The following is a 69,939-nucleotide window of genomic DNA, read 5'->3' on the forward strand; positions in this document are numbered from 1 at the left end:
AAGGTAATTCGGCCCATCTTAATTCACCCTGTACAGAAAGATCCCACAGCCCCCTTACAGTATCCAATTGGTTCGTAAATGATTCCAGAGTTTTGGCTTCCACTCTGGCTTCCTACCCATAAGTCCATTCCAAGGGTTGACCACTCTCTTGATGACGAACAACATCCTGATGTCAGTCCGACACCAGCCTCGTTACTAATTTGGATCTGTGGATCCTGCACCTTCTTTCGTGATTTAATTACAAGTAATTTTGTGCATTTACCATTCCCATTCCCCCAAACTATCTCATCGACCTGTAGATGAGCACCTCTCAGATACCTTTCTCTCCCTCCAGTTACTATATCATTACGTTGGGTACGGCTCCCTCCATTCACAGCTTGACGTAAGAAAACTACTAGGCACTTGGTCAAGGCTTTAATCGACTGTTTCACAACATGGCAGTCTAGTTATCCTTCACTAGTTCCTGTTTACAAAATGTCCCTGAGCAAGCTGGGCCCGTGCCCGAGTATTTATACTCTCCCTGGACAGCGCCACCAGCAGGCCGCCCAGTATATTTCATAAGTAATTTCTACATGAATGGCACGATTTATGTCACAGCTCCCACTGGAATCACACTCTAAAAGAACGTGTTTACCATGCCATGGCTGACCAATTGTCTCCAGTCTTTCCTCTCAGTCCACCTTCTAACAGGAAGCCTCCTTTACAACAACTTCACAAGTACTTCATTGTGTGTAAAGCACCTTTGGATGTCCTGAGGTCGTGAAAGGCGCTATAGAAATGCAAGTTCTTTCTTCCTTTTCTTTTTTCTTTCTTCCTTTTGGATACCGACCCTTGGGGAACACCACTGTATACCTTTTTCGGACTGGAGGAAGGTATACAGTGGGGTTCCCAAGGGGTCGGTACTAGGACCACTGCTTTTCTTGATTATATTAATGACTTGGACTTGGGTGTACAGGGCCCAATTTCAAAATTTGCAGATGACACAAAACTTGGAAGTATAGTGAACAGTGAGGAGGATAGTGATAGACGTCAAGAGGACATAGACAGGCTGGTGGAATGGGCAGATGAAATTTAACGTGGAAAAGTGCAAAGTGATACATTTTGGTAGGAAGAACGAGGAGATGCAATATAAACTAAAGGGGTGCATGAACAGAGAGACCTGGGGGGTGTATGTGCACAAATTGTTGAAGGTGGCAGGGCTGGTTGAGAAAGCGGTTAAAAAAGCTTACGGGATCCTGGGCTTCATAAATAGAGGTATCGAGTACAAAAGTGTGGAAATTATGATGAACCTGTATAAAACACTGGTTCGGCCTCAACTGGAGTATTGTGTCCAATTCTGGGCACCGCACTTTCGGAAGGATGTGAAGGCCTTAGAGAGGGTGCAGAAAAGATTTACGAGAATGATTCCAGGGATGAGGGACTTCAGTTACGTGGATAGACTGGAGAAGCTGGGGTTGTTCTCCTTGGAGCAGAGAAGGTTAAGAGGAGATTTGATAGAGGTGTTCAAAATCATGAGGGGTCCAGACAGAGTAGATAGAGAGAAACTGTTCCCATTGGCGGAAGGGTCAAGAACCAGAGGACACAGATTTAAGGTGATTGGCAGAAGACCCAAAGGCGACATGAGGAAAAACTTTTTTACGCAGCGAGTGGTTGGGATCGGGAATGCACTGCCTGAAAGGGTGGTGGGGGCAGATTCAATCGTGGCTTTCAAAAGGGAGTTGGAGAAGTACCTGAAGGAGAAACATTTGCAGGGCTACGGGGAAAGGGCGGGGGAGTGGGACTGGCTGAAGCGCTCTTGCAGAGTGCCGGCACGGGCTCGACGGGCCGAATGGCCTCCTTCTGTGCTGTAACCATTCTTTCTTTCTTTCTTTCCTTCCCTCGGGTTACTATATAAATACGTTTGATATGATTTCCTCCATTCAGCGTTCCCACTGGTGTTACATTCTAAAGGAACATGCTTATGATGACTTCACACATAGTTACAGAAGGGATTCTTACCCCCATTTGTTCATAAGTATTGTTTGGCTTTGACAGAGGTAAAAATACAAAACACTGACACAAAAATAGTAATGTCAGCCTTGGCTCAGTGGGCAGCACTCTCACCTCTGAGTCATGAAGGTTGTGTGGGTGCAAGTGCCACTCCAGAGACTTGAGCACAAAATCCAGGCTGACACTTCCAGTTCAGTACTGAGGGAACGCTGCACTGTCGAAGGGGCAGTACTGAGGGAGATCCGCACTGTCGAAGGGGCAGTACTGAGGGAGATCCGCACTGTCGAAGGGGCAGTACTGAGGGAGATCCGCACTGTCGAAGGGGCAGTACTGAGGGAGCGCCGCACTGTCGAAGGGGCAGTACTGAGGGAGCTCCGCACTGTGGGAGGGGCAGTACTGAGGGAGTGCCGCACTGTCGGAGGGGCAGTACTGAGGGAGCTCCGCACTGTGGGAGGGGCAGTAGAGGGAGCGCTGCACTGTGGGAGGGGCAGTACTGAGGGAGCGCCGCACTGTCGGAGGGGCAGTACTGAGGGAGCGCCGCACTGTCGGAGGGGCAGTACTGAGGGAGCGCCGCACTGTCGGAGGGGCGGTACTGAGGGAGCGCCGCACTGTCGGAGGGGCAGTACTGAGGGAGCGCCGCACTGTCGGAGGGGCAGTACTGAGGGAGCGCCGCACTGTCGGAGGGGCAGTACTGAGGGAGCGCCGCACTGTCAGAGGGGCAGTACTGAGGGAGCTCTGCACTGTCAGAGGGGCGGTACTGAGGGAGCACCGCACTGTCGAAGGGGCAGTACTGAGGGGGCGCCACACTGTCGGAGGGGCAGTACTGAGGGAGCGCCGCACTGTCAGAGGGGCAGTACTGAGGGAGCTCTGCACTGTCAGAGGGGCGGTACTGAGGGAGCACCGCACTGTCGGAGGGGCAGTACTGAAGGAGCGCCGCACTGCCAGAGTGGCAGTACTGAGGGAGCACCGCACTGTCGGAGGGGCAGTACTGCGGGAGCACTGCACTGTTGGGCGGGCAGTACTGAGGGAGCGCCGCACTGTCGGAGGGGCAGTACTGAGGGAGCGCCGCACTGTCGGAGGGGCAATACTGAGGGAGCGCTGCACTGTCGGAGGGGCAGTACTGAGGGAGAGCTGCACTGTCGGGGGGGCAGTACTGAGGGAGCGCCGCACTGTCGGAGGGGCAGTACTGAGGGAGCGCCGCACTGTCGGAGGGGCAGTACTGAGGGAGCGCCGCACTGTCGGAGGGGCAGTACTGAGGGAGCGCTGCACTGTCGAAGGGGCAGTACTGAGGGAGCGCCGCACTGTCGGAGGGGCAGTACTGAGGGAGCGCCGCACTGTCAAAGGGGCAGTACTGAGGGAGCTCTGCACTGTCAGAGGGGCGGTACTGAGGGAGCACCGCACTGTCGAAGGGGCAGTACTGAGGGGGCGCCACACTGTCGGAGGGGCAGTACTGAGGGAGCGCCGCACTGTCAGAGGGGCAGTACTGAGGGAGCTCTGCACTGTCAGAGGGGCGGTACTGAGGGAGCACCGCACTGTCGGAGGGGCAGTACTGAGGGAGCGCCGCACTGCCAGAGTGGCAGTACTGAGGGAGCACCGCACTGTCGGAGGGGCAGTACTGCGGGAGCACTGCACTGTTGGGTGGGCAGTACTGAGGGAGCGCCGCACTGTCGGAGGGGCAGTACTGAGGGAGCGCCGCACTGTCGGAGGGGCAATACTGAGGGAGCGCCGCACTGTCGGAGGGGCAGTACTGAGGGAGAGCTGCACTGTCGGGGGGGCAGTACTGAGGGTGCGCCGCACTGTCGGAGGGGCAGTACTGAGGGAGCGCCGCACTGTCGGAGGGGCAGTACTGAGGGAGCGCCGCACTGTCGGAGGGGCAGTACTGAGGGAGCGCTGCACTGTCGGAGGGGCAGTACTGAGGGAGCGCCGCACTGTCGGAGGGGCAGTACTGAGGGAGCGCTGCACTGTCGGAGGGGCAGTACTGAGGGAGCGCTGCACTGTGGGAGGGGCAGTGCTGAGGGAGCGCCGCACTGTGGGAGGGGCAGTGCTGAGGGAGCGCCGCACTGTGGGAGGGGCAGTACTGACGGAGCGCCGCACTGTGGGAGGGGCAGTACTGAGGGAGTGCTGCACTGTCGGAGGGGCAGTACTGAGGGAGTGCTGCACTGTCGGAGGGGCAGTACTGAGGGAGCGCTGCACTGTCGGAGGGGCCGTCTTTCGGATCAGATGTTAAACCGAGGCCCCGTCTGCTCTCAGGTGGAAGTAAAAGATCCCGCGGCACTATTGGAAGAAGAGCAGGGGCGTTCTCCCCGGTGTCCTGGCCAAAATCTATCCCTTAACTGGACACCAAAAACAGATAATCTGATTATTTATCACATTGCCGTTTGTGGGAGCTTGCTGTGCGCAAATTGGCTGCTGCGTTTTCTACATTACAACAGTGACTCCACACTTTGGGACGTCCTGAGGCTGTGGAAGGCGCTATATAAATGCAAGTTCTTTCTTTCTTTTCCACGTCCAGCTGAATGGCTAAGGTTCAATAAACCACCCAGAGAAGGCACCGTGATTGTTGAAAATATTTATTAATGTATCCTTAGTGCTTCACTCTTCACACGAAACACAAGTCAATCAGTCAATCAAGCGCTTTAATACACAATCTCAGATACTACATAGGCATTGCACATGCAGCCAGGACACAGGAGGATGACGTCTGGGGTACTTGCCAAATATTTCTCGCAAGCCACTCAGGTTTATCAAACCGCTGGAGCGGTTCAAGAAGGCAGCTCACCACCACCTTCTCAGGGTAACTAGGGATGGACGATAAATGCCGGCCTTATCAACGATGCCCACATCCCGTAAATGAATTAAAAACAATAAGAGCCTTATACCGAGGGTGGGGAGTGTAACAGAGAGAGTGTTATAACTGAGAGCCTTATACTGAGGGTGGGGTGTGTAACAGAGAGAGGGTTATAACTGAGAGCCTGACACTGAGGGTGGGGAGTGTAACAGAGAGAGGGTTATAACTGAGAGCCTGACACTGAGGGTGGGGTGTGTAACAGAGAGAGTGTTATAACTGAGAGCCTGACACTGAGGGTGAGGTGTAACAGAGAGAGTGTTATAACTGAGAGCCTTACACTGAGGGTGGGGTGTGTAACAGAGAGAGGGTTATAACTGAGAGCCTTACACTGAGGGTGGGGTGTGTAACAGAGAGAGGGTTATAACTGAGAGCCTTACACTGAGGGTGGGGTGTGTAACAGAGAGAGGGTTATAACTGGGAGCCTTACACTGAGGGTGTGGTGTGTAACAGAGAGAGTGTTATAACTGGGAGCCTTACACTGAGGGTGGGGTGTGTAACAGAGAGAGTGTTATAACTGAGAGCCTTACACTGAGGGTGGGGTGTAACAGAGAGAGTGTTATAACTGAGAGCCTTACACTGAGGGTGGGGAGTGTAACAGAGAGAGTGTTATAACTGAGAGCCTAACACTGAGGGTGGGGAGTAACAGAGAGAGTGTTATAACTGAGAGCCTTACACTGAGGGTGGGGAGTGTAACAGAGAGAGTGTTATAACTGAGAGCCTAACACTGAGGGTGGGGTGTGTAACAGAGAGAGTGTTATAACTGGGAGTCTTACACTGAGGGTGGGGAGTGTAACAGAGAGAGGGTTATAACTGGGAGTCTTACACTGAGGGTGGGGAGTGTAACAGAGAGAGTGTTATAACTGAGAGCCTTACACTGAGGGTGGGGAGTGTAACAGAGAGAGTGTTATAACTGAGAGCCTTACACTGAGGGTGGGGAGTGTAACAGAGAGAGTGTTATAACTGAGAGCCTTACACTGAGGGTGGGGAGTGTAACAGAGAGAGTGTTATAACTGAGAGCCTTACACTGAGGGTGGGGAGTGTAACAGAGAGAGTGTTATAACTGAGAGCCTTACACTGAGGGTGGGGTGTGTAACAGAGAGAGTGTTATAACTGGGAGTCTTACACTGAGGGTGGGGAGTGTAACAGAGAGAGGGTTATAACTGAGAGCCAAACACTGAGGGTGGGGTGTAACAGAGAGAGTGTTATAACTGAGAGCCTGACACTGAGGGTGGGGTGTGTAACAGAGAGAGTGTTATAACTGAGAGCCTTACACCGAGGGTGGGGAGTGTAACAGAGAGAGTGTTATAACTGAGAGCCTTACACCGAGGGTGGGGTGTAACAGAGAGAGTGTTATAACTGAGAGCCTGACACTGAGGGTGGGGTGTGTAACAGAGAGAGTGTTATAACTGAGAGCCTTACACTGAGGGTGGGGTGTGTAACAGAGAGAGTGTTATAACTGAGAGCCTGACACTGAGGGTGGGGTGTGTAACAGAGAGAGTGTTATAACTGAGAGCCTAACACCGAGGGTGGGGTGTGTAACAGAGAGAGTGTTATAACTGAGAGCCTAACACTGAGGGTGGGGTGTGTAACAGAGAGAGTGTTATAACTGAGAGCCTAACACCGAGGGTGGGGTGTGTAACAGAGAGAGTGTTATAACTGAGAGCCTAACACTGAGGGTGGGGTGTGTAACAGAGAGAGTGTTATAACTGAGAGCCTAACACTGAGGGTGGGGTGTGTAACAGAGAGAGTGTTATAACTGAGAGCCTTACACTGAGGGTGGGGTGTGTAACAGAGAGAGTGTTATAACTGAGAGCCTTACACTGAGGGTGGGGAGTGTAACAGAGAGAGTGTTATAACTGGGAGCCTTACACTGAGGGTGGGGAGTGTAACAGAGAGAGTGTTATAACTGGGAGCCTTACACTGAGGGTGGGGTGTGTAACAGAGAGAGGGTTATAACTGAGAGCCTAACACTGAGGGTGGGGTGTAACAGAGAGAGTGTTATAACTGAGAGCCTTACACCGAGGGTGGGGTGTAACAGAGAGAGTGTTATAACTGAGAGCCTAACACTGAGGGTGGGGTGTGTAACAGAGAGAGTGTTATAACTGAGAGCCTTACACCGAGGGTGGGGTGTAACAGAGAGAGTGTTATAACTGAGAGCCTAACACTGAGGGTGGGGTGTGTAACAGAGAGAGTGTTATAACTGAGAGCCTTACACCGAGGGTGGGGTGTAACAGAGAGAGTGTTATAACTGAGAGCCTAACACTGAGGGTGGGGTGTGTAACAGAGAGAGTGTTATAACTGAGAGCCTAACACTGAGGGTGGGGTGTGTAACAGAGAGAGTGTTATAACTGAGAGCCTAACACTGAGGGTGGGGTGTGTAACAGAGAGAGTGTTATAACTGAGAGCCTAACACTGAGGGTGGGGTGTGTAACAGAGAGAGTGTTATAACTGAGAGCCTAACACTGAGGGTGGGGTGTGTAACAGAGAGAGTGTTATAACTGAGAGCCTGACACTGAGGGTGGGGTGTGTAACAGAGAGAGTGTTATAACTGAGAGCCTTACACCGAGGGTGGGGTGTAACAGAGAGAGTGTTATAACTGAGAGCCTGACACTGAGGGTGGGGTGTGTAACAGAGAGAGTGTTATAACTGAGAGCCTTACACCGAGGGTGGGGAGTGTAACAGAGAGAGTGTTATAACTGAGAGCCTAACACTGAGGGTGGGGTGTGTAACAGAGAGAGTGTTATAACTGAGAGCCTAACACTGAGGGTGGGGTGTAACAGTGAGAGTGTTATAACTGAGAGCCTGACACTGAGGGTGGGGAGTGTAACAGAGAGAGTGTTATAACTGAGAGCCTTACACTGAGGGTGGGGAGTGTAACAGAGAGAGTGTTATAACTGAGAGCCTTACACTGAGGGTGGGGTGCGTAACAGAGAGAGTGTTATAACTGAGAGCCTAACACTGAGGGTGGGGTGTGTAACAGAGAGAGGGTTATAACTGAGAGCCTTACACTGAGGGTGGGGAGTGTAACAGAGAGAGTGTTATAACTGAGAGCCTTACACTGAGGGTGGGGTGTGTAACAGAGAGAGGGTTATAACTGAGAGCCTGACACTGAGGGTGGGGTGTGTAACAGAGAGAGTGTTATAACTGAGAGCCTTACACTGAGGGTGGGGTGTGTAACAGAGAGAGTGTTATAACTGAGAGCCTTACACTGAGGGTGGGGTGTGTAACAGAGAGAGGGTTATAACTGGGAGCCTTACACTGAGGGTGTGGTGTGTAACAGAGAGAGTGTTATAACTGGGAGCCTTACACTGAGGGTGGGGTGTGTAACAGAGAGAGTGTTATAACTGAGAGCCTTACACTGAGGGTGGGGTGTAACAGAGAGAGTGTTATAACTGAGAGCCTTACACTGAGGGTGGGGTGTAACAGAGAGAGTGTTATAACTGAGAGCCTTACACTGAGGGTGGGGAGTGTAACAGAGAGAGTGTTATAACTGAGAGCCTAACACTGAGGGTGGGGTGTAACAGAGAGAGTGTTATAACTGAGAGCCTTACACTGAGGGTGGGGAGTGTAACAGAGAGAGTGTAAAACTGAGAGCCTAACACTGAAGGTGGTGTGTGTAACAGAGAGAGGGTTATAACTGAGAGCCTAACACTGAGGGTGGTGTGTGTAACAGAGAGAGGGTTATAACTGAGAGCCTAACACTGAGGGTGGGGAGTGTAACAGAGAGAGTGTTATAACTGAGAGCCTTACACTGAGGGTGGGGAGTGTAACAGAGAGAGTGTTATAACTGAGAGCCTTACACTGAGGGTGGGGTGTGTAACAGAGAGAGTGTTATAACTGAGAGCCTTACACTGAGGGTGGGGTGTGTAACAGAGAGAGGGTTATAACTGGGAGTCTTAAACTGAGGGTGGGGAGTGTAACAGAGAGAGGGTTATAACTGAGAGCCAAACACTGAGGGTGGGGTGTAACAGAGAGAGTGTTATAACTGAGAGCCTGACACTGAGGGTGGGGTGTGTAACAGAGAGAGTGTTATAACTGAGAGCCTTACACCGAGGGTGGGGAGTGTAACAGAGAGAGTGTTATAACTGAGAGCCTAACACTGAGGGTGGGGTGTGTAACAGAGGGAGTGTTATAACTGAGAGCCTTACACTGAGGGTGGGGTGTGTAACAGAGAGAGTGTTATAACTGAGAGCCTTACACTGAGGGTGGGGTGTAACAGAGAGAGTGTTATAACTGAGAGCCTGACACTGAGGGTGGGGTGTGTAACAGAGAGAGTGTTATAACTGAGAGCCTTACACCGAGGGTGGGGAGTGTAACAGAGAGAGTGTTATAACTGAGAGCCTAACACTGAAGGTGGGGTGTGTAACAGAGAGAGTGTTATAACTGAGAGCCTAACACTGAGGGTGGGGCGTAACAGTGAGAGTGTTATAACTGAGAGCCTGACACTGAGGGTGGGGAGTGTAACAGAGAGAGTGTTATAACTGAGAGCCTTACACTGAGGGTGGGGAGTGTAACAGAGAGAGTGTTATAACTGAGAGCCTTACACTGAGGGTGGGGTGCGTAACAGAGAGAGTGTTATAACTGAGAGCCTAACACTGAGGGTGGGGTGTGTAACAGAGAGAGGGTTATAACTGAGAGCCTTACACTGAGGGTGGGGAGTGTAACAGAGAGAGTGTTATAACTGAGAGCCTTACACTGAGGGTGGGGTGTGTAACAGAGAGAGGGTTATAACTGAGAGCCTGACACTGAGGGTGGGGTGTGTAACAGAGAGAGTGTTATAACTGAGAGCCTTACACTGAGGGTGGGGTGTGTAACAGAGAGAGTGTTATAACTGAGAGCCTTACACTGAGGGTGGGGTGTAACAGAGAGAGGGTTATAACTGAGAGCCTAACACTGAGGGTGGGGTGTGTAACAGAGAGAGGGTTATAACTGAGAGCCTTACACTGAGGGTGGGGTGTAACAGAGAGAGTGTTATAACTGAGAGCCTAACACTGAGGGTGGGGCGTGTAACAGAGTGAGTGTTATAACTGAGAGCCTAACACTGAGGGTGGGGTGTGTAACAGAGAGAGTGTTATAACTGAGAGCCCAACACTGAGGGTGGGGTGTGTAACAGAGAGAGTGTTATAACTGAGAGCCTTACACTGAGGGTGGGGAGTGTAACAGAGAGAGTGTTATAACTGAGAGCCTTACACTGAGGGTGGGGAGTGTAACAGAGAGAGTGTTATAACTGAGAGCCTTACACTGAGGGTGGGGTGTGTAACAGAGAGAGGGTTATAACTGAGAGCCTTACACTGAGGGTGGGGTGTGTAACAGAGAGAGTGTTATAACTGAGAGCCTAACACTGAGGGTGGGGTGTGTAACAGACAGAGTGTTATAACTGAGAGCCTTACACTGAGGGTGGGGTGTGTAACAGAGAGAGGGTTATACCTGAGAGCCTTACACTGAGGGTGGGGAGTGTAACAGAGAGAGGGTTATAACTGAGAGCCTAACACTGAGGGTGGGGTGTGTAACAGACAGAGTGTTATAACTGAGAGCCTTACACTGAGGGTGGGGTGTGTAACAGAGAGAGGGTTATAACTGAGAGCCTAACACTGAGGGTGGGGTGTAACAGAGAGAGGGTTATAACTGAGAGCCTAACACTGAGGGTGGGGGGTGTAACAGAGAGAGGGTTATAACTGAGAGCCTTACACTGAGGGTGGGGTGTGTAACAGAGAGAGTGTTATAACTGAGAGCCTTACACTGAGGGTGGGGTGTGTAACAGAGAGAGGGTTATACCTGAGAGCCTTACACTGAGGGTGGGGAGTGTAACAGAGAGAGGGTTATAACTGAGAGCCTAACACTGAGGGTGGGGTGTGTAACAGACAGAGTGTTATAACTGAGAGCCTTACACTGAGGGTGGGGTGTGTAACAGAGAGAGGGTTATAACTGAGAGCCTAACACTGAGGGTGGGGTGTAACAGAGAGAGGGTTATAACTGAGAGCCTAACACTGAGGGTGGGGGGTGTAACAGAGAGAGGGTTATAACTGAGAGCCTTACACTGAGGGTGGGGTGTGTAACAGAGAGAGTGTTATAACTGAGAGCCTTACACTGAGGGTGGGGTGTGTAACAGAGAGAGTGTTATAACTGAGAGCCTTACACTGAGGGTGGGGTGTGCAACAGAGAGAGTGTTATAACTGAGAGCCTTACACTGAGGGTGGGGTGTAACAGAGAGAGTGTTATAACTGAGAGCCTTACACTGAGGGTGGGGTGTGTAACAGAGAGAGTGTTATAACTGAGAGCCTTACACTGAGGGTGGGGTGTGTAACAGAGAGAGTGTTATAACTGAGAGCCTAACACTGAGGGCGGGGTGTGTAACAGAGAGAGTGTTATAACTGAGAGCCTTACACTGAGGGTGGGGTGTGTAACAGAGAGAGTGTTATAACTGAGAGCCTTACACTGAGGGTGGGGGGTGTAACAGAGAGAGGGTTATAACTGGGAGCCTTACACTGAGGGTGGGGGGTGTAACAGAGAGAGGGTTATAACTGAGAGCCTTATACTGAGGGTGGGGTGTGTAACAGAGAGAGTGTTATAACTGAGAGCCTTACACTGAGGGTGGGGGGTGTAACAGAGAGAGGGTTATAACTGAGAGCCTAACACTGAGGGTGGGGAGTGTAACAGAGAGAGTGTTATAACTGAGAGCCTTACACTGAGGGTGGGGTGTGTAACAGAGAGAGTGTTATAACTGAGAGCCTTACACTGAGGGTGGGGTGTGTAACAGAGAGAGTGTTATAACTGAGAGCCTAACACTGAGGGTGGGGTGTGTAACAGAGAGAGTGTTATAACTGAGAGCCTAACACTGAGGGTGGGGAGTGTAACAGAGAGAGTGTTATAACTGAGAGCCTTACACTGAGGGTGGGGTGTGTAACAGAGAGAGTGTTATAACTGAGAGCCTTACACTGAGGGTGGGGAGTGTAACAGAGAGAGTGTTATAACTGAGAGCCTAACACTGAGGGTGGGGCGTGTAACAGAGGGAGTGTTATAACTGAGAGCCTTACACTGAGGGTGGGGTGTAACAGAGAGAGTGTTATAACTGAGAGCCTAACACTGAGGGTGGGGAGTGTAACAGAGAGAGGGTTATAACTGAGAGCCTAACACTGAGGGTGGGGTGTCTAACAGAGAGAGTGTTATAACTGAGAGCCTTACACTGAGGGTGGGGAGTGTAACAGAGAGAGTGTTATAACTGAGAGCCTTACACTGAGGGTGGGGTGTAACAGAGAGAGTGTTATAACTGAGAGCCTTACACTGAGGGTGGGGCGTGTAACAGAGAGAGTGTTATAACTGAGAGCCTTACACTGAGGGTGGGGAGTGTAACAGAGAGAGGGTTATAACTGAGAGCCTTACACTGAGGGTGGGGCGTAACAGAGAGAGGGTTATAACTGAGAGCCTTACACTGAGGGTGGGGAGTGTAACAGAGAGAGGGTTATAACTGAGAGCCTTACACTGAGGGTGGGGCGTAACAGAGAGAGTGTTATAACTGAGAGCCTAACACTGAGGGTGGGGAGTGTAACAGAGAGAGTGTTATAACTGAGAGCCTAACACTGAGGGTGGGGTGTGTAACAGAGAGAGTGTTATAACTGAGAGCCTTACACTGAGGGTGGGGTGTGTAACAGAGAGAGTGTTATAACTGAAAGCCTGACACTGAGGGTGGGGAGTGTAACAGAGAGAGTGTTATAACTGAGAGCCTTACACTGAGGGTGGGGTGTAACAGAGAGAGGGTTATAACTGAGAGCCTAACACTGAGGGTGGGGTGTAACAGAGAGAGTGTTATAACTGAAAGCCTGACACTGAGGGTGGGGAGTGTAACAGAGAGAGTGTTATAACTGAGAGCCTAACACTGAGGGTGGGGTGTCTAACAGTGAGAGTGTTATAACTGAGAGCCTTACACTGAGGGTGGGGTGTGTAACAGAGAGAGTGTTATAACTGAGAGCCTAACACTGAGGGTGGGGTGTGTAACAGAGAGAGTGTTATAACTGAGAGCCTTACACTGAGGGTGGTGTGTAACAGAGAGAGTGTTATAACTGAGAGCCTTACACTGAGGGTGGGGTGTGTAACAGAGAGAGTGTTATAACTGAGAGCCTAACACTGAGGGTGGGGTGTCTAACAGTGAGAGTGTTATAACTGAGAGCCTTACACTGAGGGTGGGGTGTGTAACAGAGAGAGTGTTATAACTGAGAGCCTGACACTGAGGGTGGGGTGTGTAACAGAGAGAGTGTTATAACTGAGAGCCTTACACTGAGGGTGGGGTGTGTAACAGAGAGAGTGTTATAACTGAGAGCCTTACACTGAGGGTGGGGAGTGTAACAGAGAGAGTGTTATAACTGAGAGCCTTACACTGAGGGTGGGGAGTGTAACAGAGAGAGTGTTATAACTGAGAGCCTAACACTGAGGGTGGGGTGTGTAACAGAGAGAGGGTTATAACTGAGAGCCTAACACTGAGGGTGGGGTGTGTAACAGAGAGAGGGTTATAACTGAGAGCCTAACACTGAGGCTGGGGTGTGTAACAGAGAGAGTGTTATAACTGAGAGCCTTACACTGAGGGTGGGGTGTGTAACAGAGAGAGTGTTATAACTGAGAGCCTTACACTGAGGGTGGGGTGTGTAACAGAGAGAGTGTTATAACTGAGAGCCTTACACTGAGGGTGGGGTGTGTAACAGAGAGAGTGTTATAACTGAGAGCCTAACACTGAGGGTGGGGTGTGTAACAGAGAGAGTGTTATAACTGAGAGCCTAACACTGAGGGTGGGGTGTGTAACAGAGAGAGTGTTATAACTGAGAGCCTAACACTGAGGGTGGGGTGTGTAACAGAGAGAGTGTTATAACTGAGAGCCTGACACTGAGGGTGGGGTGTGTAACAGAGAGAGTGTTATAACTGAGAGCCTGACACTGAGGGTGGGGTGTGTAACAGAGAGAGTGTTATAACTGAGAGCCTAACACTGAGGGTGGGGTGTGTAACAGAGAGAGTGTTATAACTGAGAGCCTGACACTGAGGGTGGGGTGTGTAACAGAGAGAGTGTTATAACTGAGAGCCTGACACTGAGGGTGGGGAGTGTAACAGAGAGAGTGTTATAACTGAGATTCTTACACTGAGGGTGGGGTGTGTAACAGAGAGAGTGTTGTAACTGAGAGCCTTATACTGAGGGTGGGGAGTGTAACAGAGAGAGTGTTATAACTGAGAGCCTTACACTGAGGGTGGGGAGTGTAACAGAGAGAGGGTTATAACTGAGAGCCTTACACTGAGGGTGGGATGTAACAGAGAGAGTGTTATAACTGGGAGCCTAACAGAGGGTGGGGTGTGTAACAGAGAGAGGGTTATAACTGAGAGCCTTACACTGAGGGTGGGGAGTGTAACAGAGAGAGGGTTATAACTGAGAGCCTTACACTGAGGGTGGGGAGTGTAACAGAGAGAGGGTTATAACTGAGAGCCTTACACTGAGGGTGGGATGTAACAGAGAGAGTGTTATAACTGGGAGCCTAACACTGAGGGTGGGGTGTGTAACAGAGAGAGGGTTATAACTGAGAGCCTTACACTGAGGGTGGGGAGTGTAACAGAGAGAGGGTTATAACTGAGAGCCTTACACTGACGGTGGGATGTCATAGCGCTGTGCGAGATGATTCTATCCAGCACCTCATGGTCCCCAGTGTTCACAATCCTGGTGACTTGATGTAAATTCAGGAACCGCGAGAGAGAGCTGGCAACACAATCAGGTGGGTTGTATCTTCGGCAGTGTCGAGCTGAATCCAGACATCATACGGTCGGGCAGTTTGAACAGTGGGTCCCAGTCGAGCTGAACAGGAAAGGAGAGAGAAGGGGCGGGTTAGCAGGGATCAGGTACCGGAACGATTGCGTGCCGTGCTCTTTGACCTCTAATAATGTATTAAACGGCTCCTTAATCAGATTAACCAAGGCGAACGTGCTAACTGCACCCCCCCAAAAAAAATTGTTTTTATCGATTATTATGGGCTGGCAGGGTACCCATGACTTTGCTAAACGAAGGAGTCACTGTTTTATAGACAGAGAAAGTGTTACAGGAAGGAAGGGTGACGTTACAGGAAGTGCTCTCTGTCGGCCAGATTTTGAATGTGTTCCAGATTGCCGGTCCAGTTGTTTCAATCTAGGGTCTGTAATGATGTAGATTGAACATCTGTAAATGTTCATTTAATTCACCCCGTGGCCGAATTGCCTGCTGACACTCGCTGTCCACTCCCACACATGAAGAATGGCGGCTGGAGTGAGGCAGCAGAGGCTGCCGCCCCGTCCCGCCCCCTTCCTTGTCGCCCCGACTGTGCAATTACCCGAAGGCTCTACCTGTGCGCGTCAGTAGAGTTCCTGCGTTTGAAGCCCTCGTCGCTTTCTCCCGAACGCCTTCGCCCCGACGTAGGTGGGAATGAAGCTGCTGCTTCTCAGCGCCCCGGAGCGGCTCAGGAAGTTGGCCAGGCGATGCGTGACACAGGTGGCTGTGTTGCAGGAACGCTTCTGCTTGCGGAGTGGGAGGGGCCTGTGAGGAAAGATCGGAAAAGACAGGGTTAACATTGCTGACATGGCCGTCCGGCAATCGGGACAGGAGGTAGACTGAGAGAGAGGGAGGGGAGAAGGCAGAGCGGCAGACAGAGAGAGAGAGACAGACAGGCAGACAGAGCGGCAGACAGACAGATAGAGGCAGACAGAGAGAGAGAGACAGACAGAGCGGCAGACAGACAGATAGAGGCAGACAGAGAGAGAGAGAGACAGACAGAGCGGCAGACAGACAGAGCGACAGACAGAGAGAGACAGACAGAGACAAACAGACAGACAGACAGAGAGACAGAGGCAGACAGACAGAGCGGCAGACAGACAGGCAGAGAGAAGCAGACAGAGAGAAACAGACAGACAGAGGCAGACAGACAGACAGAGAGAAACAGACAGACAGCAGGGCAGAGAGACAGATAGCGAGACAGACAGTCAGAAAGGCATAAAGACAGAGAGGCAGAAAGGTGGACTGACTGACAGATGGGAGGCACCTTCTCGATCGCTGGTTATGATGCTCCTGCACGTAGGATATTGCAGGATTGAGCAGCTGCAGTTGCCGTGTCGATCCTGCTAAAGAGTGTCCATCCACACCGCGGATAAGAATCTTTCCTAAGTGTCGGCCCGCTGGAGATCTAAAACAGATCAAAGCCCAGGTGTCAGCTACTGGCCCGAACAAAGAAAAGGCACTCAGTCAGAACACCAGGCATATAAACCTCAGCACACGCTCCACCCTCGCCTCTGGGTCAGAAGGTTGTGGGTTCAGACCCACTCCAAAGACTTGAGCACAAAAATCCAGGTTGACACTCCCAGTGCAGTACTGAGGGAGTGCCGCACTGTCGGAGGGTCAGTACTGAGGGAGCGCCGCACTGTCGGAGGGGCAGTACTGAGGGAGCGCCGCAGTGTCGGAGGGGCAGTACTGAGGGAGCGCCGCACTGTCGGAGGGGCAGTACTGAGGGAGCGCCGCACTGTCGGAGGGGCAGTACTGAGGGAGCGCCGCACTGTCGGAGGGGCAGTACTGAGGGAGCGCCGCACTGTCGGAGGGGCAATACTGAGGGAGCGCCGCACTGTCGGAGGGGCAATACTGAGGGAGCGCCGCACTGTCGGAGGGGCAGTACTGAGGGAGCGCCGCACTGTCGGAGGGGCAATACTGAGGGAGCGCCGCACTGTCGGAGGGGCAGTACTGAGGGAGCGCCGCACTGTCGGAGGGGCAGTACTGAGGGAGCGCCGCACTGTCGGAGGGGCAGTACTGAGGGAGAGCCGCACTGTCGGAGGGGCAGTACTGAGGGAGCGCCGCACTGTCGGAGGGGCAGTACTGAGGGAGCGCCGCACTGTCGGAGGGGCAGTACTGAGGGAGCGCCGCACTGTCAGAGGGGCAGTACTGAGGGAGCGCCGCACTGTCGGAGGGGCAGTACTGAGGGAGCGCCGCACTGTCGGAGGGGCAGTACTGAGGGAGCGCCGCACTGTCGGAGGGGCAGTACTGAGGGAGCGCCGCACTGTCGGAGGGGCAGTACTGAGGGAGCGCCGCACTGTCGGAGGGGCAGTACTGAGGGAGCGCCGCACTGTTGGAGGGGCAGTACTGAGGGAGCGCCGCACTGTCGGAGGGGCAGTACTGAGGGAGCGCCGCACTGTCGGAGGGGCAATACTGATGGAGCGCCGCACTGTCGGAGGGGCAATACTGAGGGAGCGCTGCACTGTCGGAGGGGCAGTACTGAGGGAGCGCCGCACTGTCGGAGGGGCAATACTGAGGGAGCGCCGCACTGTCGGAGGGGCACTACTGAGGGAGCGCCGCACTGTCGGAGGGGCAGTACTGAGGGAGCGCCGCACTGTCTGAGATGCTGTCTTTCAGATGAGACGTTAAACCAAGGCCTCGTCTGCTCTCTCAGGTGGATGTAAAAGATCCCATGGCCACTATTTCGAAGAAGAGCAGGGGAGTTATCCCCGGTGTCCTGGGGCCAATATTTATCCCTCAATCAACATCACTAAAACAGATGATCTGGTCATTATCACATTGCTGTTTGTGGGAGCTTGCTGTGCGCAAATTGGCTGCTGCATTTCCCACATTACAACAGTGACTACACTTCAAAAAGTACTTCATTGGCTGCAAAGCGCTTTGGGACGTCCTGAGGTGGTGAAAGGCGCTATAGAAATGCAAGTCTTTATCCTTCTTTCAAAACTGGCCGAGGGATTTCTCGGTTCCAACCAAGGGAGCAACAAGATACAAAATCTACCCCCTTTACCCTTCCGCGATGCCTCAGTGGGTGAATAAAGCACCTGGTGTGTTAACAGGAAGCTCCCGTGTCCGATTGCTGATCTGTGCTGTGTTAGTGGATCTCAGATTGGGTGGTGTTGGGAACCTCAGTGCTCCTGGGCGAGTTATCAAGTTGAAAAGATCAGCTCAGGTTCCCTCTCCTGATCACTGCCCCTGGAAAGTGCGTCTGTTGAGGCTACTATCAGGCTCAGTTGTGATACACCCCATGGGCGAATAACTGGCTCAGGAGGGACTCTGGCGTCACGGGACCGCACTGCGGCCAGTGTCAGCGCCACAGGAGAGGGACAGGGAGAGCTCTGGTAAACAAACAAGACGCCCACCCGACCAGGTTCCCCCGACCCACCCGCTCGACCGCCTTGCCTGATCCGGAGCCGAAATGAGAGGCAAAGCCCACCGAGAGCGAGGATCACCCACCTGAGAGAGGAAAGGTCTGAATCAGTCGTCACTGCCATCGCACAAGCCAGGATCATCGACAGGGGGAAGGTCAGCAGAACCATGGCAACCTGAAAATAACACGTGACAGGGTGAGAGAGCAGCGCTAGCCTATCCCTCACTGGGCAAAGTACCGACCAGAATAGGCACCACGCCCTCAGCATAAGACGCTCAATTATAACTTCTTCGGCAGCACCTCCCAAACCCGCGACCTCCACCACCTAGAAGGACAAGGGGCAGCAGGCGCAGGGGAACACCACCACCTCCAAGTTCCCCTCCGAGTCAGACACCATCCCAACTTGGAAATATATCATAACATAAGAAACAGGAGCAGGAGTCGGCCATTCGGCCCCTCGAGCCTGCTCCCGCCATTCAATAAGATCATGGCTGATCCAATCTTGGCCTCAACTCCACTTTCCCGCTCTCTCCCCATAACCCTCGACTCCCCTGTAGCTCAAATGTCTGTCAATCTCTGCCTTGAATATATCGGCCGTTCCTTCATCGTCGCTGGGTCAAAATCCTGGAACTCCCTCCCTAACAGCACTGTGGGAGCACCTTCACCACACGGACTGCAGCGGTTCAAGAAGGCGGCTCACCACCACCTTCTCAAGGGCAACTAGGGATGGGCAATAAATGCCGGCCTTGCCAGCGATGCCCACATCCCAGGAACGAATTTAAAAAATCACGGTCTCTGTGACACCTGGCCCTCTGCAGCAGAACCCCATGGCCAGCAGAAGGGGGAAAAAATTAGTCCGGGTTCCCACTCCTAATCTCCAACTGGTGGGAGCGGCCCCTTGGCATAAATTTATCGTGGCTGAGGTGTGCAGGGCATAACCCTCTCCCATAAAGAGTGGACACTGGGCAGAGATTCAGCCTGTGGAACCATCGCCCTGCGAGAGTCAGGCGAGGAGAGCTGAACACTGATGGGAGGGAGAAAAGCAGATATAACAGTATGAGGACAATACCGTCATTGTGCCCAGTGCACCTTGTGATGTGTCGGAGAGACATGGAACAGCACTGTAAAAATGAAAAGTTTCTCTCTCTCTCTCTCTCTCCCTCGCTGTTTAAACTGAAAGGAAGTGCTAATCAGGACAATAAGTTACGATGAAATGGAACAGCCAGCCCTTACCTGTCTGTGCAGCGCCGCTGGGTAAAAGCCTTGTCTCCCCGTGCTCTGGGACTCTGCAATTTCTGCCTGTGATGCTCTCGGAGTCAGCATGCAGTCTTTTATAGATCCGAGGGCAGACTGGAAAAGGTGTAGGTGTCAGTGTGATGGGACGCAGCCAATCTCTAAGGAGTGGTTTTGTTCCTGTTCTCTGGTGACAGGAATCATGTGGCGGCTCATTCTCCGTGAGGTGGCACCATCCTCCGGTACATCAATAGAAGGAAAAAGCAAATTTGTCTCCCAGTTCTGGAATCCACCTCTCTCTCAATTCACAATTCACAATTCAAATCGCTTTATTGGCATGATAAGTTACATCTTATGTTGCCAAAGCATCAAAATACATTTATGGTTTAGCGCATAAACGCAGTTCTATTCATACAGTGTATAAACAGGTATATCCCTGAGTGTATAAATATACATTCGCATTGTTTATATATATTCTTTTCTTAGTTTACTGGTTGTCCCTCTGTTCATGGCAAGCTGTAACATAGTGTGCCGCCAGTGTTATACAGCTTCTCTCCTCTCCCAGTAGGAATGGGAGTTTTTGGTTGTCATTCAGATTTCTGAAATCAGGGCATATTTGTGAGAATTTTTGGTAGAAATTCTCCCTGATGCCCTGATATTTTCCACAAGCTGTGAGGAAGTGCATCTCCTCTCACTCTCCTCCTTTCAGACCCTCCTTAAAACCCTCCTCCGACCAAGTGTGTGGCCACCCTTCCCAATACCTCCCTGTTTGCCCCGGTGTCCATTTCTGACTGATTACGCTGTTACAAAGCTCCTTGGGGTCGCTTCACTACATTATAGGTGCCATATAAAGGCAAGATATTGTTGTTGTACACCAGACGGAGCACAGCGCTCAGCTCTGGTCTCCATATTATAAAAAGGATATAGAAGCACTGGGGAAGGTACAAAAAAAATATTTTTTACGAGGTTGATAGCAGAACTGAGAGGTTATAACTATCGGGAAAGATTGAACAGGCGGGGGCTCTTTTCTCTAGAAAAGAGAAGGCTGAGGGGTGACCTGATCGAGGTCTGTAAGGTTAGGAAAAGTTTCGATAGGGTAGACGTAGAGAAGATGTTTCCACTTGTGAGGGAGACCGAAACTAGGGGCCATCAATATAAGATAGTCACTGATAAATCCAATCGGGAATTCAGGAGAAACTTGAGAGAGTGGTGAGAATGTGGAACTCGCTACCACAGGGAGTGGTTGAGGCGAATAGAACAGATGCATTTAAGGGGAAGCTGGATAAACAGATGAGGGAGAAAGGAGTAGAAGGATATGCTGATGGGGTGAGATGAAGAGGGGTGGGAGGAGGCTCGAGTGGAGCATAAATTATTTGGGCTGAATGGCCTATTTCTGTGCTGTACATTCTAGGTAATTCATTGGATACGACTAAGAGATGGATCAGCACCTTACTGAATTCACCCCCAGTTAGTCCTCCCTATGTGAAGACGCTGACTATTACTGGGGTACGGTTCCACGGGGGTCGGGGGGGGATTCGTAGCCCTCCAGTCTCACTGAGTGGGTCATCCTTCACATGTGAGACCAAAGCAGTCACAAAGGTTGAAGATCTCCCGCAGCCCTCAAAGAGTTAACACAGCTGGAATCACGTAGGCACTGTGCTGTGGTGAAAGGAAAATTCAATAGAAACAGACTGAGGGACAGAAGCAACGAGAGCGAGGGGGGAGGACTTGTTAAAAGAGGCAGAAACACAGCGAAGGAGAGATAGACAAAGAGAACGTGAGTGGATGAGATAAAAGGAAAGTGAAATAAAAGAGAGCAAAATAGAGAGTAAGTCAATCGTGGCTCAGTGGGTAACACTCGCACCTGTGAGTCAGAATCTCGTCGGTTCAAGTTCCCACTCCAGAGACTTGAGCTCAAAATCTAGGCTGACACTCCCAGTGCAGTACTGAGGGAGCGCCGCACTGTCGGAGGGTCAGTACTGAGGGAGTGCCGCACTGTCGGAGGGGCAGTACTGAGGGAGCGCTGCACTGCCGGCGGATCAGTACCGAGGGAGCACCGCACTGTCGGAGGGGCAGTACTGAGGGAGCGCTGCACTGCCGGCGGATCAGTACCGAGGGAGCGCCGCACTGTCGGAGGGGCAGTACTGAGGGCGTGCTACACTGTCGGAGGTGCAGTCTTTCAGATGAGACGTTAAACCGAGGCCTCGTCTGCTCTCTCAGGTGGATGTAAAAGATCCCATGGCCACTATTTCAAAGAAGAGCAGGGGGGAGTTCTCCCTGATGTCCTGGGACCAACATTTATCCCTCAACCAACATCACTAAAACAGATGATCTGGTCATTATCGCATTTGTGGGATTTTGCTGTGCGCAACTTGGCTGTTGCATTTCCTACATTACAACAGTGACCACACTTCAAAAAAAAAGTTCTTCATTGGCTGTAAAGCGCTTTGGGACGTCCTGAGGTTGTGAAAGGAGCTATAGATAATGCAAGTCTTTCTTATTTCCAGCAGTTTCTGGTCTGTCTTCCTTTTACTGATCCTCGCTGTGGTTTGATATCAAGCTCCTGGGGCTGGAGTTTCCACACTGGGTGCCACGGGGAAACTGGGCACCAATTGCGCTCGAAATTACCGCTGGTTTTCCGAAGTGAAGCTACTGACGTAAGAAAACTACTAGGCACTTGGTCTAAGCGTTAAACAAGGCTTTAAACAACTGTTTTATAACATGTAGGTCTAGTTGTGTCCTTCACTAGTTCCTGTTAAGAATGTCCTGCACAAGCTGGGCCCGTGCCCGAGTATTTATACTCTCCCTGGACAGCGCCACCCGCAGGCCGCTCAGTATTATTTCATAAGCCTTTCTTTCATGAATGACTGATTCATGTCAGTTACGGTTGAAGTTTTCGCCCAAACTCATTTGCAGAAACTCAAATGTAACATCTTCCATGAACCAGTGCAATTGGGCAATGAAATAGAACGGATCTGTTTACGTTTATTTCCTTTGCATTAAATAATATCTCTTGCTGTATTTGTGAGCAGTAGCCTGGGGCGGCCTTACCAATACCACTGAAATCAATCGTTTTTATTCAGAGGACATTAATAAACTTGCAGAATGGGCAAGTCAGAAATGGGGATGTTCGCTGATGACTGCACAGTGTTCAGCGCCATTCACAACTCCTCAGATAATGAAGCAGTCCATGCCCACATGCAACAAGACCTGGACGACGTTCAGGCTTGGGCTGATAAGTGGCAGGTAACATTCGCGCCACACAAGTGTCAGGCAATGACTATTTCCAACAAGCGAGAGTCTAACCACCGCCCCTTGACATTCAACGGCATTACCATCGCCGAATCCCCCACCATCAACATCCTGGGGGTCACCATTGACCAGAAACTTAACTGGACCAGCCACATAACTACTGTGGCAACAAGAGCAGGTCAGAGGCTGGGTATTCTGTGGCGAGTGTCTCACCTCATGACTTCCCCAAAGCCTTTCCACCATCTACAAGGCACAAGTAAGGAGTGTGATGGAATACTCTCCACTTGCCTGGATGAGTGCAGCTCCAACAACACTCAAGAAGCTCGACACCATCCAGGACAAAGCAGCCCGCTTGATTGGCACCCCATCCACCAACTTAAACATTCACTCCCTCCACCACTGGTGTACCGTGGCTGCAGTGTGTACCATCTACAAGATGCACTGCAGCAACTCGCCAAGGCTTCTTCGGCAGCACCTCCCAAACCCGCGACCTCTTCCACCTAGAAGGACGAGGGCAGCAGGCGCATGGGAACACCACCACCTCCAAGTTCCCCTCCAAGTCACACACCATCCTGCCTTAGAAGTATATCGCCGTTCCTTCCTCGTCGCTGGGTCAAAATCTTGCAACTCCCTCCCTAACAGCACTGTGGGAGCACCTTCACCACACGGACTGCAGCGGTTCAAGAAGGCGGCTCACCACCACCTTCTCAAGGGGCAATTAGGGATGGGCAATAAATGCCGGCCTTGCCAGCAATGTTCACATCCCATAAACAAATACAAAAAAAAAGTAATTGGCAACTGAAGTTCAACAGATAAATGTGAGGTATTTTATTTTGGTCGGAAGAATAGGGAGGTCACTTATCACTTGGAGGGTGCGAGTCTAGGTGGGGTAGAGGAACAAAGTGATCTCGGAGTACAAATACACAAATCACTAAAAGTTGCGACACAGGTTAGCACGGCCATAAAAAAAGCAAACCAAGCACTAGGGTTTATTTCTAGAGGGATAGAATTGAAAAGTAGGGAAGTTATGCTAAACCTGTATCGAACCTTGGTTAGACCACACTCGGAGCACTGCGTACAGTTCTGGTCGCCATATTATAAAAAGGATATAGAGGCACTGGAGAGGGTGCGGAGAAGATTTACAAGGATGATACCAGAAATGCAAGGGTATACATATCAGGAAAGGATGAACAGGCTGGGTCTCTTTTCTCTTGAAAAAAGAAGGCTGAGGGGTGACCTAATAGAGGTCTTTAAAATGATGAAAGGTTTTGATGGAGTGGATACAGAGAGAATGTTTCCATTTGTGGGGAAGAGCATAACTAGAGGCCATCAATATAAGATAGTCACCAAGAAATCCAATAGGGAATTCAGGAGAAACTTCTTTACCCAGAGAGTGGTGAGAATGTGGAACTCGCTGCCACAGGGAGTGGTTGAGGAGAATAGTATCGATGCATTTAAGGGGAAGTTGGATAAACACATGAGGGCGAAGGGAATAGAGGGTTACGCTGATAGATTTAGATGAGGAAAGACGGGAGGAGGCTCGAGTGGATCATAAACGCCGGCATGGACTGGTTGGGCCGAATGGCCTGTTTCTGTGCCGTGTATCCGATGTAATTCTGTGTAGTGTCTAGTCCAGCAACTGTGAGTAGCCCGACATTAAATCACTGAAAATAATTTTTAAAAACTGCACTGAACCCTTAACTAGCTTCATTGGTGTACAGTCGTCAGTTTTACAGTTAATATTCTTTCATTTGTAAAAATTTAAAACGTGCCTGTTGGAGCCCGTACACCTGAAAAACAGCATCATTGGCAGAGCCGCCTCGATTGCTGCAAACAGGCGCACCCGGAGGAAACTCGCCGCGGTGTGTCATCGACCTGGGGGCGGGGCCAATGTTGTGGGCAGGCCCAGTGTTGTGGGTGGGGCCAGTGTTGTGGGCGGGGCCAGTGTTGTTGGCGGGGCCAGTGTTGTGGGCGGGGCCAGTGTTGTGGGCAGGGCCAGTGTTATGGGCGGGGCCAGTGTTATGGGCGGGGCCAGTGTTGTGGGCTGGGCCAGTGTTGTGGGCGGGGCCAGTGTTGTGGGTGGGGTAATTTTGTGGGCGGGGCCATTGGTGTGGGCGGTGCCAGTTTTGTGGGTGGGGCCAGTGTTGTGGGCAGGACTAGTTTATGGGCAGGACCAGTGTTGTGGGCGGGACTAGTTTGTGGGCAGGGCCAGTGTTGTGGGCGGGGCCCAGTTTTGTGGGCGGGGCCATTGTTGTGCGCAGAACTGGTGTGTGGGCGGGGCCAGTTTTGTGGGCGGGACAGTCTTGTGGGCGGGGCCAGTTTTGTGGGCGGAGCTGGTGCCTAGCGTGATTATTTTTTAAACCAGCGCCAAAGATCGCCGGAAACTCGATTTACGCTGGACGTAAGGTGCGCTTGAAATTCCGCATTCTTTGCGTTGCTCATGGCCGCCCGTCCAAGTGACCCCAGTGAGCGACAGCAACTCCCAGGACGTGAAGAAATATAAGAAGGAACGAGTCCACACGCAGGTTTAATTCACATTAACCATTATTAATAGCTCGCACTCATTCACATTACAGTTATATCGGCAGTGACCTCTTGGTTGGCGTCCCTTTGGTTGGGTGCTGAGAGCAAATCCGCCTTTACTTTCTCTTCCAGAGACGGTCGCGATCACCCCGGTCAGCCACGGACAGGGAGATGAGCATCTGCGCGGTGTAGTAGGTCGACATGACAGCGGAGCGGGCGTGGGGCATGTGGAAGCAGAATTTATCGACCACCAGGATGAGGTCGGAGATTATGAAGACCACGGATCCCGCCAGCACGCAGCCCCGGCCCCAGGACCAGTCGTAGCTGGCGCAGCAAGCCCGCGCTATGGCTCGCCATGTCATCGTCACCAGCACCAAGGCGTAGCCCGCCATGGCGTACACCATGGGCTCCTCCAGGTACGGGTAGATAGCAGCGTAGTAGATCGCTCCCAGCACCAGCAGCGAGAGAGCTATCCCGAGTCTCAATGGCCGCAGCCCCAAAGCCAAGGTGTATATAACGTGGGTGATTCCAAACATCAGCATGCCTGAAAATCAAGAGGAACATCTCTCTAAATCAACTGACAAAAGAAAAAAGCCTCTGCACTTGTCTGGCAACATCTCAATTTTAAAACTCTCATCCTTGTTTTCAAATCCCTCCATGGCCTCGCCCCCCCTCCCTATCTCCGTAACCTCCTCCAGCCCCACAATCCTCCGAGATCTCTGCGCTCCTCCAATTCTGGCCTCTTGCGCATCCCCGATTTTAATCGCTCCACCATTGGTGGCCGTGCCTTCAGCTGCCTGGGCCCTGAGCTCTGGAATTCCCTCCCTAAACCTCTCCGCCTCTCTCTCTCCTCCTTTAAGACGCTCCTTCAAACCGACCACTTTGACCCAAGCTTTTGGTCGCCTGCCCTAATATCTCTCTATGTGGCTCGGTGTCAAATGTTGTTTGATAATCGTTCCTGTGAAGCGCCTTGGGAACGTTCTACTACGTTAAAGGCGCTATATAAATGTAAAGTGGTTGTCCCAAGGCGCTTCACAGGAGCATTATAAAACAACATTTTATTAGGGCAGGTGACCAGAAGCTCGGGCGACTTGCTATCGCCTGTGTTCTGCTACCGCCCGAGACAGGTTTCACGGCCAGCAAACCTTTCTCTCGACTGCTATAGTTGTTAGTGCGAGCCTGTGCCTCCGTGGCAGCCTCCATCTCTTCAAAGACCAGGCAGAAAAACACGGCGTTAGGCCTTGTTTTAGGCTTTTATTACCAAATGACTTTATCGAACAGCAAATGAACAAGTGACTAAAATAGCAGAAACCGGGCAATCTTTCGTTTGCAGACGTTGTTAAGCTTTGCTAACTCTTTGTATAGTGCACCGAAATAACCGAAATAATTCAGGAGTAGGTTCAGGTAAGTTTTACTTCATATTAGTGGCCGTTCCTGGATCTGTGGCTGTGCAATCGGGGGTTCTGCACTTGTTGCTAAGCAACAGGGATGCTTGGTCTGTGGCCGGAATTCCTGCACATGTTGCTAAGCAACAGGGAAGCCTGGATTTGTTGCTGTGTACGGAGCTCTCGTACCTTTTAACTATACCTCTCTGTAATCCGGACTTTTTGATAAACCGGCACCACGCCGGTCCCGTCGGTGCCGGATAATAAAGAGTTTCCTGGTAAATAGTTCAAAACTTTGTGCTGAACTGACTATAATCAATACAGTGAACTGCTTTCCTTTCTCATCAACCATAGGAGTAACCTACTTTGCTCTTCGCAAGTTCCAAATAGACTACCTTTGAAGTGCCAAATAAAAAATTCTTTGATTTGAAACGTCAAAGGTTTAATAAATACACTCGAAACTGTTGTTTGGGGCATGTTGTGAATTTAAATAACTCTGCTTCTTTCAAGATTGGGGCTGCCAATCAGACGCACATTTGAACAAATCACACAGCATATTTGCATTTGAACTTGGTAGCTTGGCTCCTCCCGCAAGCAAATGGCCCGGGGGGTGAACGATTAGTCCGCAAAATATTGTATCAAGTCAGGCGAGGACCTGATTTCTGTGAAGGAAGCTGGATTTTAACTCCTCATGTGTCACGACTGAATTAGAAGTTGAATTTTTTGTCACAATGCTGTATCTCAAAACCTTTATACAGACGACTAGTTAATCGCCCCGGCATTGTAGACCGTGTGTAATCCGGGTAAAGTGGAGTCAGAGGGTGGGGAATAATTGGAGTGTAGACTTAAATCAGTCTCCAATTTAGCGGCATACATAAAGAAAAAAGAAAGACTTGCATTTCTATAGCGCCTTTCACAACCTCAGGATGTCCCAAAGCGCTTTACAGTCAATGAAGTATTTTTGAAGTGCAGTCACTGTTGTGATGTAGGAAACACAGCAGCCAATTTGTGCACAGCAAGCTCCCACAAACAGCAAACTGATAATGAGCAGATCATCTGTTTTAGTGATGTTGGTTGAGTGATACATATCGGCCCCAGGACACCGGGGATAACTCCCCTGCTCGTCTTTGAAATAGTGGCCATGGGATCTTTTACGTTCACCTAGAGAGGGCAGATGGGGCCTCGGTTTAATGTCTCATCCAAAAGACGGCTCCTCCGACAGTGCAGCGCTACCTCAGCACTGCCCCTCCGACAGTGTGGCGCTCCCTCAGTACTGCCCCTCTGGCAGTGCGGCGCTCCCTCAGTACTGCCCCTCCGACAGTGCGGCGCTCCCTCAGCACTGCCCCTCCGACAGTGTGGCGCTCCCTCAGTACTGCCCCTCCGACAGTGCGGCGCTCCCTCAGTACTGCCCCTCCAACAGTGCAGCACTCCCTCAGTACTGCCCCGTCGACAGTGTGGCGCTCCCTCAGTACTGCCCCGTCGACAGTGCGGCGCTCCCTCAGTACTGCCCCGTCGACAGTGTGGCGCTCCCTCAATACCGCCCCTCCCACAGTGCGGCGCTCCCTCAGTACTGCCCCTCTGACAGTGTGGCGCTCCCTCAGTACTGCCCCTCCAACAGTGCGATGCTCCCTCAGTACTGCCCCTCTGACAGTGCGGCACTCCCTCAGTACTGACCCTCCGACAGTGCGACGCTCCCTCAGTACTGCCCCTCTGACAGTGCGGCGCTCCCTCAGTACTGCCCCTCCGACAGTGTGGCGCTCCCTCAGTACTGCCCCTCCAGCAGTGCGGCACTCCCTCAGTACTGCCCCTCCGACAGTGCGGTGCCCCTTCAGTACTGCCCCTCTGACAGTGCGGTGCTCCCTCAGTACTGCCCCTCCAACAGTGCAGGGCTCCCTCAGTACTGCCCCTCCGACAGTGCGGCGCTCCCTCAGTACTGCCCCTCCGACAGTGCGGCACTCCCTCAGTACTGCACCTCTGACAGTGCGGCGCTCCCTCAGTACTGCCTGGATTTTGTGCTCAAGTCTCTGGAGTGCGACCCACGACCTTCTGAATCAGAGGCGAGAGGGCGACCTACTGACCCACGGCTGACACCTTTCAATCTTTTTATATCTCCAGTATAGCCCACATTTTAATGGAAACTGCCAATGAAAACGTGCCACATCATCCTGCCCGTGAATTTCAACAGGCAGTTTGGACATGGGGGCTTCACACCTTGTCGGGGTGCCGTTATAACTGGTGTCCAAAGGGTGGTGCTGTTGAGTCAGATTCACCCTCAGCTACAGGAACACAGGAGAGATTGCGCTCGCAAGCAATTGATTCTGCTTCAGAACGCAAGAACTGTCCTGTCCTGTTCGGCACTCCTTTCTCATCCGTACACGAGGGGAGATCTGTACCTAAGCTAAGGTTATCAGCTCTAATGCGTACCAGAGCTGGACAGAGGAACAGGGTAAGGGCCGGCGAGATGAATGGGATTGTGGTCCCATTCTCTCTGCTCTCCTGATAATTGAAAACTGGCTGAAAACTTTAATCATTGATATTTAAGTTTCACATCATCGCACGCAAGAATAACTGGAAATAATAAGTCAAAAATACCCCCTCCTGGAAAATCCCTCTAAAAATATCAGTTTTGAACCGGCCAGTATTTTTTAAGTGAAAGTATTTTTGAAGTGGGCTATTTTTGCAGTGAACACATGGGAGTTTGAGTTGATCGCCACACTTCACACTCTACATCAACTAAAGTTATTGCGCTAATACAGCGCAGAAATGTGACACGCTGAACGGAACACAGCGGACAGGCAAATAAACCTCGGACCCCTTGTGGCCCGGAGAGCGTCACATCTTCGACTTTGGGGCTCGCTGAGACATGGATTCTGAGCTCGCCGGGAGGGTGAGTCACTTTAAGTCAGTGGTCCAAAGTCTGATCTGTGAGGTGGCAGTGAGGGAGGCAAAGGACCAAGTGCAGCTGAGATAACGGGGGCGGGGGGAGGGCGCAGCGATAGTGTGCGCCAGCCAAGTCTCAGATCGCAGCTCCGCGCAAGTTGGAATGAAGAATCTAAAGGACATCGGAATCCCCAACGCCGCAGCCCCTCCCCCCCAACGCCCACCGCCTCGATTTTAAACTTCTCATCCTTGTTTTCAAATCCCTCCGTGGCCCTCTCCCCCTCCCTATCTCTGTGACCTCCGCCAGCCCCACAACCCTCCGCGATCTCTGCGCTCCTCCAATTCTGGCCTCTTGCTCATCCCCCTGATTATAATCGCTCCACCATTGGCGGCCGTGCCTTCAGCTGCCTGGGCCCCTGAGCTCTGGAATTCCCTCCCTAAACCTCTCCGCCTCTCTCTCCTCCTTTAAGACGCTCCTTAAAACCGACCTCTTTGACCAAGCTTTTGGTCACCTGTCCTAATATCTCCTTATGTGGCTCGGTGTCAAATTTTTGTCTGTCTACGCTCCTGTGAAGCGCCGCGGGATGTTCAAGGTGCTATATAAATGCAAGTCTAAGACGGGGCAGCCCTGGACTGTGGAGGGGAAGGAGCGGCCTGGGTGCCTGCTCCTGACTGCCATCCAATGCCTCCTGCTGGATAGTGCGCTGCGTGTGGCCACGAACCACGGAGATACGAGACGGTACAGAAGAAAACGTCCTGTTTTTCACCCGTGCAGTCTTCTTGAAGAGGAAGAATTTCACCCCTTGAAATAGTTCTTTTCCTTGTTATACTTCTCATGACAAGCCCTGGGATTACTTTGTGAGTGTAAAAAGCTCCCAGCGGGACAAAGGGATTTGTAGTCCTCTTTCCCACCCACCCTGCACTTCTCCGAAACACCCCCCCTCCTTCATAGAAACATAGAAACATAGAAGATAGGAGCAGGAGTCGGCCATTCGGCCCCTCGAGCCTGCTCCGCCATTCAATGAGATCATGGCTGATCATCCAAATTCAGTACCCGGTCCCTGCCTTCTCCCCATATCCCTTGATCCCTTTAGCCTTAAGAAATATATCCAACTCCTTCTTAACTCCTTTTCCTGCCCCCACCCAAGCATCGGAGGGGCTAGCTTGAAAGACGTGAAATATCGAAGCCTTACCGTGGATGAAGAATCCCTGATCCCCCCAAGTGAGGAACACATCTCCAAGGGCCGAGAAGAGGAGGCCGAGCAGGATTTTCCTGGAGTAAGGCCGGGACACTCCCAGACTGACGCTGTGCACCAACACAAAGAAGCTCAGGCACAGGATGGGCAGACATTTAATCAACGCGCTGAACCAGGATGGGTTAGAGGTGGGCAGCCACAACACAAAGTAGATGCAGAAGCTGGCCAGGAAGGGCAGCAGCTTCGGAACAGCGCTCTTTACCTGTGAAACGAAAGGGAAGAAAAAGAACCAAATGTGAGTCAAAGGGACTGTGTCTTCCGATTAGGCACTTTACAGCCTTCTGGACTCAATATCGAGTTCAACAATTTCAGACCATAACCTCGGCCCCTATTACATTTTTACTTATATTTTTTATCCAAACCTTTGTTTTGGCCTTTCGCGCCCCCCCCCCAACTTTTTTTTTCTCTCTCCCACATGGCAGCTGTCTCCCATTCTGCCAACGCATTTCACACCTAATCTAGAGCCGTCTTTTGTCTCCACTAGTCCTATCACCATCTCGTCTTGTTTTGAATACCTCTTAATGTCTCTTCACTTCTCCTTTGTTCCCTCCCAGCCTGGCCTCTTAACCTATTTCATTCCCTGTGCCTCTTTAGTCTTGACGAAGGGTCTTCGTCCCGAAACGTTGACTCTAATTTCTCTCCACGGATGTTGCCTGGCCTGCTGAGTTTTTCCAGCATTTTCTGTTGTTATTTCGGATTTCCAGCATCTGCAGTATTTTGCTATCGGACTGTGTCTCTGTGCCTACTTCCACCTCCGTAACATCGCCCGTCTCCGCCCCTGCCTCAGCTCATCCGCTGCTGAAACCCTCACCCCTGCCTTTGTCACCTCCAGACTCGACTATTCCAACGCACTCCTGGCCGGCCTTCCACATTCCACCCTACCTAAACTTGAGGTCATCCAAAACTCTGCTGCCCGTGTCCTAACTCGCACCAAGTCCTGTTCGCCCATCACCCCTGTGCTCACTGACCTACATTGGCTCCCGGTTAAGCAGCGCCTCGATTTCAAAATTCTCATCCTTCTTTTCAAATCCCTCCATGGCCTCGCCCCTCCCTATCTCTGTAATCTCCTCCAGCCCCACAACCCTCCGAGATCTCTGCGCTCCTCTAATTCTGCCCTCTTGAGCATCCCTGATTTTAATCGCTCCACCATTGGCGGCCGTGCCTTCTGTTGCCTGGGCCCTGAGCTCTGGAATTCCCTCCCTAAACCTCTCCGCCTTGCTACCTCTCTTTCCTCCTTTAAGACACTCCTTAAAACCTACCTCTTTGACCAAGCTTTTGGTCACCTGCCCTAATTTCTCCTTATGTGGCTCGGTGTCAAATTTTTTGTCTTAAAATACCCCTGTGCAGCGCCTTGGGACGTTTTACTACATTAAAGGTGCAACAAATTGTTATAAATCTCATCATTCATCAAGAAACTACTCATGAAATAATGCTGGATGGCCAGCTGGTGGTGCTGTCCAAGGAGTATAAATACTCGGGCGTGGGCCCAGCTTTTCCAGGGACATTTTGTAAGACAAGGAACTAGTGAAGTACAACTAGACCTCCATGTTCTGAAACAAGTTGATTAAAGCCTTGCTTTATACTCGAACCAAGTGCGTCGTGAGTTTTATTACGTCGCAAGTTGTTGTTGTTATTGAAAGCTCCAATTGACTCCCAGCATCCACAGCCTTTTGGGGGGGGGAGAGAGTTCCAAACATCCACTCTTTGGGGGAAAAAGTGCTTCCTGACATCACTCCTGAATGTCCTGGCTCTAATTTTAAGATTATGTCCCCTCGTTCTTGATTCGCCCCCGCCCCCCCCACCCCGCCCAACCAGAGGAGATAATTTCTCCGTGCCTACCCTATTGAATCCTTTTTTAACATTTTAAACACTTTGATCAGATCGCCCCCCCCTCAATCTCTCAAAGACACGGTCTTGAGATCTTGGAGAAGATTGCGACGGAGTAGGAGACTGAGGGGATGCCTCTCGATTTCAACACGGTGAAGAACATAAGGACTGGGAGAGGGACTCGGCCCTTCGCCCCTCGAGCCCACTCGGCCATTCAATGAGATCGTGGCTGACCTTCGACCTTCAACTCCGCTTTCCCGCCCGATTCCTTGATTCTCCTCGAGTCCAAAAATCTATCCATTTCAGATACAGGGAGGAGCAAGAAAGTGTGTGAGGAGAGCGTGTCGGGAGCTAGGCAGGAGCAAGAGTGGAACGGTCAGGGGAGCAATGGTTTGCTTATCATCTTTAAAATGGAAACAAGAAAGGTTATGATGAAGAGCAAGAGATTGGAGGCTGGAGGTTGGAGAAAGGTCACTTAGAGTTTACTTACACACAGTGTCTGTGTTCGTTCCCATCTCTGGGACATGGTGCCATGGGGGGAGAAATTCAGTATCGCCCCGTTTGGGGCGCGATTATCGGCCGTGCGCAAAGTTTAGCGCCTGGCGCTAATTATCACCTCTGACGGCAAACTTGGCTTTTATCGCCCCTGGAGGTGATTGGAGCGCTAAATCAGGCGCTTCACACCTGTCTTAAGGAGCAAAGGCCGAGGAGCGAGGTGCTACCTCAGAGCGCTGGCGAAGCGAGGAAGGGCAAATCAAAATAAACCTGCAAAGTGCTGCTCAGTACTCAAAACTCCTTCACACAGCGTTGAATCTCTCCAGAAGTCTCTCTCTCTCTCAGAATGCGTGGTGCAAAAATGTCACCAACAAAAAAAGGCAGGAAGCGGTCGCCTTTAAATAGCGCTCCCCCAGTCCCTTTCTGACAGCAAAACGCTCCCCTCAACCTGTCGTTGCTAGCGGCAGGCGGTAAGGCAGGGGGGCGCCACTCAATATCCGGTCCGGAGTGTTAACGGGGCGTTGCACACTCGACTGACGTCACGATCTGCCGGCGCGGGAGATCGTGACGGTGGTGTTTAGCGCCGCCGCAAAATGTCTAGATAATTTCGCGAGCGGCGCAAACATCGCCGTGCCCGGGCGCTAGTTGCTTTACGCCCCATTAGCGGCCTCTTAAGGCACTAACGGGAGGCGCAAACAACTGATTTTTCTCCCCCCTAGCTCTAGGCTCCCTTGTGGGAGAATCTAGAACTAGGGGTCACTTTAAAAATAAGGGGTCGCCCATTTAAGACAGTCTTTGGAACTCTCTTCCTCAGAGGGCGGTGGAAGCAGAGTCTTTGAATATTTTTAAGACAGGTAGATAGATTCTTGATAAGCAAGGGGGTGAAAGGTTATCGGGGGTAGGCGGGAATGTGGAGTAATCGGATCAGCCATGATCTTACTGAATGGCGGAGCAGGCTCGAGGGGCCGAGTGGCCGACTCCTGCTCCTAGTTCGTATGTTCGTATGTAAGAGGCCTTCCGTGCCTGTCGGGGAATTAGACTTAAAAACCTCGCAGAGCTCGAGTCCCAATTCACCTGCAGTTACCGGGAGATCAGATCCAAGCAGCGTTTATGTCCATTGTTACTTACATTATTATTGCCTTGCGAAAGCAAAGGGACAGGAGGCTGCGGTTAATCTGGGTGTCTGCACAGTGTGTGCTTTCCAGTATCTGCGTAAAGTGGCAAGCGCTGGAGGCATGCCAAGCTAGGCTGGGTGACCTTGAGAGCTATCTGGGCCCACGGTGTCGCTGAGGTGAGTGACAGAGCTCGGTGGAGCCCTGAGCGAGTGTGGCCCCGGGGTGAGTGGCAGGGAGCCTGAATACGGCGGGGTTTTGCTGGGGGCCGAGCCTATCGCACAAATGGGGCCACAGAACAGGGCGAGGGGGGGCGGAGCGACTATACTTCCCCTCCGCGGCCAACAAGAAGACCATTTCATTTACCTCACGTGCACAGGGAGCTAGGAACTGGAAGCCCTGTTATCCTGTTAGAATCGGGTGTTCTGTCGACCCAAGTACTCCTGAGCTGAGGTCACCACACGCCCACGGCAGCAAACGTTTTAAACCACTCCCTTATTAGATGTGCTCTGCTTACCGTTGCAAACACCTTCTTCCCTCTCTTTGCATCGTGAGGCATAATATCCATTTTTGCTCTGTTCCCTTCTCCCTTTCACTCTCCTCCTCTCGCTCCCTGTTGTCTGTCGGAGGCCTCCCTGAGATACTGCCGCTATCTGGCAGTGCTTGGTGTTGTTCCGGACTTTCTCCCCGATTATCTTGCACTTGCTGATAAACGAGGCACCTCAGATCGCGGCCAGGCATTGACCTGTGGATTGCCTCTAACAGCAGGATGCATCAGCAATCATCAGCCAACCGACAAGAAGAGGTCAAAATCCAACCACGTCCCACCCAATCTGTCGCTCCTTTTAACTTTCCTTTTAGAACGTCTCTTGTCCACCGATTTTGATTCGGCAGAGGTTCTACGGGAGCCCTCTCCTCTCCCGATACTTTCCTTAAGGTGTCAGTGGGCAGCGCTCTCGCCTCTGAGTCAGAGGGCTGTGGGTTCACGCCCCCACTGCAGAGACTTGAATACAAAATCCAGGCTGATACACCACTGCAGTACTGAGGGAGCGCCGCACTGTCGGAGGAGCAGTACTGAGGGAGCGCCGCACTGTCGGAGGGGTAGTACTGAGGGAGCGCTGCACTGTCGGAGGGGCAGTACTGAGGGAGCGCCGCACTGTCGGAGGGGCAGTACTGAGGGAGCGCTGCACTGTCGGAGGGGCAGTACTGAGGGAGTGCCGCACTGTCGGAGGGGCAGTACTGAGGGAGCGCTGCACTGTCAGAGGGGCAGTACTGAGGGAGTGCCGCACTGTCAGAGGGGCAGTACTGAGGGAGCGCCGCACTGTCGGAGGGGCAGTACTGAGGGAGCGCTGCACTGTCGGAGGGGCAGTACTGAGGGAGTGCCGCACTGTCGGAGGGGCAGTACTGAGGGAGCGCTGCACTGTCAGAGGGGCAGTACTGAGGGAGTGCCGCACTGTCAGAGGGGCAGTACTGAGTGAGCGCCGCACTGTCAGAGGGGCAGTACTGAGGGAGCGCCGCACTGTCGGCGGGGCAGTACTGAGGGAGCGCCGCACTGTCGGAGGGGCGGTACTGAGGGAGCGCCGCACTGTCGGAGGGGCGGTACTGAGGGAGCGCCGCACTGTCGGAGGGGTTGTACTGAGGGAGCGCCGCACTGTCAGAGGGGCAGTACTGAGGGAGCGCCGCACTGTCGGAGAGGCGGTACTGAGGGAGCGCCGCACTGTCGGAGGGGCGGTACTGAGGGAGCGCCGCACTGTCGGAGGGGCGGTACTGAGGGAGCGCCGCACTGTCAGAGGGGCAGTACTGAGGGAGCGCCGCACTGTCGGAGAGGCGGTACTGAGGGAGCGCCGCACTGTCGGAGGGGCGGTACTGAGGGAGCGCCGCACTGTCGGAGGGGCGGTAATTAGGGAGCGCTGCACTGTTGGAGGGGCGGTACTGAGGGAACGCCACACTGTCGGAGGGGCAGTACTGAGGGAGCGCCGCACTGTCGGAGGGGCAGTACTGAGGGAGCGCAGCACTGTCGGAAGGGCAGTACTGAGGGAGTGCCGCACTGTCGGAGGGGTAGTACTGAGGGAGCGCTGCACTGTCGGAAGGGCAGTACTGAGGGAGCTCTGCACTGTCGGAGGGGCAGCACTGAGGGAGTGCCGCACTGTCGGAGGGGCAGTACTGAGGGAGCGCCGCACTGTCGGAGGGGCAGTACTGAGGGAGTGCCGCACTGTCGCAGGGGCAGTACTGAGGGAGCGCCGCACTGTCGGAGGGGCGGTACTGAGGGAGCGCCGCACTGTCGGAGTGGCAGTACTGAGGGAGCGCCGCACTATCGGAGGGGCAGTACTGAGGGAGTGCCGCACTGTCGGAGGGGCGGTACTGAGGGAGCGCCGCACTGTCGGAGGGGCGGTACTGAGGGAGCACCGCACTGTTGGAGGGGCGGTACTGAGGGAGCGCCGCACTGTCAGAGGGGCAGTACTGAGGGAGCGCCGCACTGTCGGAGGGGCGGTACTGAGGGAGCGCCGCACTGTCGGAGGGGCGGTACTGAGGGAGCGCCGCACTGTCGGAGGGGCGGTACTGAGGGAGTGCCGCACTGTCGGAGGGGCGGTACTGAGGGAGCGCCGCACTGTCGGAGGGGCGGTAGTGAGGGAGCGCTGCACTGTCGGAAGGGCAGTACTGAGGGAGCGCCGCACTGTCGGAGGGGCAGTACTGAGGGAGAGCCGCACTGTTGGAGGGGCAGTACTGAGGGAGCTCTGCACTGTTGGAGGGGCAGTACTGAGGGAGAGCCGCACTGTCGGAGGGGCAGTACTGAGGGAGCTCTGCACTGTCGGAGGGGCAGCACTGAGGGAGCGCCGCACTGTCGGAGGGGCAGTACTGAGGGAGCGTCGCACTGTCGGAGGGGCGGTACTGATGGAGAGCCGCACTGTCGGAGGGGCAGTACTGTGGGAGCACTGCACTGTTGGAGGGGCAGCACTGAGGGAGCGCCGCACTGTTGGAGGGGCAGCACTGAGGGAGCGCCGCACTGTCGGAGGGGCAGTACTGAGGGAGCGCCACACTGTCGGAGGGGCAGTACTGAGGGAGTGCCGCACTGTCGGAGGGGCGGTACTGAGGGAGGGCCGCACTGTCGGAGGGGCAGTACTGAGGGAGCGCCGCACTGTCGGAGGGGCAGTACTGAGGGAGCGCCGCACTGTGGGAGGGGCAGTACTGAGGGAGCGCCGCACTGTCGGAGGGGCGGTACTGAGGGAGGGCCGCACTGTCGGAGGGGCAGTACTGAGGGAGCACTGCACTGTTGGAGGGGCAGCACTGAGGGAGCGCCGCACTGTCGGAGGGGCAGCAGTGAGGGAGCGCCGCACTGTCGGAGGGGCAGTACTGAGGGAGCGCCGCACTGTCGGAGGGGCAGTACTGAGGGAGCGCCGCACTGTCGGAGGGGCAGTACTGAGGGAGGGCCGCACTGTCGGAGGGGCAGTACTGAGGGAGCGCCGCACTGTCGGGGGGGCAGTACTGAGGGAGCGCCGCACTGTGGGAGGGGCAGTACTGAGGGAGCGCCGCACTGTCGGAGGGGCGGTACTGAGGGAGCGCTGCACTGTCGGAGCTGCTGTCTTTCAGATGAGATGTTAAACCGAGGCCCCGCCTGCTCTCTCAGGTCAATGTAAAAGATCCCACGACGACATTATTTGAAGAAGAGCAGGGGAATTATCCCCGGTGTCCTGGCTGATAATTATCCCTAAATTAGATTATTTGGTCTTTTATTTCATCGCTCCTTGTGGGATCTTGCTGTGCGCACACTGACTGCTGCCTTTCCTACATTACAACAGTGACTACACTTCAAAAGTACTTCATTGGCTGTGAAGCGCTCTGGGACCTCCTGAGGTTGTGAAAGGCGCTAGAGAAATGCAAGTCTTTCTCTGTTTCTTCTTTCTAAGTGAAAGTGGCCGTTAATCAGTGAGTGCTGACCGGCTATTCCACCAAGGGGAGCATCAACCTCGCGCCCGGGTCCTGTTCTCGCCCATGGTACGGGCCCCCCGGCCGCTTCCCAGCCAGAGTCGCTGGATGGTGATCAGGAGTGAGGGTCCTGGCTTTCCTCGTCCACCGACACCACGTGTGGCAACCCCAACTGCTGCCCCGCCACCCCCCCAATCCCACCCCGGCCCCAACTCGATCAGCGTCCTCAGCCTGGACTGAGCATTAAACCTACAGCCTACCTGCTCACCAGATCAACTCACAGACAACAGGACTGGCTGCCTCCTCTGTGTGTGTGAACAGCTATTCCTGTCAATGAGTTCATTAGTGCATTGGAAAGGTCAGTTTCAAGTGTTAGCATTGGGCACAGAATGGGTTAGATTCAAGGTACAACTCCGCCTACACGCCCCTGAAACGGCCCCTCCATTATACACTTTAGAGGCGGTTCAATAAAGGTTCACGAGATTAATCCCTGGGATGAGGAGAGGTTGAGTAGAATGGGCCGATACTCTCTGAAGTTTAGAAGAATGAGAGGTGATCTCATTGCAACATATAAGATTCTGAGGGGGATTGACAGGGTAGATGCTGAGAGGCTGTTTCCCCCTGGCTGGAGTGTCTAGAACCAGAGGTCACAGTCTCAGGATAAGGGGTCGGCCATTTAGGACTGAGATGAGGAGAAATTTCTTCACTCAGAGGGTGGTGATTCGTGAATATTTGGAATTCTCTACCCCAGAGGGCTGAGTCGTCAAGTATATTCAAGACAGAGATCGATAGATTTTTGCATACTAAGGGAATCAAAGGATATGGGGATCGGGCAGGAAGGTGGAGTTGAGGTCGAAGATCAGCCATGATCTCATTGAATGGCGGAGCAGGCTTGAGGGGCCGAATGGCGGAGCAGGCTCGAGGGGCCGCGTGGCAGAGCAGGCTCGAGGGGCCGTGTGGTGGAGCAGGCTCGAGGGGCCGTGTGGTGGAGCAGGCTCGAGGGGCCGTGTGGTGGAGCAGGCCCGAGGGGCCGTGTGGTGGAGCAGGCTCGAGGGGCTGTGTGGTGGAGCGGGTTCGAGGGGCCGTGTGGCGGAGCGGGCCCGAGGGGCCGTGTGGCGGAGCAGGCTCGAGGGGCCGTGTGGCGGAGCAGGCTCGAGGGGCCGTGTGGTGGAGCAGGCTCGAGGGGCTGTGTGGTGGAGCGGGCTCGAGGGGCCGTGTGGCGGAGCGGGCCCGAGGGGCCGTGTGGCGGAGCAGGCTCGAGGGGCCGTGTGGTGGAGCAGGCTCGAGGGGCCGTGTGGCGGAGCACGCTCGAGGGGCCGTGTGGTGGAGCAAGCTCGAGGGGCCGTGTGGCGGAGCAGGCTCGAGGGGCCGTGTGGCGGAGCAGGCTCGAGGGGCCGTGTGGCGGAGCAGGCTCGAGGGGCCGTGTGGCGGAGCAGGCTCGAGGGGCCGTGTGGCGGAGCAGGCTCGAGGGGCCGTGTGGCGGAGCAGGCTCGAGGGGCCGTGTGGCGGAGCAGGCTCGAGGGGCCGTGTGGTGGAGCAGGCTCAAGGGGCCGTGTGGTGGAGCAGGCTCGAGGGGTTGTGTAGCGGAGCAGGCTCGAGGGGCCGAATGGCCTCCTCCTGCTACTATTTCTTGTGTTCTTATAACAGTAACACGGAGCTCTCAGGCCAAGAGTTAGCCGAGGTGCAGCACAGATTCGTCAGTGTTACCTCTAGGACAAGGGGACAGAACCTTAAAATCAGAGCCAGGCCATTCAGGAGAGAATTTAGGAAACACTTCTCCAAGCAAAGGGTGGTAGAAGTGTGGAACTCTCTCCCACAAGAAGCAGTAGATGCTGGAGCTCAATTAATGATCTTAAATCGGGGATTGATAGATTTTTGCTGGACAAGGGTGTAACGGGATATGAAGTGGAGACAGGTGGATGGAGTTGAGATATGATCTCATTGAATGGGCAGAACAGGCTTGAGGGGCTGAATGGCCTCCTCCTGTTCCTACGTTCTGAGGTACACAGAGAGACTCCACAACTGGACTATTGTGGGTGGTCCACTTCCTACACCAAATAACCTTGCAGCCTTTCTTTCGAACATAAGACGGAGGAGCAGGAGTCGGCCATTCGGCCCCTCGAGCCTGCTCCGCCATTCAATAAGATCATGGCCTGATCTGATCTTAGCCTCAACTCCACTTCCCGCTCCCCATAAACCTCGACTCCCTGTAGTTCAAATGTCTGTCTATCTCCGCCTTGAATATATTCACCGACTCCGCCTCCACAGCTCTCTGGGGAAGAGAATTCCAAAGATTCACGACCCTCTGAGAGAAGAAATTCCTCCTCATCTCCATCTTAAATGAGCGACCCCTTATTCTGAAACTATGGCCCCCTAGTTCTAGATGCCCCCACGAGGGGAAACATCCTCTCAGCATCCACCCTGTCAACCCCCTCAGAATCTTATGTTTCAATAAGACCACCTCTCATTCTTCTAAACTCCAATGAGTATAGGCCCAACCTGCTCAACCTTTCCTCATAAGACAACCCTTTCATCTCCGGAATCAACCTCGTGAACCTTCTCTGAACTGCCTCCAATGCAAGTATATCCCTCCTTAAATAAGGAGACCAAAACTGTACGCAGTGCTCCAGGTGTGGTCTCACCAACGCCCTGTACAGTTGTAGCAGGACTTCCCTACTTTTATACTCCATCCCCCCCTTTGCAATAAAGGCCAACATTCCATTTGCCTTCCTAATTACTTGCTGTACCTATCTAGTCTTTGCTTCCGCACAACTTTCCTCCTCCTCCTCTCCTCCTCCTACTCCTACTCCTTTATTCAGGCTGTGGGCCTAAATTTTCCAACCAGCGTTCCAATAGAAGATACCGCTCCCTCCGAGACACCTCTATCACCCCCAACACCCCTTCCCCTTTGTCTGGCACCTTCCCGTGCAAGCGCAGGAGATGCAACATCTGCCCTTATACCGCCCCCCTTCCCACTGTCCAGGGCCCCAAACACCCCTTCCAGGTGAAACAGCGATTTACTTGTACTTCTTGCAATCTAGTATACTGTATTCGCTGCTCACGATGTGGTCTCCTCTACATTGGGGAGACCAAACGCAGATTGGGTGACCACTTTGCGGAACACCTCCGTTCAGTCCGTAAGGGGGACCCCGAGCTTCTGGTTGCCTGTCATTTTAATTCACCGCCCCATTCCCACTCAGACCTCACCGTACTCGGGCTCTTGCATTGTTCCACGGAAGCTCAGCGTAAGCTCGAGGAACAGCACCTCATCTTCCGATTAGGCACTTTACGGCCTTCCGGACTCAATATCGATTTCAACAATTTCAGATCATAACCTCGGCCCCCATTACATTTTTACTTATTTTTTATCCACACCTTTGTTTTGGTTTCCCCCCCCCTTTTTTTCTCTCTCCCACATGGCAACTGTCTCCCATTCTGCCAGCGCATTTCACACCTAATCTAGAGCCGTCTTTTGTCTCCACTAGTCCTATCACCAACTCGTCTCGTTTTGAATACCTCTTAATGTCTCCTCTTCTCTTTTGTTCTCTCCCAGCCCGGCCTTTTAATCTATTTCATTTCCTGTGCTTTTCCAGTCTTGACAAAGGGTTTGCCCCGAAACGTTGACTTTATTTTCTCTCCACAGATGTTGCCTGGCCTGCTGAGTTTTTCCAGCATTTTCTGTTGTTATTTCTAATAGAAGATGTTGGCTGCTGACTGATTAGCTGGTGATTGGGGTGAAGATCATGTCCATTGTGCCCCTTAGTGGGCGGAATCTGCATTGCGACTCTGGGAGGAGCTCTTCAGCCACTGGGAGAAGGCGATTGAGGAGGATTCTTGTGATGACTTCCTCTGTGGCAGACAGCAGGGAGGCTCCTCTGTAATTACTGCAATCAGACTTGTCACTTTTCTTGAAGATGGTCACGATTACAGCGTCTCTGAGATCCCCTGGCATGCTCTCCTCCTTCCAAACGTCAGTGTTCTCACTCAGGCCAACATCCCCAGCATCGAAGCTTTGACCACGCTCGATCAGCTCCGATGGACGGGCCACATCGTCCGCATGCCCGATACGAGACTCCCAAAACAAGCGCTCTACTCGGAGCTCCAACACAGCAAGAGAGCCCCAGGCGGGCAGACAAAAAGCTTCAAGGACACCCTCAAAGCCTCCTTTGAAAAAGTGCACCATCCCCACCGACACCTGGGAATCCCTGGCCCAAGACCACACAAAGTGGAGGAGAAGCATCCGGGAAGGCGCCGAACACCTCGAGTCTCTTCGGCTGGGAGCAAGCGGAAGCCAAGCGCAGGCAGCACAAGGAGCGCACGTCAACCCAAGCACCCCACCCACCCGCCCCCTTCAACCACTGTCTGCCCCACTTGTGACAGAGACTGTAGGTCCCGCATTGGACTCATCAGTCACCTGAGAACTCATTTTTAATGTGGAAGCAAGTCATCCTCGGTTCCGAGGGACTGCCTAAGGAAAAGAAGAGTTGGTGATTGGGGACCCCTTCTGGCCGGCCTGGTGACAGCAGATGTTCCACCAACCTTCGGGCCCAACCTCTTCAGGCACAGATAGGGGTCGCCAACGCTCCAGGATTGGCCCTGGAGCCTCCAGGAATTGAGGATTAATCGCTGGAACACTGCTGCTAGCAAACACCCGGGAGGAAAATCATCAGGGTGTTTAAACACCTTCGTTTATCAATTATAAAAATATAGGAATTGCGGGAAAACAATGTTTGACAATCAAGAGTCATCCAAATGATTCATGAAGAGCCTGCTCGCATTCCAACTGTTAATGTGCTGGACAACCAATGGCATGAGTATGGGGGAGGGGCAGTGTGTGGCGGGGCAGTGTGAGGCGGGACGAAATTCAACCTCCAGGAATGCACCCAACCAGAGTTGGCAGCCCTTGGCGTAGAGTGGGGCAGTCTGGTGCTTAACGCACTGGATGCCCGGTGAAGAAACTAGCAAGGAGCTGGCCCAACTCATTCACCAGGCAGCCGGAGGATTTGGGTCGAAGGCTCACTTCATTGAGAAACTCGGGGCCCAAAGTGCAGGCACCACTAAGGTACAAAGGAGCAAGAGAAAAAGACAATATACAGCAGGAAATAGCAGTGAGGCAACCGAGAGACATGCAGATAGGCAACTAGGAAAAGAGGTGTGATGAAATATGTCATTCATCAGACTCTGTAGTTAACTGTATATATTGTATTGCCTGCTCCGGTGTTTGTGCCTTGTATTGTGTATAGGGCACCGCCCCCTTTGTGTGTCGGCTCCGCCCATACCTGGCCCTACTTAAGACAAGTCCAGGCTTGTCCTGCAGTAGAACAGCAGCACACCAGGTGAAGCTAGATGCAGCCACCGGCATCCTTTCTTTGCTAATAAAAGCCTTTGTTTTATTCTGCTAACTTCGAGTCTTGAAGTTATTGAGGCACGTCAAGAGGCAGGCAGAAAGGCGGACATCAGTGAGAGTGGCAGCGAGAGAGGCAGACAGAAATAGAGTGAGAGAGTGAGAGAGAGACAGAGTGAGAGAGAGTGAGAAAGAGTGAGAGAGAGTGAGAGAGAGAGAGAGAGAGAGAGAGTGAGAGAGAGTGAGAGAGAGACAGATTGAGAGAGAGTGAGAGAGAGACAGAGTGAGAGAGAGTGAGAGAGAGACAGAGTGAGAGAGAGTGAGAGAGAGACAGAGTGAGAGAGAGTGAGAGAGAGACAGAGTGAGAGAGAGTGAGAGAGAGAGAGAGTGAGAGAGAGTGAGAGAGAGAGAGAGAGAGAGAGAGAGACAGAGTGAGAGAGAGACAGAGTGAGAGAGAGACAGAGTGAGACAGAGTGATAGAGAAACAGGGACAGAGAGAGAGGCCAACAGAGACGGTGAGAGAGGCAGACAGAGACAGTGAGAGAGGCAGACAGAGACAGTGAGAGAGGCAGACAGAGACAGTGAGAGAGTCAGACAGAGACGGTGAGAGAGTCAGACAGAGACAGTGAGAGCGTCAGACAGACGGTGAGAGAGTCAGACAGAGACAGTGAGAGAGGCAGACAGAGACAGTGAGAGCATCAGACAGACAGTGAGAGTCAGACAGAGACAGTGAGAGAGGCAGACAGAGACAGTGAGAGAGTCAGACAGAGACGGTGAGAGAGTCAGACAGAGACGGTGAGAGAGTCAGACAGAGACAGTGAGAGCGTCAGACAGAGACAGTGAGAGCGTCAGACAGATGGTGAGAGAGTCAGACAGAGACGGTGAGAGAGTCAGACAGAGACACAGTGCGTCAGACAGAGACAGTGAGAGCGTCAGACAGAGACAGTGAGAGAGTCAGACAGAGACAGTGAGAGCGTCAGACAGAGATGGTGAGAGAGTCAGACAGAGACAGTGAGAGCGTCAGACAGAGACAGTGAGAGAGGCAGACAGAGACGGTGAGAGAGTCAGACAGAGACGGTGAGAGAGGCAGACAGAGACAGTGAGACAGTCAGACAGAGACAGTGAGAGAGTCAGACAGAGACAGTGAGAGCGTCAGACAGAGACAGTGAGAGAGGCAGACAGAGACGGTGAGAGAGGCAGACAGAGACGGTGAGAGAGGCAGACAGAGACAGTCAGACAGTCAGACAGAGACAGTGAGAGCGTCAGACAGAGACAGTGAGAGAGGCAGACAGAGACGGTGAGAGAGGCAGACAGAGACGGTGAGAGAGGCAGACAGAGACAGTCAGACAGTCAGACAGAGACAGTGAGAGAGGCAGACTGAGACAGTGAGACAGTCAGACAGAGACAGTGAGACAGACAGAGACAGTGATACAGTCAGACAGAGACAGTGAGAGAGGCAGACTGAGGCAGTGAGACAGTCAGACAGAGACAGTGAGACAGTCAGACAGAGACAGTGAGAGAGGCAGACAGAGACAGTGAGACAGTCAGACAGAGACAGTGAGACAGTCAGACAGAGACAGTGAGAGAGGCAGACAGAGACAGTGAGACAGTCAGACAGAGACAGTCAGACAGTCAGACAGAGACAGTGAGACAGTCAGACAGAGACAGTGAGAGAGGCAGACTCAGACAGTCAGACAGTCAGACAGAGACAGTGAGACAGTCAGACAGAGACAGTGAGAGCGTCAGACAGAGACAGTGAGAGAGGCAGACAGAGACGGTGAGAGAGGCAGACAGAGACGGTGAGAGAGGCAGACAGAGACAGTCAGACAGTCAGACAGAGACAGTGAGAGAGGCAGACTGAGACAGTGAGACAGTCAGACAGAGACAGTGAGACAGACAGAGACAGTGATACAGTCAGACAGAGACAGTGAGAGAGGCAGACTGAGGCAGTGAGACAGTCAGACAGAGACAGTGAGACAGTCAGACAGAGACAGTGAGAGAGGCAGACAGAGACAGTGAGACAGTCAGACAGAGACAGTCAGACAGTCAGACAGAGACAGTGAGAGAGGCAGACAGAGACAGTGAGACAGTCAGACAGAGACAGTCAGACAGTCAGACAGAGACAGTGAGACAGTCAGACAGAGACAGTGAGAGAGGCAGACTGAGACAGTCAGACAGTCAGAGACAGTGAGACAGTCAGACAGAGACAGTGAGACAGTCAGACAGAGACAGTGAGAGAGGCAGACTGAGACAGTCAGACAGAGACAGTGAGACAGTCAGAGACAGTGAGACAGTCAGACAGAGACGGTGAGAGAGTCAGACTGAGGCAGTGAGACAGTCAGACAGAGACGGTGAGAGAGGCAGACAGAGACAGTGAGACAGTCAGACAGAGACAGTGAGACAGTCAGACAGAGACAGTGAGAGAGGCAGACAGAGACAGTGAGCGAGGCAGACAGAGACAGTGAGAGCGTCAGACAGAGACGGTGAGAGAGTCAGACAGAGATGGTGAGCGAGGCAGACAGAGACAGTGAGAGAGTCAGACAGAGACGGTGAGCGAGGCAGACAGAGACAGTGAGAGCGTCAGACAGAGACAGTGAGAGAGTCAGACAGAGATGGTGAGCGAGGCAGACAGAGACAGTGAGAGAGTCAGATGGAGACGGTGAGCGAGGCAGACAGAGACAGTGAGAGCGTCAGACAGAGACGGTGAGCGAGGCAGACAGAGACAGTGAGAGCGTCAGACAGAGACAGTGAGAGAGGCAGACAGAGACAGTGAGAGAGTGAGACAGAGACAGTGAGAGAGTGAGACAGAGACAGTGAGCGAGGCAGACAGAGACAGTGAGACAGTCAGACAGAGAGCCACAGAGCATGGACAGGACACCTGGAAAGCTGTGCTGGGTTTCCTGGCGTTCCTGAGCCCCAGCTTCCTTCACTTGCGAACGGTGGTTATTTATCTGCTTCTCCCGAGCGTTAATTGTGTTCAGACATGTAGCTGTTCCTTTGATTGTTTGTCGACATTTCTGCTTTTCAGAGAAGTGCTTGAGAAACTACCAGTAGTGGAGATCACATGATGTGCCGGTTACCATAGCGTTGAAAAGCAACTCCTTACACTTCATGAGACGAGCAGCCCCCCCTCCACAACCTCGTTTAAGTGAATATTTAGATCAAATGGATACAGATTTCTTTTTCTCCAATTTCCATTCCTCCTCTCCTGTTGGCACTGACGCCTCACCTGGACACAGTTCCCCAGGTTCGAGGTGGTCATCATCAATGTACGATTGTTGGCAGTGAGTCTTAATGGGCCATTTGGTCATGGCGGGGGCGCATGGGGAGTTGATGTCTCCTCACCCGTCCTCGCTCTGTTGGATGAGTTCAGTCGATACAATGAACTCAAGAACACGCTGTTCCTCGCACAAGGGCCAGTGTCCTGGCATCATGATTGTCCCCAAGTCATTACTCGGGGGGTGGGGGTTTGTACTGAAATACCAGCGGAGAGACATTTGAGGGTTCGAGTGTTTTATCCTTAAAGATCAAGGTGAGGGACGGTCACAGCCCTGGTTAGACCACACCTGGAGCACCATGAACAGTTCTGGGCACCACACCTTAGGGAGGATATATTGGCCTTGGAGGGAGAGCAGCGCAGGTTTACCAGAACGATACCCGGACTCTGCTCATCCCTCAAATCAATTTGTCCCCCCCTCCCCACCCCCCCTCCCCAACTGACCCCATATCTAGTACAGTGTAACCCATAACACAGCCCAGGGCTTATTTACACCCCACCACCCCTTCACCTCTGACCCTCGAGTAGACTTGGCGTTACTCCATTCCTGGCCAGCCTAGCAGAACGATACCCGGACTCCAAGGGTTAAATTACGAGGAGAGATTACACAAACTATGGCTGTATTCCCTGGAATTTAGTAGGTTAAGGGGTGATCTGATTGAAGTTTTCAAGATATTAAGAGGAACAGATCGGGTAGAGAGAGAGAAACTATTTCCGCTGGTTGGGGATTCTTGGACTAGGGGGCAGAGTCTAAAAATTAGAGCCAGACCTTTCAGGAGTGAAATTAGGAAACACTTCTACACACAAAGGGTGGTAGAAGTTTGGAACTCTCTTTCGCAAACGGCAATTGATGCTCGATCAATAGTTAATTTTAAATCGGAGATTGAGAGCTTTTTGTTAACCAAAGGTATTAAGGGGTATGGGGCAAAGGCGGGTAGATGGAGTTAGGTCGCAGATCAGCCATGATCTCATCGAATGGAGGCTCGGGAGGCTAAATCGCCTCCTCCTTTTGATCTCTGGGATGAGAGGGCTGTCCTATGAGGAGAGAGTGAGTAGATTGGGCCGATACTCTCTGGAGTTTAGAAGAATGAGAGGTGAGCTCATTGAAACATATAGGGGTAAAAATTGGGTAGCGCCTCCCTCCTGGGGCGCTGCGGAACTGCAGGCTTTCCTCCCCTTATTAAAGGGGAGGGGCCTGGCGCAGTGCGTCCCGGCGCCCAGCTGGGCCACCAGGGATCGGGAGTGCCGGCAAACGAGCCCGGCACTCAAGAGGCGTGCCAGGCTCACGGAGAGCAGCCGGCACCTCGCGGGGCGGGGGGGGGGGGGGGCTTCACGGGGGCCGGGGACAGCAATGGGGGGCAGGTGCTGGCAGGCAGCCTGCAACAAAAATGGCCGCCCACCACCTCCCCTTTAACTAGCGTCACCCCGGCCGCAGGTAGGAGCCCCCTGACCCCGGCGGACATAGCGTCTGGCGGTAAGTTAGGGGGGCGCCACCCAATGTTACAGCCGGGACGCGAGCGGGGCGCCGCACACGGCGATGACGTAATCGCCGGCGGCGCAGTGCCGCACAGCGCTAACAGTTAGCGCCGCCGTTAACGCCCCGCTGAAATTCGCGGGAGGCGTTAGCAGCGCCGTGCCCAGACGCTAGTTGATTTGCGCCCCGTTAGCGCCCTCTTAGGGCTAATGGGAGGCACAACGTAACTGAATTTAGCCCCCATAAGATTCTGAGAGGGATTGACAGGGTAGATGCAGGGAGGATGTTTCCCCTGGCTGGGGAGTCTAGAAACAGGGGTCACAGTCTCAGGATCAGGGGTCGGCCATTTAAGACCGAGATGAGGAGGAATTTCTTCACTCAGAGGGTGGTGAATCTTTGGAATTCTCTACCACAGGGGGCTGTGAATACTGAGTCTTTGAGTATATTTAAGACAGAGATCGATAGAGTTTTGGACTCGAGGGGAATCAAGGGATATGGGGCTTGGGCGGGAAAGTGGAGTTGGGGTGGATGATCAGCCATGATCTTATTGAATGGCGGAGCAGGCTCGAGGGGCCGAATGGCCGACTCCTGCTCCTAGTTCTTATGTTCTTATTTTCTCCTGTTCCTATGTTCCTAAGGCACGGGACGTGGCTGAGTGGGTCAGTGATAGGCGGGTCTAAGTGGCAGGCAGGCCTGAGCGTCTGTCCCAGTGCCAAGGACCCTGAGTGACAGGCGTCAGTCCCAGTGCCAAAGACCCTGAGTGACAGGCGTCAGTCCCAGTGCCAAGGACCCTGAGTGACAGGCGTCAGTCCCAGTGCCAAGGACCCTGAGTGACAGGCGTCAGTCCCAGTGCCAAGGACCCTGAGTGACAGGCGTCAGTCCCAGTGCCAAGGACCCTGAGTGACAGGCGTCAGTCCCAGTGCCAAGGACCCTGAGTGACAGGCGTCTGTCCCAGTGCCAAGGACCCTGAGTGACAGGTGTCAGTCCCAGTGCCAAGGACCCTGAGTGACAGGCGTCTGTCCCAGTGCCAAGGACCCTGAGTGACAGGCGTCAGTCCCAGTGCCAAGGACCCTGAGTGACAGGTGTCAGTCCCAGTGCCAAGGACCCTGAGTGACAGGTGTCAGTCCCAGTGCCAAGGACCCTGAGTGACAGGCGTCTGTCCCAGTGCCAAGGACCCTGAGTGACAGGTGTCAGTCCCAGTGCCAAGGACCCTGAGTGACAGGTGTCAGTCCCAGTGCCAAGGACCCTGAGTGACAGGCGTCAGTCCCAGTGCCAAGGACCCTGAGTGACAGGTGTCAGTCCCAGTGCCAAGGACCCTGAGTGACAGGCGTCTGTCCCAGTGCCAAGGACCCTGAGTGACAGGTGTCAGTCCCAGTGCCAAGGACCCTGAGTGACAGGTGTCAGTCCCAGTGCCAAGGACCCTGAGTGACAGGTGTCAGTCCCAGTGCCAAGGACCCTGAGTGACAGGCGTCTGTCCCAGTGCCAAGGACCCTGAGTGACAGGCGTCAGTCCCAGTGCCAAGGACCCTGAGTGACAGGCGTCAGTCCCAGTGCCAAGGACCCTGAGTGACAGGCGTCAGTCCCAGTGCCAAAGACCCTGAGTGACAGGTGTCAGTCCCAGTGCCAAGGACCCTGAGTGACAGGCATCAGTCCCAGTGCCAAGGACCCTGAGTGACAGGCGTCAGTCCCAGTGCCAAGGACCCTGAGTGACAGGCGTCAGTCCCAGTGCCAAGGACCCTGAGTGACAGGCGTCAGTCCCAGTGCCAAGGACCCTGAGTGACAGGCGTCAGTCCCAGTGCCAAAGACCCTGAGTGACAGGTGTCAGTCCCAGTGCCAAGGACCCTGAGTGACAGGCGTCTGTCCCAGTGCCAAGGACCCTGAGTGACAGGCGTCAGTCCCAGTGCCAAAGACCCTGAGTGACAGGCGTCAGTCCCAGTGCCAAGGACCCTGAGTGACAGGCGTCAGTCCCAGTGCCAAAGACCCTGAGTGACAGGCGTCAGTCCCAGTGCCAAGGACCCTGAGTGACAGGCGTCTGTCCCAGTGCCAAGGACCCTGAGTGACAGGCGTCAGTCCCAGTGCCAAGGACCCTGAGTGACAGCCGTCAGTCCCAGTGCCAAGGACCCTGAGTGACAGGCGTCAGTCCCAGTGCCAAGGACCCTGAGTGACAGGCGTCAGTCCCAGTGCCAAGGACCCTGAGTGACAGGCGTCAGTCCCAGTGCCAAGGACCCTGAGTGACAGGCGTCAGTCCCAGTGCTAAGGCGGGAGCCGGACTCAGGTGCAGTGCTGTCTGATAGTTACCCTGCAGCAGAATTTTCTCCCGGTCGAATATCAGCTCAGACCCTCCCATTCAGACCTGTGTTAATTGTGTTTCACTTACCACAGTGCAAACTGACACCCTGACACTGGCCTGCATCGCTCAGCACACAACTCCTTCTGCTTCTCTCTGTTCTAACCTTCCTTTGACTCTTCCTGCTGCGGGGCCTTCCCCTCTCCGTGACCACAGCTGCGCTGGCAGGGCCTGCTGCTGGAGGCTGCGGGGCTGATTTAAAGAGGAGGCTGTGAGTTAATAAGTTACTGAACACTGCGTACAATACAAGCACTGCACAGCAAAGCAGGCTCCTCATCAGCTGGAATAGAACTAAATCAGAATGAGAGAGTAGAGGGGGAGGGGAGGGGGAATTAAAGGAGGGGAGGGGAGGAAGAGTGGAGGGGAGGGAGGGGAGGAAGAGTGGAGGGGGAGGGGAGGAAGAGTGGAGGGGAGGAAGGGGGAGGAAGAGGGGTGGGGAGGAAGGGGGAGGGGAGGAAGAGTGGAGGGGAGGGAGGGGAGGAAGAGTGGAGGGGAGGGAGGGGAGGAAGAGTGGAGGGGAGGGAGGGGGAGGAAGAGTGGAGGGGAGGGAGGAAGAGTGGAGGGGAGGGAGGGAGAGGAAGAGTGGAGGGGAGGGAGGGGTGGAAGAGTGGAGGGAGGGGTGGAAGAGTGGAGGGGAGGAAGGGGGAGGGGAGGAAGAGGGGTGGGGAGGAAGGGGGAGGGGAGGAAGAGGGTGTAGTGTATGTAATCGTTCCACCTTTAAGAGAACCGTTCCACCTTTAAGAGAACTATTTTAAGAGTTGCACTACTTTATCTTGGCTGCTGTATACTGTAATACCGGTGGTGACCACACCGGTATATAAGTGCTGTGTAATGATTTATTGGGCAGTTCCGCCCTGACCTTCAACTAGTAAAGACCTGTTAAAGTTTACTCTTGTGGTCTGTGTAGTAATTCTCAATATAACACACAGACTTAACAGTGGCGACGAGTACGATCTTACCCTGCGGCAGAGATACATCCAAGGCAGTTTAACGGGCGTCGAGAGGAGGCATCCGCCCTCATCATTCTGCTGAGAGAAGACTTGGGTCTGCAGAGCAAAGGAAGAATTCTGACACAAAGCCTTCCATCAGCAACAGGCAGTGATCATCCCTTCTATCACGGTGGTGGGTAAGCCGATCAGCGACGAGCAGCAAGTCGGCCACGTTGACTGTGAAGTAGGGGAGGGAAAAACGGAGGATATAAGGGCGGAGAACTCGACCACGGCCGGGGAAAAGAGCCGGACAGAAGTCGGGGCCAGAGGCGCTGAGACTGGGACAGCGTAAGGCACGGGAGCCGCGGTGAATGCAAACGCAGCCGGTGCGAAAGACCGGGCTGCAAGCGGGCTGGGAGACGCGACAGCATCGAGAGAGAGCTCGACCGCGACCGGTGAAAAAGGCCGGGCAGCTACCGAGGCCGCGAGGCGCAGCGACCGGGTCAGCGTAAGGTGCAGGAGAAAATAAAACAAAAAAACCGCGGAGAACTCAGCCGCAGCCGGGGGAAAGGACCGGACTGCAGGAGGGGCTGGGAGGCGCGATTTGAAAACCGCTGGGGGAGGGCGAACGCAGCAACGCAGCAATACGGCAATCACCATTACAGCCAGCGGGGGAGAAAGGCAAACACGGGAAACTGCCATTTTCGTAGGCGGGGGAAGAAGACAAGCGCGGGAAACCGCCATTTTGAAAAAAAAATAAAAGAAAAATTTCTTTTTGTTCTCAAGAAGGTTGCGAAGATGCCTAAGCGTGGTAACATCAACGATTTCGATCCCGATGTTGAAGATTGGGCCACGTATGTAGAACGCATAGAGATATATTGTAAGGCAAATAAAATATCAGATGAAGATAAAGCACTAACCTTACTAAACTCAATGGGTGCGAAGACATACGGGCTATTGAAGCATCTTCTATCACCAGCTAAACCGGCGGATCAGACTTTCGCTAAAATTGTGGCTGTCCTGAAAAATCATTTGAACCCCACACCGCTGATGTTAGCGGAACGTTTTAAATTTTATGCGAAAACGCAACTGAAAGAGGAAAGCAACGCGGAGTATTTAATTGAACTGCGCAAGCTAGCGAAATACTGCCAGTTTGGGGAAAGCCTGACAGAGGCACTGAGAGACAAATTCGTGTGTGGATTGTCGAAAGAAGGAACACAAAAGCGGCTGCTTGAAGAGAATGATCTTACACTTCATAAGGCTGTCTCTATTGCAACATCGCACGAAGCCACAGCAAGAGGCACTGCGGAAATGCAGCTGAAGGCAGCGGTACTCAGCGTAGATCAAATGGCTTCGGGTACAACGAAATGTTATCGTTGTGGGAAGACAACACACGATCAGAACCAATGCTGGTTTAAAAACCAGGAATGTAGAAAATGTGGCAAGCTAAAGTATGCCGGTCAGGAAAGAAGACCAGCAACAAAAAGTCACCGCAGGGAAAGTGCAGAAAGGTACATAAGGTGGCTGAGAAGAGTTCGGATGAACAGAATTTGGATTCAGACTCCAACAGCAAGGAACTGGGTAGTCTGAGAATTCACAATGTGAGTAAGGAAGCTGACCGACAAACTATCTGGGTCACACTGCAGATAGCAGGAGTCCACATGAAGATGGAATTGGACACCGGATCGGCGTTGACGGTCATGAATAAGCAAGATTACAAAAGGTTATTCAAACATATTCCCCTACGGGATACGAAGATAGTATTGCAGACATACACGGGGCAAAGAGTATACCCCATCGGGAAGATAAAAGTCAAGGTGGTACACAAGGGCAAAGAACACCAAGGAATGGACTTATATGTACTACCTGAGGGAGGTCCACCACTTCTGGGACGGGAGTGGATCAGGAAAATAAATATGGACTGGCACTCCCTAAACGCAATAACGGTAGATTCCGAGAAAAAAGATGTCAAACCTGAACGATTGTCCAGAATATTGGATGAGGCTAAAGAGGTGTTCCAACAGGGACTGGGAACACTGAGAGGAATTAAGGCAAAAATCAAGATTGCAGAACATGCAACCCCAAAATTTTTCAAAGCCAGACCGGTACCTTATGCGATACGACCTGCTGTGGAAGCTGAGCTGGAAGGGCTAGAACGTTCAGGAGTACTGTCTAAGGTGGACTGGAGTGAGTGGGCCATGCCCATTGTTCCCGTCATGAAGCGTTCATCGAGTAACAAGCCAGGGGAACCGGGGAAGGTCCGCATCTGTGGAGACTTCAAGATCACAGTTAATCCGGTGCTTCACACGGTGCAATATCCGCTTCCGCGGATTGAGGATATCTTTGCTTCATTGTCTGGCGGGAAACGCTTCACCAAGATAGACCTGGCGCAAGCGTACTTACAGATGGAAGTTGAGGAAGAGTCGCGCCAGTATCTCACAATCAACACGCACAGAGGCTTGTATCGATATAATAGACTGGTTTTTGGAGTGGCTTCGGCTCCAGCAATTTGGCAGAGGGCCATGGAACAGGTATTACAGGGAATTCCAAGCACTCAATGTTACTTGGACGATATCCTGATTACAGGAGATGACGATGAGGAACACCTTGCTAATTTGAAACTGGTGCTCACCAGGGTGAAGGAATATGGCCTTCGAGTTAATCGCCAGAAATGTGAGTTCTTTCAGAAACGGATCTCGTACTGTGGTCATATCATTGACCAGGAGGGGCTGCACAAGTCACCTGACAAAATCGAAGCTGTTGTGAAGGCTCCCGCTCCGGAAAATGTATCCCAGTTGAGGCCGTTCCTAGGGTTGATTAACTATTACCATAAGTTTCTGCCAAATCTATCCACGGTGCTGCATCCGCTGAATGCTCTTTTGCAGAAAGAAGTACCATGGAAGTGGAGCGAGGACTGTAAGAAGGCCTTTCGCAAAAGCAAGGCATTGATCACCTCAGAGGAAGTGTTGGCTCACTTCAACCCAACGCTACCTATTCGTTTAGCTTGTGATGCTTCTCCTTATGGTATTGGAGCAGTACTCTCACACAAGTTGCCAAATGGCTCGGAAAGGCCAGTCGCATTTGCATCCAGATCATTGACCTCCGCTGAGCGCAACTATGCTCAGATAGATAGGGAGGCTCTCAGCCTGGTGTGGGGAGTAAAGAAGTTTAATCATTACCTGCAGGGCCAGAAGTTTACACTGCTGACAGACCACCAGCCGTTGGTATCCATATTCAACCCTAAAAAGGGCGTTTCCATTATGACAGCGCAAAGGCTACAGAGGTGGTCCCTTTTCCTAGGGGCACACCAATATGACATTGAATACAAAGGATCAAACCAGCATGGGAATGCTGACGGTTTATCGCGCCTACCGTTGCCAACGGCAGAAGAGGCGCCTACAGTGGACCCAGTGGAGATGTTCCACTCAACCATAGTGGAATGTCTACCAGTAACAAATTCTACGATCGAAAAGGAAACAAGAAATGACCCGACTCTCTCACGAGTCTACGATTTAACGGTGAAAGGATGGCCAGCACATGGCGAACCACTGTTGCCAGCATTCTCGCAAAGAAGAGAACAGCTGTCAGTGTGTCGAGGAACTTTGATGTGTGGATCCAGAGTGGTGATTCCACCCAAACTCCAGCATAAAGTGCTAAAGGAGCTTCACGAGGGGCATCTGGGTGCAGTGAAAATGAAGAATCTAGCCAGAGCGTTTGTGTGGTGGCCAGGTATCGATGGAGACATCGAAGAAATGACCAAGAGCTGTTTAGGATGCCAGAAGGTCCAAAACGCCCCACCACAAGCTCCTCTGCATCCATGGGAGTGGCCCTCATCTCCATGGCAAAGGGTACATATCGACTTTGCTGGTCCATTTATGGACTCAATGTTCTTAATTGCGGTGGATGCACACTCCAAGTGGCCGGAGGTAATAAAGATGTCCTCCACCACCACGGAAAAAACCATCACAGTATTAAGGACCATATTTGCCAGGAATGGGCTGCCGGAACAGATCTGTTCTGATAATGGACCGCAATTTGTGTCCGAAGAATTCAGGAAGTTCTTAAAAAACAATGGGGTTAAGCACTACACGTCCGCCCCATACCATCCCGCCACCAATGGATTAGCTGAAAGGTTTGTCCAGACCTTCAAGAAGGCCATAAAGGCCATGGGTAATGAAGACATAAATCTACAACATAAGGTAGATAACTTCTTGTTGGCGTACAGGAATGCAACACACGTGGTTACAAACCAAACTCCCGCCATGATGTTTTTCAATAGAAGACTAAGATGTCGGCTGGATTTGATCAAGCCAAACATCAGAAGGGACGTAGAGAACCGGCAATTTCAAGGCATGAATGAAAGGCCAACTAGAACCTTCCAGATAGGTCAACAAGTTTTGGCCCGGGACTACCGTACCGAGAAATGGCAGCCTGGAACTATTTGCACACGACTAGGACCGCTGATGTATACCGTGAACATTGGTGAAAGCATAATAAGGTGCCATGTTGACCAGATCATAGGGTCATCCGAAAAGGGACAACCTACTCCACAACTCTATACGTCTAATGATGAAGCAGAGATACCCATAGTATCTGCCTCCGATCCGGCGATACTGGAATCAGATGAACCCGACACTAGCATTCAAGCCAAATCGACCTTGCCAAAAGAACCTACTACACCACCGAAAACTACTACACCACCGAGGCATTATCCGGACCGAGTCAGGAAGCCTCCAGAGAGACTGAATCTGTGAACTGTTTTTACATGAAGTTGTGTATATATGTTATGATGTTATGTTAATGGGGAATATATACTGTTAAGCTAAAAAAGGAGGATTGTAGTGTATGTAATCGTTCCACCTTTAAGAGAACCATTCCACCTTTAAGAGAACTATTTTAAGAGTTGCACTACTTTATCTTGGCTGCTGTATACTGTAATACCGGTGGTGACCACACCGGTATATAAGTGCTGTGTAATGATTTATTGGGCAGTTCCGCCCTGACCTTCAACCAGTAAAGACCTGTTAAAGTTTACTCTTGTGGTCTGTGTAGTAATTCGCATTATAACACACAGACTTAACAGAGGGGAGGGGAGGGGAGGAAGGGGGAGGGGCGGAAGAGGGGAGGAGGGGGGAGGGGAGGAAGAGGGGAGGAAGGGGAGGGGAGGAAGAGTGGAGGGGAGGGGAGGAAGGGGGAGGGGAGGAAGAGTGGTGGGTGTAGTGTCCGCGTATCAATAATACACGGACTGCAGGAGAACAATAATAACAGGTATTTACTGAACAGAGGGTAAGCTTTAACTGAAAGTACAGAAGCCTGCTATGGCTTTATATACACTGCCAGTACTACAGTATAAAATCAGTTCTCTCTTAAAGGTACATACACAACAATTCCTCCCCTTTTAGATAAACAGTACATAACATTCATTTAACAATTAAATAATAACTAATTACAATTACAATTTTCTCTGTACTATATACTTCAACTGAAATAATCATTTATAAGTTCAGTCTTTGAGGAGGCTTCCTGATCCTGACTGGATAGTGCCTTTCTCGAGTATCCTGTTCTTGTGGCGGAGTCGATTCTGGCTCATTGTCATTGGTTGGTCCGTCAGCTTCCAATACCACTGATTCTGAGGTAGACGCAATCTGTACTTCGGGTTCATTACCAGGTGCACATGCTCGTGGTATGGGTTTGGCTTGTTCCTGTGACTCTAGAATCTGGTCAGCATGGCATCTCACGATGCTCTCTCCAACATCCACTGTGTACATTAGTGGTCCCTGCTGTGTGCATATCGTTCCTGGCTGCCATTTTTCTGTTCGGTAGTCACGCGCCAAGACTGGTTGCCATATCTTGAAGCTTCGGGTTGGCTTCTCATTTATGTGCTGGAATTGCTTATCCTCAAAATCTCGTCTTATGTTTGGTTTGAGCAAATCCAGGCGACATCTTAGCCTTCGGTTGAAGAACATTATGGCTGGAGCTTGGTTGGTGACTGCATGTGTCGTATTCCGGTAAGCAAACAAGAAATTATCCACCTTGTGTTGTACTGGTATGTCGTCGTTATACATCGCCTTTATTGCCTTTTTAAAGGTCTGAACAAACCTCTCAGCCAATCCATTTGTGGCTGGATGATATGGGGCAGATGTGTAATGTTTCACCCCATTATTCCTCAGAAACCTCCGGAAATCCTCGGACACAAACTGTGGTCCATTGTCAGAGCAAATCTGTTCTGGCAAGCCATTCCTGGCGAAGATGGTCCGTAGGACTGCAATAGTTTTCTCCGTGGTGGTGGAGGACATTTTGATGACCTCTGGTCATTTCGAATGGGCATCCACGGCGATTAAAAACATTGAGTCCATAAATGGACCAGCAAAATCAATGTGTACCCGTTGCCATGGAGATGAGGGTCACTCCCATGGGTGTAGCGGGGCCTGTGGTGGAGCGTTTTGGACCTTCTGGCATCCTGTGCATCTCTTGGTCATATCCTCGATTTCTTTATCGATTCCCGGCCACCACACAAACGCCCTGGCTAGGCTCTTCATTTTTACCCCTCCCAGATGACCCTCATGAAGCTCATTGAGCACTCTATCTCTCAACTTGGGTGGAATTACCACTCGGGATCCACACATCAAGGTCCCCCGGCACACTGACAGCTGTTCTCTCCTTGGCGAGAATGCTGGCAACAGTGAGTCGCCATGTGCTGGCCATCCCTTCACCGTCAAATCATAGACCCGAGAGAGTGTCGGGTCATTTCGGGTTTCCTTCTCTATACTTGAGTTTGTAACAGGTAGACATTCGACTATGGTCGAATGGAATATCTCAACAGGGTCCACGGCAGGTGCTTTCTCCACCGTAGGCAACAGTAGGCGCGACAGCCCATCAGCGTTTCCATGCTGTTTCGTACCATTGTACTCTATGTCGTACTGATGTGCCCCTAGAAAAAGTGACCATCTTTGCAGCCGTTGTGCCGTCATCACCGGAACGCCCTTCTTTGGGTTAAAAATGGAGACCAGAGGCTGATGATCAGTCAGGGTGAATTTCTGCCCGTGCAGATAGTGATTAAACTTCTTCACCCCCCACACCAGGCTGAGGGCCTCCCTGTCAATCTGGGCGTAGTTACGCTCGGCTGAGGTTAACGAGCGCGACGCAAAGGCTATTGGCCTCTCTGAACCGTCAAGGAATTTGTGTGACTGCAACGCTCCAATGCCGTAGGGAGACGCATCACATGCCAACCGAATCGGTCGTGTTGGATTGTAGTGGGCCAATACTTCTTTTGAAGTGATTAGGCATTTACATTTCTGAAAGGCACGCTTACACTCATCACTCCATTTCCATGTTACTCCAGTTTGCAGCAGGGCGTTCAGTGGGTGCAGAATTGTAGATAAATTCTGCAAGAACTTATGGTAGTAGTTCACCAACCCGAGGAACGACCTCAGTTGCGACACATTTTCCGGTGCTGGAGCCTTGACTACTGCCTCAATCTTGTCTGGGGACTTATGCAACCCTTCCTCATCAATCATGTGGCCACAATACGAGATTTGTCTCCTGAAGAACTTGCATTTGGGGTGGTTGGCTCGTAGCCCATATTCTTGTAATCTAGTGAGCACCTGCTCCAGGTTGGCAAGGTGTTCACTGTCATTTTCGCCCATAACCAGGATGTCGTCCAAATAACACTGGGTCCCCGGGATCCCTTGCAGGACTTGTTCCATCGCCCTCTGCCAAATAGCCGGGGCTGTTGCTACCCCGAATACCAGTCGGTTGTACTGGTAAAGACCTTTGTGAGTGTTTATCGTGAGGTATTTCCTAGATGCTTCTTCCACCTCCATTTGTAGATACGCTTGGGCCAGATCAATCTTCGTAAAGCGTTTCCCTCCAGATAGTGAGGCGAAAATATCTTCTATCCGTGGAAGTGGATATTGTACTGTGTGCAGGACTGGGTTCACAGTTACCTTGAAGTCCCCACAGATGCGAACCTTCTTCGGTTCCCCAGGCGTGCTGCTCAATGATTTCTTCATTACAGGAATGATGGGTGTGGCCCACTCGCTCCAGTCCACCTTGGACAGCACACCCGAACGCTCCAGACTCTCCAGCTCTGCTTCAATGGCTGGGCGGATCGCGTACGGTACCGGTCTGGCCTTAAAAAATTTTGGGTTTGCGTTATCTTCGATTTTTATCATTGTCGTTACTCCTTTTAGAGTCTCAAGTCCTTGTTGGAACACCTCTTTCGTGTCAGTTAGAATTTTTGACAGTCGTCCAGGTGTGACGTCGTCATCCTTTTTGTCAGTCACAGTTAGCGCCTGAATGGAATGCCAATCCAATTGTATTTTTTGGATCCATTCACGTCCCAATAATGGTGGTCCTCCATCTTGTAGTATATATAGATACAGTTTCTGTGTTTCCTTGCCATTGTATTTAACTGGCACCCTTATTTTTCCTCTGGGGTAGACTTTTTGCCCCGTGTATGTCTTCAATACAATGGACGTGTCCTTCAAGGGTATGTGTGAGAATAGCCGCTCATAGTCTCGTCGATTCATGACAGTTAGGGCTGATCCTGTGTCCAATTCCATCTTTACTTGGGACCCTGCTATCATGAGGGTGACCCAAATGGTTCGGTGATCCTCCTTTGCGATCACGTTGTGTAACTTTAGACAACTTAGTCTCCTGCTCCCAGAGTCATTATCACTCTCCTGATCTTCTGAACTACTGTCTGTCATTTTTTTTACTTTCTTGTACTTTTCCTTAGTAGTTCTTTTAGTGTTGGTTTTCTTTCCCGACCTGCAGACTCTTGCTATGTGTCCCATTTTCCCACATTGCCTGCATACTTTGTCCTTAAACCAGCAGTCCTTCTGATCATGGGTTGTTCTGCCACAGCGATAGCACTTTTCTGCTCCATATGCCATTTCGTTAGCGCTGTATTCTTGTGGTTTCTGTTGTATTTCCACAGCTCCCCGTGCTGCTGCTTCGTAGGATACTGCCACGCTGAAAGCCTGTTCTAGCGTCAGGTCCTTTTCCGAAAGTAGTCGTTTCTGGGTTCCTTCATTCTGGAGCCCGCAGACAAACTTATCCCTTAAGGTGTCTGCCAGTCCTGCTCCGAACTGGCAGTGCTTCGATAACTTGCGTAGTTCCGTAAGATAGTCAGCATTGTTCTCATCTTTGTGCTGGTTTCTTTTATGGAACTTGAATCTTTCTGCTATCAGCCACGGTGTAGGGTTTAGGTGTTCCTGTAAGATATTAACAATCTCTTCAAAACTTTTCTCCATTGGTTTAGCTGGGGTAATTAAATTCCGCAATAGGCCGTACGTTCTCGCGCCCATCAAATTTAATAATACCGACGCCTTCTTTCCATCAGCCACCTCATTTGCCTTGCAGTACACTTCAATTCTTTCCACATACGTGGTCCAATCTTCTACCTCGTTGTCGAAAGCAGTGATACTGCCACTCTTCGGCATCTTGGGTGGTTTAAAATGGCACCTCCCGCGCTTTTTCTTCTTCCCCAATGGATTAAAATGGTGCCTCCCGCGCTTTTCCTTCTTCCCCAATGGAATAAAATGGCACTTCCCACGCTTTTCCTTCTTCCCCTTGCTGCCAACGCTGCTCCTAGCATTCTACAGGGTAATGGCGGCGACCCGCGGCTTCGGCGCGTCTCACTTTTCCTTCCCCTCGTTTTATTTTCTCTACGCTGCCCGGTTCTTGAGCACCGACCCTCTCTCTCTCTCTTTTCCTCCCGACGACGCTGCACGGCTCCTTTTGCAGAGCCGCTCGATCGAGCTCAAGCCCGCCGCAGTCCGGAAGGGTCAGCGCACTACCTGCTACCAGCACGATTTGCTGGATCACCTTGACTGGGGAGCCAAGCCCAGCTCTCCACAGCCTCCCCTGCAATTCTCCGAACTCCGATGGATCACTGGGCGGTTGCCCGCGGTCGACGCCCGTTGCTCTGACTTCGACCTCCAAGAAGCTTCTTTTCAGAGAAAGATCCCCGTGAGGTGATGCAGTACTGCAGGTGAGTTCGAACCTGCTCGTCGCCAGTGTAGTGTCCGCGTATCAATAATACACGGACTGCAGGAGAACAATAATAACAGGTATTTACTGAACAGAGGGTAAGCTTAAACTGAAAGTACAGAAGCCTGCTATGGCTTTATATACAGGTGTGGTCACTGCCGGTACTACAGTATAAAATCAGTTCTCTCTTCAAGGTACATACACAACAGAGGGGAGGGGGAATTAAAGGAGGGGAGTGGAGGGGAGGAAAAGTGGAGGAAAAGTGGAGGGGAGGGGAGGAAGGGGGGAGGAAGAGGGGAGGGGAGGAAGGGGGGAGGAAGAGGGGAGTGGAGGGGAGGAAGAGGGAAGGAAGAGTGGAGGGGAGGGGAGGAAGAGGGAAGGGGAGGGAAGGAAGAGTGGAGGGGAGGGGAGGAAGAGGGAAGGGGAGGGAAGGAAGAGTGGAGGGGAGGGGAGGAAGAGGGAAGGGGAGGGAAGGAAGAGTGGAGGGGAGGGGAGGAAGAGGGAAGGGGAGGGAAGGAAGAGTGGAGGGGAGGGGAGGAAGAGGGAAGGGGAGGGAAGGAAGAGTGGAGGGGAGGGGAGGAAGAGGGAAGGGGAGGGAAGGAAGAGTGGAGGGGAGGGGAGGAAGAGGGAAGGGGAGGGAAGGAAGAGTGGAGGGGAAGGGAGGAAGAGGGAAGGGGAGGGAAGGAAGAGGGGAGGGGAGGAAGAGGGAAGGGGAGGGGAGGAAGATTAAGTGCAGTGTGGGTGAAGGGAAAGGATTGGGGGGAGAGAGGGAGGCAGAGGAAGAAAGAAGGAAAAATGAATTAAGAGAAAAGGAGAAAGAGGAATTCCTGGGACCATTTTCAAAAAGGAGTCTTGAGGAATCACATGGAGTCTGAGCACAGAAACAGGCCATTCGGCCCAACTGGTCTACCCTATCGAACCCCTTCATAATCTTAAAGATTCATCTTCAAGACACTGGGAGCAAACCTGGGAGAAAAATCATAGAGACATTAAAACAATGAAGCTAGCTACACAAAGACAAGTTGCAGTTGTTGTTCAGGTCGGGGCCGGCTGTGATGCACACCGAGGTCGAATAACCAGCTGCTACTCACCATCTCGCTTCAGGTGTGAAATGGCCACGTGGGCAAGGTCCCCAAGGGCAGTCACTACACAGGATTACATCGGATATACGGCACAGAAACAGGCCATTCGGCCCAACCAGTCCACTCGAGCCTCCTCCCGTCTTTCCTCATCTAAATCTATCAGCGTAACCCTCTATTCCCTTCTCCCTCAGATGCTTGTCCAGCCTCCCCTTAAATGCATCTATATTTTTCGCTTCAACCACTCCCTGTGGTAGCGAGTTCCACATTCTCACCACTCTCTGGGTAAAGAAGTTTCTCCTGAATTCCCGATTGGATTTCTTGGTGACTATCTTATATTGATGGCCTCTAGTTATGCTCTTCCCCACAAGTGGAAACACTCTCTCTGTATCCACTCTATCAAAACCTTTCCTAATTTTAAAGACCTTTATTAGGTCACTCCCTCAGCCTTCTTTTTTCAAAAGAAAAGAGACCCAGCCTGTTCATCCTTTCCTGATATGTAGACCCTCGCATTTCTGGTATCATCCTTGTAAATCTTCTCCGCACCCTCTCCAGTGCCTCTATAGGGTAAGCTGTGAGGAGGATGTCGTGAAACTCCAGTACGATTTGGACAGATTGGGTGATTGGCAGAAACATGGCAAATGCACTATAATGTGGATAAATGTGAGGTTATTCACTTTGGTGGCAAAAACAGGAAGGCAGATTATTATTTGAATGGCAATAGATTGGGAGAAGGGGAAGTGCAAAGAGACCTGGGTGTTCTTGTGCACCAGTCACTGAAGGTAAGCATGCAGGTGCAGCAGGCGGTTAAGAAGGCAAATGGTATGTTGGCCTTCGTAGCAAAAGGGTTCGAGTACAGGAACAAGGATGTCTTGCTACAGTTGTACAGGGCCTTGGTGAGACCGCACCTTGAGTATTGTGTGCAGTTTTGGTCGCCTTACCTGAGGAAGGACGTTCTTGCCATGGAAGGAGTGCAGCGAAGATTCACCAGGCTGATACCTGGGATGGCAGGAATGACGTATGAGGAGAGATTGTGTCGATTGGGTTTATACTCACTGGAGTTTAGAAGATTGAGAGGGGATCTCATCGAAACTTATAAAATTCTGTCAGGCCTGGACAGACTAGATGCAGGAAGGATGTTTATGATGGCCGGGGAGTCCAGAACCAGGGGTCATAGTCTAAGGATAAGGGGTAAGCCATTTAGGACTGAGATGAGGAGGAATTTCTTCACCCAGAGAGTGGTGAACCTGTGGAATTCTCTGCCACAGAGGGCGGTGGAGGCCAGTTCATTAAATATATTCAAAAAAGAGTTGGATATATTTCTTAAGGCTAAAGGGATCAAGGGATATGGGGAGAAGGCAGGGACAGGGTACTGAATTTGGATGATCAGCCATGATCTCATTGAATGGCGGAGCAGGCTCGAGGGGCCGAATGGCCTACTCCTGCTCCTAGCTTCTATGTTTCTAGGCTTCTATATCCTTTTTATAATATGGTGACCAGAACTGTACGCAGTACTCCAAGTGTGGTCTAACCAAGGTTCGATACAGGTTTAACATAACTTCCCTACTTTTCAATTCTATCCCTCTAGAAATAAACCCTAGTGCTTGGTTTGCTTTAGTTGTGGCCTTGTTAACCTGTGTCGCAACTTTTAGTGATTTGTGTATTTGTACTCCGGGATCACTTTGCTCCTCTACCCCACCTAGACTCGCACCCTCCAAGTGATAAGTGACCTCCCTATTCTTCCTACCAAAATGTAGCACCTCACATTTATCTGTGTTGAACTTCATTTGCCAATTATTTGCCCATTCTGCAAGTTTATTAATGTCCTCCTGTAATTTGTTGCAGTCCTCCTCAGTATTGACTATCCCCCCAATTTGGTGTCATCCGCAAACTTAGAAATTGTGTTTTTGATTCCTAAGTCTAAATCGTTAATGTAAATTGTGAACAACAGTGGTCCCAGCACTGATCCTTGTGGAACACCACTACCCACCTTCTGCCACTGTGAATAGCTACCCTTTACTCCCACTCTCTGCTTTCTGTCCTGAATGTAAGAAGTCACACAACACCAGGTTATAGTCCAACAGCTTTATTTGAAATCACAAGCTTTCGGAGCGCTGCTCCTTCGTCAGGTGAAGTGGAGAGATGCATAAAAACACAGCTTATATAGTCAGAGAATCATGTCAGATGTTTACAGGTAATCTTTCTAACTGCCATTTATCACACCTCGGCAGAGAGATAATCACAGCAATCAAAGGTGTAAATGGTGTCCAAACAGGTCAGTCAGGAAAACATTACATCAAAGAACAATGAGGTGGGGTCACAAGGGGTCAAATGTTGCAGATGCTGGGGTCTGTATGAAAAACAAAAAAACAGACAAAAAACATTTTTTTTGCTGGAAATCACAGCAGGTCCGGCCGCATCTGTGTGGAGAGAACAAGCCAACGACGACTCGAGTCTGGATGACCCTACATCAGGTGGGGTTACATGTAGCATGACATGAACCCAAGATCCCGGTTGAGGCCGTCCTCATGGCTGCGGAACTTGGCTATCAGTTTCTGCTCGGCGATTTTGCGTTGTCGTGTGTCTCGAAGGCCGCCTTGGAGAATGCTTACCCGAAGATCGGAGGCTGAATGCCCTTGACTGCTGAAGTGTTCCCCGACTGGGAGGGAACACTCCTGCCTGGCGATTGTTGCGCGGTGTCCGTTCATCCGTTGCCGCAGTGTCTGCATGGTGTCTGCAATCCATTCTGCTACTTGTCCCCTGACTCCGCATTCTCTGCCCTTGGCACTGCGCCCCGCCAGCAAGAGTCAGCGCCTTTGGGAGAGGATGAGAAGGAAAATCAATGAGGACCCTCGGGATTCTTAATAGTTCTCCTTAGAGCAGAGAAGGTTAAGGGGAGATTTAATAGAGGTGTTCAAAGGGTTTTGATCGAGTAATTAAGGAGAAACTGTTTCCAGTGGCAGGAGGGTCGGTAACCAGAGGACACAGATTGAAGATAATTGGCAGAAGAACCAGAGGGGGAGATGAGGAGAATTTGTTTTTACGCAGTGAGTTGTAGTGATCTGGAATGCGCCGCCTGAAAGGGTGGTGGAAGCAGATTCAATAGTAACTTTCAAAAGGGAATTAGATAAATACTTGACAAGGAAAATATTTGCAGGGCTGTGGGGAAAGAGCAGGGGGGAGTGGGACTAATTGGAGAGCTCGTTCAAAGAGCCGGCACAGGCACGATGGGCCGAATGGCCTTCTTTCGTGTTCTGTGTTTCTATAACAAAAAAGAAAGACTTGCATTTCTACCGCGCCTTTCACAACCACCGGACGTCCCAAAACACTTTACAGCCAATGAAGTACTTTTTGAAGTGTAGTCACTGTTGTAATGTAGGAAACACAGCAGCCAATTTGCGCACAGCAAGCTCCCACAAACAGCAAAGTGATAATGACCTGATCATCTGTTTTTGTAATGTTGGTTGCGGGATAAATATTGGGCAGGACACCGGGGAGAATTCCCCTGCTCTTCTTCAAGATAGTGCCCTGGGATCTTTTACATCCACCTGAGAGAGCAGATGGGGCCTCAATTTAATGTCTAATCTGAAAGACGGCACCTCCGACAGTGCAGCACTCCCTCAGTACTGCCACTCTGACAGTGCGGCGCTCCCTCAGTACTGCCCCGCCGACAGTGCGGTGCTCCCTCAGTACTGCCCCTCCGACAGTGCAGCACTCCCTCAGTACTGATCCTCCGACAGTGCGGCACTCCCCCAGTACTGCTCATCCGACAGTGCGGCGCTCCCTCAGTACTGACCCTCCGACAGTGCGGCGCTCCCTCAGTACTGCCCCTCCGACAGTGCAACGCTCCCTCAGTACTGCCCCTCCGACAGTGCGGTGCTCCCCCAGTACTGCCCCTCCGACAGTGCAGCGCTCCCTCAGTACTGCCCCTCCGACAGTGCGGCGCTCCCTCAGTACTGCCCCTCCGACAGTGCGGTGCTCCCCCAGTACTGCCCCTCCGACAGTGCAGCGCTCCCTCAGTACTGCCCCTCCGACAGTGCGGCGCTCCCTCAGTACTGCCCCTCTGACAGTGCGGCGCTCCCTCATTACTGCCCCTCCGACAGTGCAGCGCTCCCTCATTACTGCCCCTCCGACAGTGCGGCGCTCCATCAGTACTGCCCCTCCGACAGTGCGACGCTCCCTCAGTACTGCCCCTCTGACAGTGCGGCGCTCCCTCAGTACTGCCCCGCCGACAGTGCAGCACTCCCTCAGTACTGATCCTCCGACAGTGCGGCACTCCCCCAGTACTACTCATCCGACAGTGCGGCGCTCCGTCAGTACTGACCCTCCGACAGTGCGGCGCTCCCTCAGTACTGCCCCTCCGACAGTGCGACGCTCCCTCAGTACTGCCCCTCCGACAGTGCGGTGCTCCCCCAGTACTGCCCCTCCGACAGTGCAGCGCTCCCTCAGTACTGCCCCTCCGACAGTGCGGCGCTCCCTCAGTACTGCCCCTCCGACAGTACAGCGTTCCCTCAGTACTGCCCCTCCGACAGTGTGACGCTCCCTCAGTACTGCCCCTCCGACAGTGCGGCGCTCCCTCAGTACTGCCCCTCCGACAGTGCGGTGCTCCCTCAGTACTGCCCCTCCGACAGTGCGATGCTCCCTCAGCACTGGCACTGGGAGTGTCAGCCTGGATTTTTGTGCTCAGGTCTCTGGAGTGGGGACCTTGAACCCACAGCCTTCTGACTCTGAGGCGAGAGAGCGACCCACCGAGCCAGAGTTGACACTGAGAGCACAGGCCTAAAAACCTGTTGACGATGTAACCTCGTCAATTGTTAATACATCTTAAAAGAATTACTTTGGTGTCAGGCAGGTAGGTGCCGGGTGCCTGGCGTATCTCTGTAAATACGAGATATGTCACTAAGGGGCTCACAAGTCAGTGAAGCAGAAATCATTTGCTCGCTCCCAGTTAATGATGCCTCTGTGAAACAGTTCAGGGCTGCAGATGTCACTCGGTCAGCTTGCTGCGGGGATTGGGCTGTCACCTTAAGCAACCGGGAATCTCTGTCCCTACGTAAACATGTCTTTCATGTCAGAGTGTCCTTTGTAGTGGGGGGGGTTGTTGCAGGAGGGTTGGGGAAGGAAGCCAGTGATGAGGAGACGTGGGGGGGGGGTGACAAAATGAGAGAGCCAGTCGCTGCTGTATGTGGTTTGGGAATGAGGCCAGTGGCTCCTGGGCTGGGAATCTGTGTCAGGATCTTATCAGCGCACCAAACAGGGAGCCTCTGCTTCCTCCTCGGGGAACTGTCTGTGTGAGAATTAGAACTTCATTATAAAATAAGACAGAAACACAGGAGCTGGGAGTTTGTCACAGGGTTTAGGTACGGAGAGGGACGCTGCAGATCGACTGGGAAAATAAAAGGTAAGGTGCACCAAATTTATTTTTTGTCCCTCGTTTGCTATATTAAGACTGCATGGAATTAATATTAATTTTCTGGAATATTTTATGCCATTGTATTTATCAAATAGAGAATTAATTTCTACCTGTCTGATGTTAAATGTTTCGAAGTGCAATCCGGAACCTGTTAGAACACGAAACTCTCTGTGGGAGAGGGCGGGGACTGGGCTCGTGCCCCCCACGGTAGAATAGCCGAGCGCACCTCGTTATCTGGGTGCGACCACTTGGGCTTGGAGGGTAGCCCCTGCGTGGATCAGGGTAGGAAGGGAATGAGAAGGTGACATTGAGCAAGGTAGTGGGGAGGAGGAACCTGCCTGCCTGTTTCCCTTTCCTGCAGCGCCGGGTTTTTTGCTGTTGTTGTCAGAAAAGCTGCCTTGCGTGAGTGAAGTGGTCGGATGCACAGGATCAGACTGCGAACAAATTAGACGCTCGCTGCTCCTTCAGCAGATCGAGCAGCCCCGGAGAGCAGAGCTTTAAATGATCCCAATGTCAGTGAGTCAGAAGCCAGCCCTTCATCTTTAGTGATTCAGGGTATATCTAACAGTTTATTCCACCTGTTAATCCACTGGCTTCATCCCTGACTGAATAATGTCTGCTGAAAGACTTACATTTCTATAGCACCTTTCATGACCTCAGGACGTCCCAAAACGCTTTACAGCCAATGAGGTACTTTGAAGTGTAGTCACTGTTGTGATGTAGGAAACGCGGCAGCCAATTTGCGCACAGCAAGCTCCCACAAACAGCAATGTGATAATGACCAGATCGTCTTTTTTAGTGATGTTGGTTGAGGGATAAATATTGGCCTCAGGACACCGGGGAGAACTCCCCTGCTCTTCTTCAGAATAGTGGCCGTGGGATCTTTTACGTCCACCCGAGAGGGCAGACGGGGCCTCGGTTTAACATCCCATCCGAAAGACGGCACCTCCAACAGTGCGGCGCTCCCTCAGTACTGCCCTTCTGACAGTGCGGTGCTCCCTCAGTACTGACCCTCCGACAGTGCGGCGCTCCATCAGTACTGCCACTCCGACAGTGCAGCGCTCCCTCAGTACTGCCCCTCCGACAGTGCAGCGCTCCCTCAGTACTGCCCCTCCCACAGTGCGGAGCTCCCTCAGCACTGACCCTCCGACAGTGCGGTGCTCCATCAGTACTGCCACTCCGACAGTGCAGCGCTCCCTCAGTACTGCCCCTCCGACAGTGCGGCGCTCCCTCAGTACTGCCCCTCCGACAGTGCAGCGCTCCCTCAGTACTGCCCCTCCGACAGTGCGGCGCTCCCTCAGTACTGCCCCTCCGACAGTGCGGAGCTCCCTCAGTACTGCCTCTCCGACAGTGCGGCACTCCCTCAGTACTGCCCCTCCGACAGTGCGGCCCTCCCTCAGTACTGCCCCTCTGACAGTGCAGCACTCCCTCAGTACTGCCCCTCCGACAGTGTAACGCTCCCTCAGTACTGCCCCTCCGACAGTGTGGCCCTCCCTCAGTACTGCCCCTCCGACAGTGCAGCACTCCCTCAGTACTGCCCCTCCGACAGTGTAACGCTCCCTCAGTACTGCCCCTCAGACAGTGTGGAGCTCCCTCAGTACTGCCCCTCCGACAGTGCGGCGCTCCCTCAGTACTGCCCCTCCGACAGTGCAGCACTCCCTCAGTACTGCCCCTCCCACAGTGCGGCGCTCCCTCAGTACTGCCCCTCCGACAGTGCAGCGCTCCCTCAGCACTGCACTGGGAGTGTCAGCCTAGATTTTTGTGCTCGTGTCTCTGGACTGGGACTCGAACCCACGACCTTGTGACTCAGAGACGAGAGTGTGGCTGAAAACCTTAAATTAAACTTTGACAGTTAGAGGGATTGTCTGTCGCCTGAATGTAGTCATGTCTGGGGTCCTTTGGGTACAAAACTCCTGAAAACATGTTAGAAAATACCCCCACTCCCCAAAGACCCCCTCAGTAAAGGCATTGCTTGTTTTGTTGCGCCTCACACCAGGAGGACCCCTGGTCTGTCATGAGTTACCTGATCTCAGTAGGGGAACAAGATAATTAGAGACCATCACTCATGCACGCCTCCTTGGTAGATAGAATCATAGAATGGTTACAACACAGTAGGAGGCCATTCGGCCTGTCGAGCCCGTGCCGGCTCTCTGCAATTGCACTTCAGCTAGTCCCACTCCCCCACCCTTTCCCCGTAGCCCGGCAAATACTTTTC

At 52.3% G+C, this 69,939-nt stretch overlaps 3 protein-coding genes across 5 annotated transcripts in view; 1 reads left to right on the forward strand and 2 right to left on the reverse strand.

Annotated features, from left to right (window-relative positions):
* Window positions 1-15,190: 15,190 nt before the first annotated feature.
* On the reverse strand, window positions 15,191-19,054 carry LOC147099620 (calcitonin gene-related peptide 1-like). The gene is made up of 4 exons (XM_085969211.1): window positions 19,049-19,054; window positions 18,066-18,154; window positions 15,874-16,014; window positions 15,191-15,371 (listed from the first exon to the last, which is right to left on the reverse strand). The coding sequence occupies exons 1-4, from the start codon at window positions 19,052-19,054 to the stop codon at window positions 15,191-15,193; spliced, it is 417 nt and encodes a 138-aa protein (XP_085825337.1).
* A 5,936-nt stretch (window positions 19,055-24,990) lies between these two features.
* Window positions 24,991-50,650, reverse strand: LOC147099621 (lysoplasmalogenase TMEM86A-like). Of its 3 annotated transcripts, none has more exons than XM_085969880.1 (3): window positions 50,338-50,639; window positions 30,446-30,710; window positions 24,991-25,531 (listed from the first exon to the last, which is right to left on the reverse strand). In XM_085969880.1, the coding sequence occupies exons 1-3, from the start codon at window positions 50,371-50,373 to the stop codon at window positions 25,104-25,106; spliced, it is 729 nt and encodes a 242-aa protein (XP_085826006.1). In that variant the 5' UTR covers window positions 50,374-50,639; the 3' UTR covers window positions 24,991-25,103. The 3 variants fall into 3 exon arrangements, with proteins under 3 accessions (XP_085826006.1, XP_085826005.1, XP_085826007.1); XM_085969879.1 differs by lacking the exon at window positions 50,338-50,639 and adding an exon at window positions 34,460-34,625; XM_085969881.1 differs by lacking the exon at window positions 30,446-30,710 and having other exon boundaries at window positions 50,338-50,650.
* A 16,831-nt stretch (window positions 50,651-67,481) lies between these two features.
* Window positions 67,482-69,939, forward strand: part of LOC147099622 (G protein-coupled receptor 146-like) — a 25,810-nt gene continuing 23,352 nt past the window's right edge. Inside the window, exon 1 of the mRNA XM_085969882.1 lies at window positions 67,482-67,712. The gene's annotated coding sequence lies outside the window, so the exon portion shown is untranslated. The remainder of the gene's footprint in view (window positions 67,713-69,939) is intronic.

This window comes from Somniosus microcephalus, chromosome 28 (assembly GCF_052327205.1).
Source record: "Somniosus microcephalus isolate GS21.2 chromosome 28, FLI_Smic_1.0, whole genome shotgun sequence".
NCBI classification, from domain to species: domain Eukaryota; kingdom Metazoa; phylum Chordata; class Chondrichthyes; order Squaliformes; family Somniosidae; genus Somniosus; species Somniosus microcephalus.

What these genes read in the sequence shown, in the direction of transcription:
- LOC147099620 (XM_085969211.1), bottom strand. An exon ending in TCAGACCTTTCCTCTCTCAG is followed by an intron (nt 16,015 to 18,065) that starts GTGGGTGATCCT and finishes GATCTGTTTTAG; the next exon opens with ATCTCCAGCGGGCCGACACT. An exon ending in CATAACCAGCGATCGAGAAG is followed by an intron (nt 15,372 to 15,873) that starts GTGCCTCCCATC and finishes CTTTCCTCACAG; the next exon opens with GCCCCTCCCACTCCGCAAGC.
- LOC147099621 (XM_085969879.1), bottom strand. Translation starts at nt 34,510, where the DNA reads ATGGATATTATGCCTCACGATGCAAAGAGAGGGAAGAAGGTGTTTGCA. An exon ending in GGAAGAAGGTGTTTGCAACG is followed by an intron (nt 30,711 to 34,459) that starts GTAAGCAGAGCA and finishes TTCGTTTCACAG; the next exon opens with GTAAAGAGCGCTGTTCCGAA. An exon ending in TCAGGGATTCTTCATCCACG is followed by an intron (nt 25,532 to 30,445) that starts GTAAGGCTTCGA and finishes CTTGATTTTCAG; the next exon opens with GCATGCTGATGTTTGGAATC.